At 35.6% G+C, this 72,089-nt stretch overlaps 1 protein-coding gene across 1 annotated transcript; it reads left to right on the top strand.

The window, feature by feature from the left end:
- The first annotated feature begins 26,304 nt into the window (after positions 1 to 26,304).
- LOC149566663 (Translation initiation factor SUI1 family protein) lies at positions 26,305 to 60,529 on the top strand. The gene is made up of 8 exons (XM_089819985.1): positions 26,305 to 26,386; positions 26,522 to 26,782; positions 26,875 to 26,967; positions 42,156 to 42,214; positions 42,896 to 42,977; positions 43,189 to 43,256; positions 43,362 to 43,445; positions 60,082 to 60,529. The coding sequence occupies exons 2-8, from the start codon at positions 26,635 to 26,637 to the stop codon at positions 60,136 to 60,138; spliced, it is 591 nt and encodes a 196-aa protein (XP_089676111.1). The 5' UTR covers positions 26,305 to 26,386; positions 26,522 to 26,634; the 3' UTR covers positions 60,139 to 60,529.
- The last annotated feature ends 11,560 nt before the right edge of the window (positions 60,530 to 72,089 follow it).

Here is a 72,089-nt window from a genome sequence, read left to right on the forward strand (position 1 = left end):
TAGTATATGTATTACATGGAGGAACATGAAGAGTAGATAAATCCTTTTTCAAAGCTTCATGGTAGGTGTACCATTTAAAATGGATGCACTTGCCTTTTAAGACCTATCAGCACCCTTTCCATAATGTCTTTCTTGGACTATGGATAGACTTGTGCTCAATTCTCTCTTTTCCCTATTTCCTTCCACTTTCTTCTCCACTCTTTCTGACAACTGCCTAAGCTCTACATGGCTATCATGTCCTCCCATCTAGGACCAAGTCAATCCAAGTCAACTTGGACTAGTTAGAGTTGACCTAATTTGACCTTGACCAAGTTGAGATCAAAGAAGTTGACATTGATCCCAAGGTATATGGGGGTCGAAGCCCTAAAATCTTTGGGGGTTTAATCAGTTTAATCCAGCTCTCTAGCCAACTTGTATTGTTTTCCCGCCAGAAAACTCATATATAAGGAGGTTTGGAGGCTTCATTTTAATAACATACAATCCAATTAATCTCTTAAGCTCAAATGTATTATTTTGAAGACATGTAAGTTATTCTTTGCATTCAAGGAGTTTAAGCATTCAAGCAAGGGAGATTTCTATCAAGCATTGAAGGATCCTTTGTGGGCATTTCCTCTTCAAGATCTAGCTTATTGTTGGCCATCAAGGAAGGAGATCTACATTGAACCATTTATTGTCTTCTACATTGATGCACACTTACAACCATGGCACCATGATGGGATTATGGTAGATCCATTTCAAATTATTGAGATACCCTACATTCCTATACCTAATTCAAGATCTACAAAACACTAAAAAATAAAATCCTTATTGACAAGGGTTTTAAGAAAGTTGAGTCCTAACATTTATCTTGTTTTAGTCATTTACATTTACATTTATCATTTACAAGGTTGATTCCTTAATCTAGGGCTTGACCAAGGCAAACCCTCACCCAAAAACAAAAAAAAACAAAAAAACAAAAAAAACCCTTCATTTTCTATGTGTAGGAGAAAGATGGATATATTTCACATGCATATATGGAAAAAAATCCTTGAGAGCTTCTTGAAGAAGTTTCTTTTACTTGTTTTACAGTGCCCCTAATACATTTCAACCTCGCAAGAATCTAACCCTCTAAGTTGACTTAGACCTTGCTGCTTTTATGGATGAACGATTTTAGGGCTTTGTTTCTTTCATCATTTCATTTGATTTATATTCTTAGGTATTCATAAACAAGCTTGGATATGCAACTTTTAGAGCTAAAATACATATTTCAAGGTGAGTCTTTATATTTTATTTCCTTTCATATCTTTACTCTAGAGTTATATCTTAATTAGGATGATTGTATACACTTAGCATCTAGATCTACATTAGTTAAGCAGTTGGTTCAATTTTATATACACATTATCCTATAAAGGCCAAATAGTGTATTTCCTTATATTGCATTCTCCTTTGGGTCTTAGCTAATCTAAATCAGGTTTTAAAGAGGAATAATATTTTTAGTTTTCCCTCTTTCCCTCAAATACATATTTGAATGACTTAGTGGACTAAAAAAGCAGAGATCAGCATCAAGTATTAAAGTTTCTCCCTTTTTCCCCTAAACATTTTGGTGAACTTGACCTCGTCAACTCTTTCTTTCATGGTGTTCAATCGCTCCTTTTCATTTTATTAGGTGTCTAGCTTCTTTTGGTGAACTTGACCTTCTTACCCTCTTTCTTGGAGTTAGATATTTCTTTTTGACAATCTCTCTTTTTGGCATCGTCTTCATTTGAACATTTTGGTGAACCCGACTTGTGCCCTCTTTTCTTTTTAGAGTTATATTTAATCTTTTTTTTAATTATAAAGTTGAATTTATCTATCTTTTGTATGGTTAGATCTCTCTTTTATGCTATTTATTGCATTTATATGGTTATATCTTGTTATATTTTTCTTTTTTGATCTCCCCTTTTATGATCTTAATTACACTAAGACCAACCTATAGTGTTCCCATTAGGCAAAGCCATAGACTCGTGGGCTCCTTTGTTCATGATTCCTCTTTTCTTCCTAAGACTCATGATGATACTAACATTTTTTCTCATGACCTTAATCCTATAATGGAGCATAACTCTTCTCACTCATCCCATGATGAAGATGAAGCTTTAAGATTTCCTTATTTGCAAGTTGATAAGGTTTCTCATGAATTTGGTAAATTAGAAACTTGGCTTGTGCAAGAACATTAGAATCCTTATAGCATTGCTACTATCGAGGCTCTTAAGAAACTTGTTGATAATGATGATAATAACATTTCTATCTTGTGTGGTATATCTCACCTTATTAATACTCATGCTAAGTTTTTGACAAAATATGCTCAAGAGTTGGGATATCCTCCTCCTTCCATAATTGTTGAATCTTCTATTCTGATTTCCACCAATCTTTCTAGCATACCTACATATGCTCTACCTCTTATTACTACTTCTACACAAATGTCCACTTCTTTAAGTGTTGGTATACCTATCCTTTCACTTCTTGTGAGTGTCCCTCCTAACCTCCATACCTTCTTCATTACCTTCATATAATGTAATTCCTTTTACTTATTCAGACCCTTTACCCATTCCTTCTAATCCTCTATTGACATACTTAAATCTTACTTTTGCTTCTTATAACTTTCCTAATGCATCAAGCATACATGTTCTTACTATCACATCTATCGATCCTACTGTTAGTAACTTTTCTCAAACTGTCACTATATTGCAACAATAAGTGGCTCAATTCACTCAATTTAAGTACAATATTCTTGAATGTGACATTGCTAATCCCCTTTCCATAGATATCCTTTGTGTTGTTATAGTTGAGGTACCTCAACTTGAGACTTATAATGGTAAGGGAGATCCTGTGATTAATGTTAAAACTTTCAGACTATATGTGGCACTTTTGCTCACAACTATAGGATCATGGCTAAGTTGTTTCTGCATACGTTTAGGGATAGAGTCTTGCAATGGTATTTCTCTCTATCTCCTTATTTGATGAATTTCTTGCTAAGTTGTTTCTCTTAATAATATTGGTCGATATATTTTTTTAACCAATTTGATGAATTGTAAGAAAAATGTTAAAGAAAAAGTTATTAATTTTATTAGTAGATTTAAACATTTGTATGTTCAAAATTCTTATCTTGTACATGATCATGATATTCAAGGCATATTTATTTCTAATTTATAGAGAGACATTAGAGATAAGATTCTTATGAGTATACCTCTTTTTCACATCTTTGTACAAAGCTTTACCATTAGTAATTACAAGTGAGTCAACTTGAGAGCTCTACTCTGATGGCTCTTGTTTCTATGATAAGAGTGATGTCGCTAAAAATTCAAACAAGTTCTCTAAACCTACAATTTCATCAAAATCAAGTCAACAAATATAGTTGTTGATCAAGTGGCTATTAAATCTAAAAAGTCAACTACTTTTTCCTATGTATATCATCCTAATCATAAGTACACTCAATTATCTGAACCTTTATCCAAGGTGATGACTAAATTGATTCATGTTGGACTTCTTAAACTTCCTCATATTCGTCCTATTGATACTAGTAAACTAATGCCTAAATCTTTTGATTCAAATGCTTTTTGTCAATACCATCTTCAACCTAGTCATGATACTCAAAGGTGTTATGCTTTGAAGAATGTTATTCAAGACCTTATTGAATCTAATGCTTTATAAAATGAATAAATATGTTGAATTTACTAATCATAATTTTTAGATTTAGACAAATCCTTTACCTTCACACTTGACAAATATTGTTAATCAACCTTCTTATTTCAACTAGCATATTAATTATGATGACAAGATAGAAAAAGTGAATCATGTGGTTAATCATATTGAGTTAGAACCTCAACCTCTGATTTTTGCCCCTCATGAACCCAAAATAGATACCTCATATTAGCTTTAGTCAATTTGATATGTTTAAGGCACCTACTGATCCTCTTTACATCACTGCTAGAGTTTATCATATTCCTTCTCATGGTACTTTGATTGATCCTTTTTCTATTGTGAATGTTATCACTAAAGAACACCTTTTTAATAAAGGGTTGCATAAAGATACCTATAATTCAACTCCTATATGGATTCAAACTTGTAATGATTTTCTTTATCATCCTCAAGGTTCTATCACTTTACTTGTTAGTCTACCAAGGAAGGTTGTTTATACTAATTTTGTTGTTATTCCTACTTCTGATCAATTTCAAGTTAAGCTTGGTATCCCATGGTTTTCTTCCATGCAAGTTGTAGCTTCTCATATTCATAAGTGCCTTAAATTTCTCTGTAATGAATCACTTGTCACCATTAATTAGTCCCTTTATAAGCCATCATGTCCTCAAGATTGTACTGAGATCAATTTTTATTGGCTATATCATCCTGAAAAAACACCTATGCATCCTGATCATCTTTATAGAAATTATCAATAATATAAATTAGATAAGATCATGGAGCTTAGTCTTCCTAAGGGTTATTCCCTTGCACCTATCTTTCATACTGTATATGTTCCTTTTACTTCTGAACTTGTTTTACCTTCTACATCTATTCCTTTAGCTACTATACCTAAGCTCATAGTTTTTCCTATTTCATAACCTATTGTAGTTTATCCTAGTCCTTCTAGATTATCTAGTAAAACCATTCATAAAAAACATGCTCATCAGCGTCGCAAGACCTATCAAGATAAAGCTAAGAATAAAGTTCATTCTCTTGATTCTCAACTTGCATGTTCATCTTCACCTTTACCCTCCTTTGATAAAACCATGTATGAGTCTTTGGAGGAAGATAAACAAGGTAACACTAATCATATGGATAAACATGATGATTTTGTTCGTATCTTAGATTCTATTAATCTTGATATGGAAGATGAGTTTTAGATGATTAACATGTTAGTAGTGATGAAGGATTAATTTATATGGATAATGATTTTCCTAACATGCTTTTCTACAGAGCTTGCAATCACTTCTAATAATAAACATAGTGACTCTCAATGTCCTTCCTTATAACTAACTTTGATTTCTACTATTTTAGATATTGTTCCTCGTGTGAGTTGTCATCCTTCCCCTAGCATTTTTTGACCAAGATGGTGGAGGAGGTGGAGAATGTGGAACGCTTGATGTGGACTTCATTTACCATGGTAGTCTTTAGGTTCTTATATTGTATTTTCTCATGTGTTGTGCTTTTGTTATATGTTTTTATTTGATTGCTTTAGATGATCCTTGTTGCTTTGTTGAGCACAAGAGAATAAAGTGATTTCCCTATCATATAAATTCTTATATTTATATCTCTTTTCTTCTATATGTTATTACATGCTATGTTGTATCTATACTATTGTTTGTACTAGTGATCTTGTATAGTCTTCTTGGTTACTTATGATATGGTAGCATCGATTATATTTGACCTCCATGTTATTGGATGAAAAAAAAGTATTCATAACCCTTTTGTGTCTTTTCCTCCATTGTGTTGTAGTTATACTTCCTTTAGGGAATGATGATATTCCATACTTGATATAATATTACATATTATCATATGATTATACTAACCCTAAAGCTAGTAGATCCCTTTGTGTTCTCTCTTTTATTATGTGCTCATTTCCCTTGATATGTTTCTCTTCTTAGAGGCATATCATAGTGGAGATGTTCTTTAGTGGATGCATGAGCACTTATGTTAAAGTTATTGCTCCTGTTAAGGTGTTTGTAATCAATTTAACATGGTGGCATACACTCTACTCATATTTTCATCATGAAGTTGCAATTATGGATTCTATGTATAGCTTTGAGTACTTCAATCTTAAGTGCTTGGTATGATTTTTATGGTTATTCACAAAGCTATGCATTGTCACTTAATGTTTGCTTGTTCTCCCCCCCCCCTCCCCTTCTTGTTTCCTAGAGCTATTGATAGTTCTCAGGGGCTTAGTCTCTTCGAATCTCTCTCTAAGCTATTGACAGTTTAGGAGAAATGATCCTTGTTTTCAACCCTTCTTTTGACTATTGATAGTCTGGGAATCTCAGTCTTGTTTTTTATCCCTTAAGGACACACACACAGATCCTTATGCCTAGGTCACTTTTTAAATTCTTCTCTTTGAAACATTGAGTTACCTTGAAGTTGGATTCTTTGATGGATTGATTATGCTCCACACACTTGCTAGACTATTTGGTTCATCTTTGATGGAGAGACTAGCATGCCACACACACTTTCTAGACCATTCAACATCATCCCCTTTTGTGGAGACATGTCCCCCTTATTTTCTTTCCTCTTTCTTGTGTGGTTCAAAATAAGGCACAAAAACCTTACTAAGCAAGTAATTGCACCCCTTAGTAGTGTATACAGGCAATGTGAAGACTAGCAGTGTCTACTGAGTTTCTTAGTATCTATCGTGCTTCACAGTGTCTACCAAGTAGCAAGTTTGTGTCATGAAGATTCAGTATAAACTGAGCATTGAAAGAAATAGTGCTTACCAAGTGAAGCAAGGTAAACTCAGTGTGCAGTATCTACCGAGTGACACTACATCTAGCGAGTCACCAGTGGTTACCGAGTTCATAACTGCATTGAGTGATTAGTATGGACCAAGCCTTCACTTCTACTGAGTGCATGACGATGTCGAGTAATACAGTGGATGCCATGTATCAGAAGGTCACCAAGTTAGTTCAGTGAACCCGAGTTACTTACTATTGGGCCGACTTTGTAATGTATTTGTTTACTTGTATTTTGGCCGACCTTACAATTTTGTAAGTTTGAAAGGTACATATGTAAGATGTATTGTAAGATATCAAACATGATAAGAATAGACAAGTAATAAAAAGTATATGCAAAAGATTATCAACAACAGTTCAAGGATCACAGCAAGGTCAATTTAGAGGTTGAAAAGTTATATCCATCACATGAGGTGATCAGTGCATAAAGGATCTTATCAGCAATCAGTTGTAAGAAAATCCATTGCTTCATCTTAATAGGTGAATCAGCTTTCTAAGTCCTCTAACAAGGTAGACTTAATAGTCTTTGTACAAATCTCTTAACAGAGTGCATACTTCATTGTATGTTTGCAAATCCTCTAACAAGGTGGACCTAGCAGTCCTTTATGCTCCTAACGAGGTAGATCACCATAAGTGGTCAATGTAAGCCTTAACAGGCCAACTTTATACTGCACTATTGAAATTTTGTGGGTATCATCCCCACCCCAATTTTACTTTCTATTTGGAAGGTTTCTGGGTCACCAAAATATTGTGTTCTTTTGTGTAATGAATGTTTTATGTTTCAGTACTAATGTATGTAGTAGCATAGATGGATGTGCGGTAAATTAATAAAAAAATTTAAGGTTACTAATTCACCCCTCCCCTCTTAGTAACCTATCATATCCTGAATATTTCCAACAATTGGTATCAAAGCTTTGTGGTTCTCAGGATAAAAGTTTGGCAGCTTGAGCAAAGATCTAAAAGACAAATGGAGATATTCAGACTTGACAAGGCAATTGAAAATGAAAAGATAGATATAGAAATGGCCATGGCTCAACTCAAAGAAGCAAAGGAGCACCTTTCCCAATCCCTGAAAAGAAGGAAGGAACTTGCAAGACAAATGAATGACCATCAGTATGTTGAAGACAAGATTGAAGACCTTTTACCATCAAGCAACTTAGATGAAGCTAATGAGGCAATCAAGGAACTCCTAGCAAAGAATGGCTCTCTGCAAGAAGAAGTAAGAAAACTTAAAAGAGAATAAGAAATCCAATCAATCAGGCTATGTGAAATTTTGGAACAAAGAAATAAGGCAAATGAAGACTTGGAGGCAAGAAATAATCAATATAATCAGCATGAAGAAATCAGGATTCTCAAAGCACAGAATGAAAGAATAAGAAGTGATCTAAACTGTGAAAGGGAAATTAATGAAAGAATATTGAGAGAACTGAGATGTGAAAAGCAAATTGTTGAAAAATTATAGAGTGGCCTAAATACTGAAAAACAAATCAATGAAAGAATGATGAAGTCACAAGAAGACATGAATCAACTGATTCAACAAAATGAGCAGAATCTTCATAAGAAAAAAGATAAAGCAGGACTTGGATACAATGAAGAATAAGGTGAATCTTCCAAGAAAGGTGCAAAAAGGAATCTAAAACCCTCATGCAATCATTGTGGGAAAATTGGTCATACATCAAACAAATGCTGGAGCAATGGAAAACGAAAATTCAATGGAAAGTGCTATAACTATAATCAACATGGTCACAAAGCCAATGAATGCAAGGAGAAACCAAAATTTGAAGGTAATTGTCACAAATGCAAGAAGTATGGTCACAAGGCATCTCAATGCAAATTCAAATCATTTAATCCAGCTGAACAACTTGCAAAGGCAATATTTGGATGGGACTACAATACCTGGTGCAAATGTCATTATTGTAGAGAATATGGACACATTGGAATAAATTGTGCAAGGCATCACCTAGGGAAGAAGGACACTACTATAAGATGTTACACATGCACTAAACTCAGTCACATAGCTAAAAACTACATGAATATAGGTAAAATTGAAGATGAAAAGGAAGCAAGGCCTGACAACATAAGGAAACAAATGAGGCAACAATGGATTCCTAAATCCACTAAAGATACAAGCTCAAATCATGGAAGTGAAGTCACTGAAGAAGTGGGTGACTCCATCCCCTCAAACTAAATTCCTAAAGAAAGAGTTGGAGTTGTACTCAACAAGAAAATCATAAGCAGTTCCATGAAATATGAGGAATGCAAAATGATCCAATTAGTATTCCAAATACACTAGGAATCACTGAAAAGTTATCCTTCACCCTCCATTGAGGTAAGTTGATTGTAGACCTTACAGAGCGAGGTCAGGAATAAAGAAAATTTGGTTTGTTCATCGAGTTGATACTCTTGCTAAGTTAGTGGATGACAGTCTGTCACGCACTATGTCATAATGGCACCAAGCATTTATAAAAATTTCTCAATAAAAGGGGCAATTTTGACTTTATTTTCCATCACATCCACAACATCAGAGTGATTTGAAAGAGCATTATAGTGTTTTTGAGTGATCCAACAGTAAGATCTTCACAAAATTCATTATTTATCGAGCAGCGATGGCGTCTACCAATGGAAGCAACACTAAACCAAAGAAAGGTTCTAAAATGCTGGTTAAAGGTGTCGAATGGAAAGCACCAAACTTCAAAATCGTTCTGGCCATTGCTGAGTCACTTGATCCATATAGAGCTCAATCACAAATCCCTCCCAAGGTACTCCTAATTAACAACATACGAACTCACTTTAAATGTTTTGTTCAAGAATTAGGAACACTAGAAATGGATATTACCCTAGCTGAAATGTGTGTTGACAAAGTTTTGAAACCTGAGCATAAACATTTGGAAGTCAAAGGATTAACTCATATCCCTCATATGCCTCAAAATTTCCAAATGAAGTGGATAAGATAAATATTGAGTCAGTTTCAGAATGGTCAATTATGGTTGGAATAGCCCATTTTGATTACAAAGAAAATGATACACAAGGGTATAGGTCTGCCAATACTAAGCAAGGCCAAATCAACCAAAACCTTAGGTCGGGAGGAACTGCAGAAGAAAACCCTAGCCGAATGGGATGGTAGAGGTTTGAAACTAAACAATGTCACTGACATAGAGCTAGGTTCGGCATCCATATCATTGCACATAAATCTACAACTCGAGTTGGTCAAACAACGTTCCTTGTGAGGTAGTTGACATAGCATACAAGGTTATAAAGAAAAACCTTGAATTTGATTTGTCAGATGTACTTCTAAAGCAATTGAACAAAAAAATTGAAAGTGTGAAGATGTACAAGAACAATTCATTCAAGTTCAGTTCATTACTTACATGTTTATTTTTTTATGTTCAAAAATTCTTTCCATCTAAGGGCATAGTTGTATGGAGAAAAAACACCCCTGTTCTTTATCAAATAAATGAATTTATTGAAGAAATGGGTGAAAACTTTGAAAGGGTGTTGGATAATTACTTTGAGGCATTCAAAGAGAAAATGAATAATAGATTATGAATCCCACCCAAGCTTGTGGAAGACTACAAGGATGACATATGCTTCATGATGGACTGTGACAAAGTGTACATTCAAGCAGTCATACCAAGAGTGGCATGGGTAAAACCACTGCCTTATGAAATTAACATTGATGAAGCTAAATATATTATTGAGGCTTTAATAAATGAGCCAGTCAATCCAAATCTTCCTGCATTCGGCACTTATGAGGAAGCCAAGAAGAGGATAGAACTCAGTATCAAGATTCCTCGAGCTATCAATAGAGGCAAGAAGAGGGTTGTAAAATTGAAGAAAGCTGAAGGACCTCTAATGCTTACCAAGGGCAAGGATGAGGATGAAGAAGAGGAGTATGATGAAGGTGAAGAAGAAAAATTAGAGAAAGAGGAACCAGCAAGGAAGAAAGGGAGAGTGATTATCACTAAACCTTAGAAGAAACCTACTGTAGTATTATCCAAGAGAGGTAGGAAAGGTAAAAGTTAACCAGTATTGATTCGCTCTCCACCTACATTTGAGGAAAGAATGAAACAACTAAGAATTGGAGCAGGAATATGTAACTTCAAAGTTCTCAAATATGAGACTCGGACTCCAGCTGAGCAAAAAGAGATTGAGGACTTAATCATGGAGAAGATGGGTATTTGGAAATACTCCCCTGCACAAATTCAACCTCAAATCCATGCAGATCTTTTCACCAAAATTCAAGTTAGATGGGAGAACACGGTGCAAATTGTTAAAGACATCTTTGAACAATAGCTGAAATAGTTAATACCTAATCTAACTAATGTTGAAGTAAAGAAGGAAATGAAACATCATGAAGACAGAATGATTCTAAAGCTTAACTCATGCTTTATATTAATGAATAACATAGAATCAGTGGTTAAGCATGCCTAAGATGTTTGGAGAGATGTATATCATCTCAATAAGCCATCAGAAGAAACTGTTGTAATTAAAGATGATGATAGTGATAATGATGATGATAACTCTCCTTCCATCACAATTATTGAAGGTCAATTGCATGCTCTAATGGAAGAGAAGGAAGATGAAGAGAAGGAAGAAGAGGAGGAGGAAGTAGAAGAAATGGATGAAGAAGGAAAGGAGGAAGAAGAAAAAGAGGAAGAAAAGGATGAAGATGATCCAGTTAGAATTGCATCAGAAGCTATTGCATCTCTTCCTCACACTCCACCACATCCTACCACATCAGTGGAGATAGCTTCTACTAGTGAAATTGTGAGCACAACAACAACATCAATTGCTCAATCTTCACCAGTTACCTCCCAGCTCCAAATATCTGCAATAGAAGTGTCAAGCACTTCATCTATAGAGTTGACTGTTACCTCTTCAGGTACCGAGTTAGCTCCCTCCGTATTTACATCTTCAGTTTATGCATCAATAAGTTCTACAATTTTGCCTTCATCAATTCCAGTAAGCTCTACAATTTTGATTTCATTTGCATTGTCTACATCTACTTCGATTCCAGTTAGTTTAGACACTTCTATAAGTATTCTACCGAGTATGGCACCATTTTTGGGAAGTGTTTCATTTTTTGGTCCAGTTAGTACTTCTATTGGCATTCAATCCTCAAGCCCTATTCCATTTTTCACTGCTAGCCCTTTTATCTCTACTATTTTGTCTATTCCAAAAGTCAAACCAGTCATCACTGAAGTAAAACCAAGGCAACCATTGAAACTTTTGATCACCAGAAAGGAAATTGAAGAAGACATTGACTTAGACACAAAGATAATAATACCTAAGATTGACTATGAGACTACTACTATTGAAGAAATGAGATTAGCTAGTCAACTCATAGAGAAGAAAGCTATGCAAAAGCAGCTCAGGTCTGAAAGGGATAAGGAGTACAAAATAATTGAAAATGCCAAGAATATAATTATAGATGCTATAGGTATTGAAGTAGATTCCACTCAACATATTTTGATTCAGTTAGAAGAGACTATACATAAATATAATGAGGACTCCTTTGGACAAGAGAAGCTAATTGAAAAGGCTAAAAAGAAGTTTGATACCAAAGTGCTAGAGCATATTGCTCAACAGATTGCAATCAAACAAGTGGAGTTGTCCACATTTTTGGGCAATTTTGAAAATTCCTTTAATAATGCAGCATCACTTTTTGCAAAACTTTGTGATATGTCTAGTTTTACCAATGAAATAAAGGAGAAGCTAAATAAGATTGATGCTGACATGAAATTTAGTGCATCAAAGTTGCAGGCTGACCCCTCTTCCAGCTCCTCTCATCACACTAAAGTGAAATATCTGGCATAAATGTAGGTAGAACTCCTAAGAGAAGAAGCAAGAATAAGAGCAACCTTGATTAACATTCAGAACATTATCTTGCCAATAATGGATACAATGCAGAAACATATTGCTCACTGCAAGACATTGGTTCAGGATCAAAACTTCTCAATGGTTGATCACATGATCAAATTATCAGCAGAAGTGCAGATTTCTCTCTCTACTTGCAAAAGAATTGGGATGCCTCATTCACTCTCATTATTAAGGTACATCAAGAATTTCTCTCTCATTTTGATGTAACCATATAGATAGTACATGTAGCCCTTTGGCATTACTATCAAAAAGGGGGAGAAATTATCAGCTTTAGCAAAAAAAAAGGGAAATTCGGTATAAGTGAAAGGGAGAGATAGCACTCAATAAAGTCAGAATGTATATGTGTATAGCTATGTACATAAGTATCTTTGTATATAAATTATATGTCATCAAAGAAATATATGTAGAAATGTTTATGCAACAGCTTTACAAAGATCAATTTTGAAAAATTAAAACTTAGTGAGTTAGTTTATGTACATATGTTTTGGCTTATAAGTGTTTTGTCACTAATGCCAAAGGGGGAGATTGTTGGCATTAAGTTAATATTTCCATTAGTGAAAACACTTATCCATATCAGTATAGCTACCAAGCTCAACACTTAATTCTCTACTCTCACCGAGCATTCCAGCATTAACCAAGCTTTGTAGAGTTCAGCAGTTTACACCGAGCAGACAGTGGCTACCGAGTAAATATAGGCATTGTGAAGACCAACAGTGTCTACTGAGTTTCTTAGTATCTACCATGCTTCACAGTGTCTACCAAGCAGTAAGTTTGTGTCATGAAGATTCAGTGTAAACCGAGCGTTGAAAGAAACAGTGTTTACCAAGTGAAGCAAGGTAAACTCAATGTGTAGTATCTACCAAGTGACACTACATCTACCGAGTCACCAGTGGTTACCAAGTTTAGAACTGCATCGAGTGATTAGTATGGACCGAGCCTTCACTTCTACCCAGTGCATGATGATGTCGAGTAATGTAGTGGACGTCATGTATCAGAAGGTCACCGAGTCAATTTAGTAAACCCGAGTTACTTACTATTGGGCTGACTTTGTAATGTATTTGTTTACTTGTATTTTGGCCGACCTTACAATTTTGTAAGTTTGAAAGGTATATATGTAAGATGTATTGTAAGATATCAAACATGATAAGAATAGCCAAGTAATGAAAAGTATATGCGAAAGATTATCAACAGCAGTTCAAGGATCACAACAAGATCAATTTAGAGGCTAAAAATTTATATCCATCACATGAGGTGATCAGTGCGTAAAGGATCTTATCAACAATCAGTTGTAAGCAGATCCACTGCTTCATCTTAACAGGTGAATCAATTTTCTAAATCCTCTAACAAGGTAGACTTAACAGTCTTTGTACAAATCTCTTAACAGAGTGCATACTTCATTGTATGTTTGCGAATCCTCTAACAAGGTGGACCTAGTAGTCCTTTGTGCTCCTAACAGGGTAGATCACCAAAAGTGGTCAATGTAAGCCTTAACAGGCCAACTTTATACTACAGTATTGAAATTTTGTGGGTATCATCCCCACCCCAGTTTTACTTTCTATTTGGAAGGTTTCTGGGTCACCAAAATATTGTGTTCTTTTATGTAATGAATGTTTTATGTTTCAGTACTAATGTATGCAGTAGTATAGATGGATGTGTGGTAAATTAATAAAAAAATTTAAAGTTACTGATTCACCCCTCCCCCTCTCAATAACCTGTCATATCCTAAATATTTCCAACAAGTAGGGCTTATCTCTCTTCTTGTGATTTCATAAGTAATGAAGACTCAAGTCTCTTGGGGGCTTGACGATTTCTTTTTCTCCTAGATCGCGATAATATCAACTCTTTGCTCTTGATCTACTTTATCATGAATTTGAGGAAACTCATACTCGGCTAAATGTAATGCTTGAAAATGAATGAACTTTCCTTTTAAGATCTTTTAGCACCCTTTCCATGATGTCTTTTATGAACCATGGATGGACTTATTCTCGATGCTCTCTTTTCCCTATTTCCTTCCACTTTCTTCTATACTCCTTTTGGCAAATACCTAACCTCTCTATGGCTCTCTTTTCCTCTCCTCTGGGACTAGGCTGACCTAGGTCACCTAGACTGATTAAGGTCAACCTAAGTCAACCTTAACCAAGTCAAGGTTGACTAGGTTGACCTTAGCCCTAGGGTTTGCAAGGTTGGAGATCAAAAAGCCTTAGGGGTTTAATTAGTTTAATCTCGCTCTCTGATTGACTTGTTTTATTTTCCTGCTTGAAACTCATTTATAAGGATTCTTGGAGGCTTCATTTTAATAACACACAATCCAATTAATCTCTCAAGCTCAAGCATTCACATCGTTTTGAAGACAAGAAATATATTCTTTGCATTCAAGGAGCTCAAGCATTCAAACAAGGGAGATTTCTTTCAAGCATCGAAGGATCCTTTTTGGGAATTTCTTCTTCAAGATCTAGCTTATTGTTGGCCATCAAGGGAGGCGATCTACATTGAAGAATTTATCATCTTCTAAATTGATGCACACTTACATCCATAACACCATGATAGGATTATGGTATATCTATTGTAAATTATGGAGATAGGTACCCTACATTCCTATACCTAATTTAAGATCTACAACACACTACACAACAAAATCCTTATTGACAAGGGTTTTGAGCAAGGTATATCCTAATATTTATCTTGTTTCAATCATTTACATTTACATTTACATTTATCATTTACAAGGTTGATTCCTCAATCTAGGGCTTGACCAAGGAAATTTCTCACCCAATAAATAACAAAAATCCTTCATTTTCTATGTGTAGGAGCAGGATAGCATAATTTTGCATGCTAATATAGATATAACTCCTAGAGAGATTCTTAGAGAAGTTGGCTTGACCTTGTTAAAGTGTCCTTGGTACACGTCAACCTTACGAGAATTTGACCCTCTAGGCCAACCTAGACCTTGTTGCTTTTCTAGATGAATGATTCACATGTTTTTTTCATTTTGTCATTTTATTTAGGAACTCATAGTTAGACATTCTAGAAGAAGGCTCAGATCAATGATTTTTGGAACTAAAATACATCTTCTATGACATATTTCAAGGTGAGTCTTTTATATTTTATTTCCTTTCGTATCTTTTCCCTAAATTTATATCTTATTTGGGTTGATTGTATACACTTAGCATCTATATCTACATTTTTTAAGCAATTGGTTCAATTTTGTATACAAATTATCCTACAAGGGCCGAAGAGTGTATTTCCTTGTATTGTATTCTCCTTTATAATTTGAATTTAGAATTGGCACACTTTCTCCCTTGGGTCCTAGCTAATCTAATTCGAGTTATAAAGATGAATTGTATTTGGACATTTTCCCCTTTCTCTCACATACATATTTGAATGGTTTAGTGGGCCGATAAAGAAAAGATCTACATCTTATTAAAGTGTCTCCCTTTTCCCCCTACACAATAGGTAAGTGAAGTTTGAAGCAATTCCTGAAGAGAAATCTTAGCAAGAGTAGCTCATAATTGCTTTACCAAGTCATACTCCTTGGAAGAAGTAGTTGGTAATCAAGGTGTTTGAGGAAGCACATGTTGAGAAGGTGGTAAAAAAATTGGAACATTAGGTTGAGGATTATTCTAAGTGCAATAAGCGTGAACAACGAAATCTAGATCAACAAAGTAGTTCAAAGGGTCCATAGGTTTACCCTTAATGGTAATCTTAGGACAACCCTTAACAGTCATCAAATGTTTTTCATAGCATACAAGAGGTGCATCAATAGAACAAACAATTGTGAAAAAAGGAAGCTATACACACAACCTATCATAAAGATTGATCGAAAAGGATGCTTATGAGAGTGGAATAGGATCATGAGAAACCTCATCTAACACATCCTCCTTAAAAGAAAGGTACCTATCAAGAGTACCATCCTTATGCACAATAAAGCTATCATCAAATTATTCATAAAAGAAATCAAACATCTTGAAAGAAAACTAAATGCAATGCAATGATTTTTTGTAATTTTTAATTTTTTTAAGGCAAAAGTGCACGAACCATTGTAATATTATATTAATAAATCTGATTCAAAAGCTCAACCGGGAAAGAATCAGGAAGAAAACCCATAATTTTTGCTCAATACAAAAAAATTGATTCATCAAATATTACATGCTAAGTATAGTTCATAGATGCCAAAAAGAAACAAATTTACATTATGAGGTATATGCTACTTTCGAGCATATAACTAAGCAACGAGTTAAAATACAGAAATCAGTACTTCAAACTTTCATTCTTCCATCTCGACACAGTCCCAAATGACCTACATTGTGTGAACATCATCACCCATAGTAGGAATTCAACTAGTAATAATGGCAGCTTGAGTGTGTGAGTCTGACCCCAAACTTGCAACTGAGCTCCCTCTAGAAGCACCAGTGAAGACACAACCGAGTCCCAACCACTGCATTGTTCAACTATCTTTTCTGGAGACCAACTCGATGCAGGCATTACATTGCACTAAGACTATGTCTGAAGCCCAAAATCTTACTGCCCACATTCCAGTTGATGTTGTTGATCATGTCAGACATTCCACTCTGCATATGGAGTGTCAGCCGACCTAGCTGAAGGCAATTGTTGTGAACATTGGTTGGATGGGGCATTTGAAAACCTTAACAAGTCCAAAATGGCATATTCTATTTTCTAACTCAATCTTCCAATTGAAAACCAAGAGCCCAAGCCGTGACCTATAACGTAGACTTCATATGTTAAGGGCTTTATTTTTTGATGGCTCTTTGAAGCGCTTCATATGTAACCATAACTTTATGTTTTTCCAATAGCTGGGAATGTGAGAACAAGCCACCCACTAAAGCCTACCCAACCCATAATTCATAATGTTGCATGACAATTTTAAGCTTATTATTAGCAAAGAAATAATGTTTGATGACCTTGGTGGCTAATGACAATAGGAGTTCGGGTGATTGCATTATATCCATAGCATTGGAAAGAAACATTGACACCATGTTTGAAGGGTAGAGGAAATGCTTCAAAGATGGACAAAGAATTTCCTCCCCAATTACCTGCTTTATCGCTCGACGGATGGAGGGAGAGTGAATAACAAACATCAAATCCAAGGTTGCATCATCTTCTTGCACTGATATCATGTTTTCTTCAGGGCTTGGTGGAATCCATATGCGATAATTCTTTGGCAAGATCAACCTATGCATCCTGTGACAAGTCTCACAAATAGAATAAACATCCACTGACGTCGACATTTTCATAGATTGTTACAAAATTGAAACTGATAGATTATTTTATAAGCATGCAATGTACTTGGGCAATTGAGCAATTATATGTTTTGATATGCAAGATCAATGCCATCAATTGCGAGTAATGAAGTGGCACAAAATGGGTAGTTTGGCACATGAGAAGTGAGAAGTGCCATGTGAAAACTTTGTAATGACTGTCCTCTAAACTTTGCAAAGCATACTTATAATTTTGTGTTAGTGTTATCACAGACCACACAGGAAAATTACATGGGTAAAAAGGACCCAAATTTGTCACTTTAATAAGCTCGACATTTGCAATCATTATTGCATCGTGATTGAGCTAAGGGATTTCATAACATAAGGCCTCCATATCTGCCACAATCAATCTTTTAAGATCATCATGTTGTTCAATCATATTCATTAGATGTAGAGAAGATATGACCAATCCATCACATCCCAAGTTTGAGAGAGAGTCTGCAACTTTATTTCCTTCTCGCAGTGTGTGTGAAATACACCTCTTGAAATGAATCTAGGAACTACCAAATTTGATTTAGAATGTATTCAAGATGCCAAGAGTGTGTTTGCCTATTGATGCAAGTGTTAATGATGACCGAGGAGTCTCCTTTAATATGAAAATGATAATGATTTCCCTATTTAGCTAGAATTAGTCCTGCGAAGAGAGCATGTGCTTCAACAATGATATTAATACCAATAGGTAGAGGGGAGCTAGTGAGATCAATTGCATTGCCCTGGCAGTCTCAGATACATGCCCCCAATCTTGATATTCTCGGATTGCCTCTTGAGGCACCATCAAAATTGAGCTTCATAAAACCCTCTATAGGTGGATGCCAATGAACATTAGATTGATCTATTGATGTTTTGGTTGACTTACCTGCACACCACCTAGATGGGATACATAACTTTTTCCATTCATGCAACATCCTACCATCCCATGGAGTGACATAGGGTTAAATTTTCATCTTCTTAAACTTGGATTAGTCACTTCTAAAATTGATCTTTCAAACTTCTAAAACCTTGTCAATAGTAGAAGTTTGTTTCCTAAATATATGTCTATTTCTTTCCCACCATATGACCCACATAACTAGAGTCAAGACACATTTCCATAAGTTAGCAAACAAATCATTTGGGTAAAGAATCGACCATGCTTGGAAAATGTCCCATATATTATCTTAATGTGAAGTACTATAATTTAATATTTTTAGGATGAATGTCCAACATTGATGAGCAAAAGGGCAAGTCACAAGAAGATGATCCACCAATTCTTGGCATGCATTACATAGTAGACAATTGAATGTTTTTTGTATTTTAATATTATATGATTTTTTTGTAATTTTGAAATAAGGTAATGCAAGAACATATAAGAGATGAAACCTAATATGCATGAAATATGCAATCAAATGCAATGATCTAACTCTAACATCAAAAGAGGGAATGTCTAATGTCAGGTTCACCAAAAATATGTAGGGGGAAATGTGAATCGAGGTAATAAACCCTAAGTTCATTACATAGCCTCACACCTCAAGAGGACGAGTTCAAGGAAAAGGATTATTTCCAACCAATCCCCAAAGTTATTAAACCTTTGTAGGTTAACACAATCCAAATAATAATGGAGCATCAACTTGAACTAAGATCAAATGATTACGAAGATAAGTAAAAGAATACACTTTTCCATTAAGATCCTAATTGGTTACTTCTAGATCAATGCAAAATATACAATATAAAGTAAAAAGTAATAAAGTGTCGAATTGACAAAGGAGGGTAAAAAAATTATCTCAAAGGGGGATCCAATATTTTAACCTAAAATTTTTCTTCTTGTGTTATTCTCATGGACAAACAGAGCCAGATCTAGGCCTGAAACCATCAAATATGCAAAACTCAAAAATCATTCAACAATTTGGTGAGGTTGACTTCTACACACGATGTCAATTTTATCCTAAAGAAGGGGAGAACTATGTCCCTTATCAATTGTGTCTAACCTTGATTTTGATTTCAAAATTCTAACAAATGACGAAAATGGTATTCAAATCTAAAATTGGTTCTGGCTTCCGAGATCAGTTGATGTCTAAAATTGGGTATTTTGGGTGGCTATGTAGGGGTTTGCCTTAGCCAACCCCCCATTTTGGTGATTCCATCTCCACAGATAATCATTATGTCAATTGTAATGTGTGTGATGCATGTTTATGATCTTTGGATGTGCAATACATAGATTTAAATCCCTAGATCCAAACCCTAGCATGAAGTTTTGTACATGAATGATGATGAATCAACAATTCATAGATTTGAAGATAACCTAGAAAGCATACCAAGCCCCCAAGGATAAAGTACTCTAAGCCATTCTCATAATCTGTATTTGCTACTCCATGATTGAATCTTGAATGCTTGAATGGAAGGAGAAGATGACGAGCTCTCTTTCTTTAAAGGATGTTTCCAAGCCTCCTTGCTTTCACCTTACAAATGTATTAAGGAAAATTGGGATGTCCATAATGACTTCTCCACACAAAGTATGGATGTGTTTGCTTGCTTGATCATCATATCATCTCCTCCTGCCAAATGAAGCAATTAAGGGTGCTTATAAAGGATTCCAAATTAAATTTCTCCAATAGGTCGATCACGCTTCAAAACCAAGTTCCAGATCAAACTTTCAGGAAGGGCCTAATAAGTAGGACCTAAAATGAGACCCATGTAGGGGCATACTACATCCTTGATTGGTCCAGTAGGAATGTACTACATCCCTAATTGGGAAATGATGCACTATGTCCCTACTAACCATGTGTAATAGTCCTCGTTGCAGCCTCGAGATTCCATAACAGGTATTAGAACTCATAAATTAGGTACAAATTTTGAGGAAATCTTATTTTGGTGTGGAAAAAGAGTTGATTTGATTGGAAGAAGAGGAAGGGGAGGACCTAATTAAATAGATCCTACTTCAACTTTTGCATTATAAGATAGGAATACCAAGGAGGACTTATTAGGTCCTACCTAGATCCCATTTAAGGAAGGGCAAGGGAGATATGAAAATGCATCTTAAATGTAGATTTAACATTGATGCAGGAGAATTTTAGGTTTTCTCATGGCTACTTTGGATTTTTTGGGAGGAGGCTCGACAGTTGCTTTGGAGGGTGCTTGGATTGGTACTCAGTCGAAGGAGTGGTGCTCAACATGGTCTAGGAGCTCGGCATGGTCTATGGAGCTCGACATGGTCATGGAGCTCGGCATGTGTTGAAACTCAGCAATAATTGTGGGAGCTCGACAATGCTTGGGAGTTTGTTGTCACTCGATAGTTTGTTGGTGTCGACTAGAGTTCTTGGTGCATTCAATGCATGTAGTGTGTGATCGTGACATGGATCGATCTAGGAGTTTGTGTGGACCTATTTGTGGTCTTGGTTATCTCTCCTATGTGTATTTAATCTTGGTTGTAAATTTGGGGCTTGTCCTAACTATTTTCATGTGGTTATCATGTGTTAACTGCGAGTTAACATGAGGGTTAACATTTTGTATTTAATGTTTGTTGTGAGCCAACTTGTGGCTTAAATATGCATTTAATGCATGGGGTTTATTTAATTGTGTACCTACTAGGTTGACTTGTGGCTTAGTTAGGTATAAGTAGGGGTCTTGTGGAGCCTTTTGGTCATTGTCATTCAGTTTGGAGAAGAGGACAAAGTGGAGGAGTGAACTTTGAATAGCTATTAGCTATGGCTTGGAAAGCTAAGAGATTGCTTGGTGGGTTTGTGAGCACAAGTTGAGACTTCCTTGGTGGTTTTCTTCAAGAGTGCAAATTTGGACTAGCTGGGATTAGTGTTGTGAGTTGGATCTTGTGGATCTTGTAGAACTATTATTGTAATTATTGTTGTATTTGGCCCCAACCTAGAAGGCCTTATGGCTTGACTAGACATATTGCATGAAAATAGTTATTTTATAAATAAAGAGTTGTGATTTGGAATCAGATCTTGCATTATTATTGCTTTGTTGTTGTGTTTCCATTGTGTGGTTATTTACTGGGGGCTAGGACATATCCTTTGGGGATTCTCCTACCTTGTATTGTGCCAAGTGGTATTAGAGCAAAGGTTTTCCTGAGTGTGTAGACAGATCACCAAAGCTGATGCAATTTGCACCGAGACTTGGGTTGAGCAAAGTTGATTTGTGAAGATCTTGATCTGGTGGTGGATTTTTCTTTCTAGAATCCTAGATCTCTTGGTTGTGAGGTGGAAGATCGTGGTTCTAACTTGCGAATTGTAGAGGGCTTGTAGATGGATCAATGGATGTAAAGATGGAAGACTAATCTTGTTGAGGCAAGATCATAGAGAGTTTGTGGATTGTAGATTTGTGGTCTTGGACTTGTGATGTGGTTCCTGATCGTTTGTGTGAGGTGGCAGGTTGCGATCTAACTTGCAAACAATTCAATTTTATCATAAGGAGCATGGAAAGGATTTGTTGTAGAGGGTTTGCGAAGATCTTATCAAGATGGATTTGAGAGGATTAGACCCTAGGATGATTGCAATTCTCCGTGATGTGGTGGAGAGGAGGTTTTCTAAGATGTCTGCTCAGTTTGAAGCTAGTTTGGCAAATCGAGATAAGTAGTTGTTTACTTGGTTTGAAGCTAGTTCAATTGATCAAGTTAAGGACGAGATAAGGAAGGCATTTCATAGACGTTTGTGGAGTTGGAGTCTATCGATCTAGAAGAGAGTTGTTTGGCTAGTTAGAAGATTTGTTGGAGAGAGAAGGTGACATAGCAAGGTCGATGTGGAAGAGGTTGGTTTTGTTGATTAGTTTGTGGAGTTTGATATAGAACTTGTAGAGCAACTAGAGGTTATTGCTGAGGATATTCCTAACCTTGTTAATGCTAGGATGGAGATTGTAGAGCACTTGGTCATGGATGATCCATTTGTTGTTGGTGATGAGTTGTATGTTGCAAAGCATCTTCTTGTGAGCAATGAGATTGTTGGTGTTGTGAGTTTGGCATGTGTTGATGGATATCTACATATTGCTGTTGATGTGGAGTTTGTTGTTGTTGGTGTGGATTCATTAGTTACTATTGTGGATGTGGATTTTTGATGAAGCGTTATGTTCAGTTTGTTCCTGGGAGTGAGCATGTTGATTGGGTGGTTAATATTTTGGTGTTTGACAAAATGATGCAGATGTGGATGATTTTCATATCCCTATTGGAGTGGAATCCTTTGATGAAGATGAAAATGGTTGTTGATCTTTCTTTGGGAATCAAAGTATGGGACACACTTTTCTATTTACCTGGGGAGTCTAAAGCAAGAGCATTTTGAGTTTGCTTGGTGACTACTTTGGAGTTCTTGGGAGGAGACTTGGTAGTTGCTTTGGAGGGTGTTTGGATTGGTACTTGGTCAAAGGATAAGTGGTGCTTTGTATGGTTTGGGAGTTCGACATGGTCTTGGAGCTCGACATGTGTTGGAACTCGAAAATGCTTGTGGGAGCTCAATGATGCTTGGAAATTTGTTGGTGTTAACTAGAGTTCTTGGTGCATTTAATGCATGTAGCGTGTCATTCTGACGTAGATCGATCTAGGAGTTTGTGTGGACCTATTTAAGGTCTTGGTTATCTCTCCTATGTATATTTAATCTTGGTTATAAACTTGGGGCTTATCCTAAGTATTTTTGTGTGTTTATCTCATGTTAACTACGGGTTAACACAACGGTTAACATTTTGTATTTAATGTTTGTTGTGAGTCAACTTGTGGCTTAGTTGGGTATAAGTAGGGGGTCTTGTGGAGTCTTTTGGTCATTATCATTTAGCTTGGAGAAGAGGATGAAGTGGAGGAGCAAACTTTGAGTGGCTAGTAGTTGTGGCTTGGAAAACTAGGAGATTGCTTGGTGGGCCTGCGAGACAAGTTGAGACTTCCTCGGTGGTTTTCTTCAAGAGTGCAGATTTGGACTAGCTAGGATTAGTGTTGTGAGTTGGACCTTGTGGATCTTATAGAACTATTATTGTAATTGCTATTGTATTTGGCCCTAACCTGAAAGGCCTTACAACCACGCATATTGCATGTAAATAGTTATTTTATAAATAAAGAGTTGTGATTTAGTATCAGATCTTGCATTATTATTGCTTTGTTGTTGTGTTTTTGCTATGTGGTTATTTGTTGGGGGCTAGGACATCTCCTTTGGGGATTATACTACCTTGTACTATGCCAAACATTAAATTACATTAAACGTGTGCTAAATGATCATAAATTGAAGTGCTTCCAATTTAAAACGGTACATAAAGTAACACCCGATTCCACCACCCACTAATACCCAAATTCAAACCTTCCATAATGTTATTTTCGAGCTTCATTTGGTCTTTTGCACTATTTGGGTATACTTCTAGGTCATTCTCTTAGCCTTTCTCACCATTTTTCATTCAAAGGCTATCTACTGTGCTTTGAGCTTCACATTGCAGTGGGGAAGCTTGTTTGAGATTACATTTGATAGCATATCACATTATCTTTATCATATTCTTTTTAGTTTATTATTTCATATTCTATCATTGTAAATTGTAAGCACCTAATTGAATTTACAATTTTATAGTTGTTTAGCACCCACCTTAGTGTGTTGTCATTATAACATGGATTGTAGGACTTCATGATTGAACATACAATACCAACATCCTCTACCAATTCAATCTTGTATAAGATTGAGGTACACTGTAAATCTAAGTGTGCTCCTATATTCTTATATTACTATTTGTGGCCTTGATATTCTTTCTTGACCTTAAAACTGGTTGTCTTTTCTAATCTAGCATTCTCTCATATTTGGGAACCCATTGTCCTAGTGTTGGCTCTAATTAGGTGGTATGTAATGTTATTTACATTATGCACCCTTCAAACTGAGTCCAAGTTTAAACTAGGTCACATCTCAGTGATTTAGTGAAGGATCAAGATCTTTAGTCGATCTCTCAATTGTATCTCTTGATTTAGTATTAAGATTAAGCCTCACACTTTATTTTGGAGGATGAAAAACTATTGCAAGGTTGGAACCTTAATTTTAAGACATCTTATGAAGTGAGGTCTGGGGAGTCAAGGTTACATTAATCTTTTATCGAGTATTTCAAATATTCAATTATTTCAACGCTAGTATGAAGCTTCAAAAGGATGGTGATGATGACTAGAGGATCATTGAATTGTATCCTTCCTCTTGAGATTGGGTATAGTTTCTTGTTATCTTCATATCTACATGCCTATACTTCAAATCTATAGATATCACATGCTTTCAATTATAGATTGATTGTATTTTCATATGGGGTTCACTCTACCACACCGGGGTAGATCTTTATATTGTGTTTGTGCACTTTAGCTCTTGGTATCTAGACACACTTGTAGTTTGAGTTTTCTTTAGGTAACTTCACAACTAGAACATTGTTGAAGCTTCTAGATGGAAGGTGCCTATTTCCTATCAATAAGGTATCATATGAAACAATAGTTTTAATTTCGAGACTATTGATGATTAGATATTTTTGGATTCTTTCTACGCCTCCATTTTTTATTCGACATATTGCTGCCCCAAATTTCACATTCATAGAGGATCATCGAGGTGACCCATAAACCAAATTTTTTTTTTTGGTTTTCCAATCTTGAGCAACTCTGCATTCCTACATCTATTTTGTAATGAATATAGAGCTTTCCAACCTCCCTAAATTATTTTTTCTCTACATGTTTCCTAACTAAGCCTGTCATTTTGTTATTTTTCTCTCTATTTCTACCCACATGTTTATTTTGCATTGAACCATGCTTCCAAAACATTTCCCAAGGAGGGGGTTAACCATAATAGTGTGGTAATTTCACATATTGTTTATGTCGCTACTTTTGTGGAGAGGAATCACAATGCTGACCATCTAATTTTTTGGAAAACCCTCTTTAATGACATTGTTGAAGATGCGACTGGTATGAGGTGTAAGGACATCAATGCCCCATTTCAAAAGTTCAACTTGCGACCCATCAATATCTCACACTTTTCCCCCTGCCAAGCTCTTTATGTTCCAAATTATATCTTCGATTGTGAAGAATTCGATCATGACATTGATTATCAATGGTCTATGCTTATCCTATTCACATTCATATAAAATCTTTTCATATTCAAGCCATTGAGATTCCATGATGCTATTCTCTATTTGCTTACTCTTCTTTTACAACTCTTCCTAAATTTTTTTCGGAATTTTATTTTCCAATAACAATCAACTCTATCCTACTCTTGTTTACATATTTTTCCTTTTAAAACCTTAATAACTTCATTTTCTTTCTTGTTTTCTATGCTCATTCCTCCTCTTAAAATCGTTTTTGCTGACTTAGACTCATCATCAAACCAAGTGTATGTTGGGAAAATTTTCTCATTTTTAAATTCTAATCGTTTTTACACTTGTCTAATGCATTCTGAATTTGAGAAACTAAAATATCTTTACTTCAAGATGCTACTTCTTCTAATCAAAATTCTACCCCATAAAAGCTCATTGTTTTGCACTGCTACTTGTTTATTTAAATAAACAAACGTCCAATCTTAAAATGTTGGGTTGTGGTCTGAGATAAAAACCTTGTAAGATCATCCGGATTCAGCTTGAAGGATAATATTATTTACTAGCAATAAAGGAGTAATCAGAGAGTATAAAACTGACATAATCTAAACGTATGTACACAGAACGCCTTTTGGTAACAAATAGATCGCGACGTAAGGCAAAGGCGACCTCCTTTAAATCTGAATATTAAATAGATATCCTTCGGCGCATTCAAATCTGGACATACCACCAAAATAGCAGTTAAAAAGATCCACAGAAGGACAGAGCAAAGTCACCGCCTTGCAGGTAGGCTCAGGATTCACGATTCCAAATTTACCTTTTATCTATACCATTCTCGCTCCACTGAAACATTATTGTTTTCCTTTTCTTCATTCTTGCATTATTGATCTCCTTTTCTTACATTATTGTACTTGTCTACAGGGCAAAGTGAATCGAATTCGGGTTTCTGCTCCTATAAAAGCCCCGTTATTTTGATACTCATATCTGGCAAAAACTGTGGGCGGAATTACCATTGAACAAGTAAACCGAACAGAATGGCAGAGAAGCCACAACCCGTGAACGTTTTGTACTGTGGAGTGTGCAGCTTGCCTGCCGAGTACTGCGAGTTTGGCCCTGATTTTGAAAAATGCAAGCCATGGCTGATACAAAATGCTCCTCATTTGTATCCAGACCTCCTTAAAGGTATCGCTGATATTTGTTCGTTCATTCATTTCTTTATTTAGCCCTTTTGATATGTTTTTTCGTTTAATATAAGATGTTGGTTTGTCTTACAGAGGCAGCTGCGAAGGACGCTGACAAGACCGCTGAGGAGCTTCAAGGCATCCGAATTTCCGGGGAGCGCAGTGATATCGGTGCATCTTCTGTAGGTACTTAATTTCTGCTCTCTCTTCGTATTTTCTTCAAACATTTGAAAATTTTAGAGTAACAAGGGGGGCTGTGAGGCCTTGGCATCATTTTTGGTTAAAGGTTCCTTGATTTAAAATCCTGAATTGCAAACACTGAGTGATGCAATGCTTCCATGCCCGCTGGGGTTTGAATCTGGGTCTTATGTATAGCGACATCCTGTTGTAAATACTAGATGAGAGTCCGACAGACTGTTAGGGCCCTGGATGGGTAATGCTAACATAACGATATTATTTTCATAACGAACCCTGATAGTTGAAGTACATATGCCTATGTGTCTGTAACATCTCTTGTCCTCGATGATATGCTATTCCATTGATTATCGTAATCAAATCTGATTTTTTTTTCACTGAAATCGATTTACATCATTGTGAAGTCTTGTTGGGCCCATGTTTTCCAAAAAGTAGATATTGGTTGGAATATTATATCTTGTGGGTCATGGTTAGGTTTGTTGCGAGAGCTCTAAGTTGAGCTTATGACCATCTGGTTCTAGGATTTTAAGTCTTTGCTTGAATTGTGAAATAGAAACCATCTGCTGATCTTGTTTGTTCCTTCATCTGATCCTAAAGTGCCTGGTATCCAATTAACAGACGGTTGGATATGCAGAGTGCTGCATTATGTTTCATATGGTTAATTGCAAGGTACAGTCCTGTGATTAAGGAAGGAAAAGTTATATAGATTTCAGCCACTGCATAGATGAAGATATTGGTTTTAAAATGTGCAAATTTCCTACTCTCTTTACCCAGTCCTTAAAAGCTGGAGGATTAATCTATTATTTGTGTTCATGGGTTGAAGAAATAAAAAATTTCTTTATGTTATGCTGTTTAAGGATGTCTTGTAGTTATAATATCTCATCATTGCTTTTACAAAATGGGCCTTTTTGGATCAACCTTTATGGAGGTGGATCTGCTTCTGCCAAGCAAGAAAGATATATAATTTATACTATTTTCCACTCCTGATCACAATAGTTCAGTGGGAATTAAAAATTTAAAACTATATCCATTAATGGTGGCAAGTAGAACATGATGCTATAAGATAAAAGTTTAAAGCAAAACAACAAATTTATTAACTGGCCAGGGGGTGAATAAAAATAGGTAGATCCTAAACATGTTAGAAGAGACACATATGCATCCCAGAGCTAAGTTGTCAAATTGGAATCCGCTGTGGGTATATGTATGGTATGCCAATGTGACATGTTTTGAGGTGGGTGTGTTTTGAGTATGTTTGTATTCAAAACATTTAAAATAGTGAATACATACACATTTGCATCCTGAAAACAAGAATTAAGTTTAGAATACCATAGATGATTCATACATTAGACAAAACTACTATAAATGTTACATTTTTGAAACATAGTATACAAATTTGATATTAATTTGTAAAATCAATATTAAAATAATACACTTCGTAATTGTTGTCATATAGGTTCTTATCAAGTCTTTAAGACCAACATCATTATTATCACCATTGATATTTGATGATGCATATAGACTAGATGAATCATACGTGGTAAAAGTTGCTGGCTATCTCACTCCTTATAAAGTGAATATTGTGTGGCAGCAAAAACTTAAGTCAGCTCACTCTTGGTCTACATCTGACAACTTGGTCTAAGAAGGCATGTTTTAGACTACAATAAACTTGCTCCTTTGCCTCTAATGGCTATTGGTTTTGCTTCATTGAGTGGATGGTGATGTATGTACTTCAGTTTTGCTTAGATGAATAGGAACTAGCAACTTATTGAGGCAAGGTGAGAGCGAGAGTTATTAAATAATAAGAAAAACTCCCTTTTTTCTTATATCCTTCATTGACATCTACATCATTGCATGGTGGCATCTTGCCAACCAAGGAAGGATCTCATTGTTGTAAATGCTCGGAATCAGTGCAAGGCAAGAAGATGTAGTGGGGAAGTCATTTCCATCGCTTAGCACAAATTATTTGTAGCTCTTTGAAGAATGTTTCTTGATGGTCTTGCTCTTTTTCAGCCATGATGTACTTCATCTTCTTAATCATTATGTTGATGTTATCATCTACTTTTGCCAAACATGGCCTCTCCATGTCGGTTAAGTGGATCACATTCATGTTTACTTTAGTGAAATTAAGAATTCATTTCACGTCATCCCATAAATGTCATCTAATATCATTTGCGTTACATTTGCTGTCCTCTCGTTGTGGATTTGCTTCATGCAAACTAGATTTGGATGAATCATGTCAAAAAGCATATTGTCTATCTTCACAAATTGTCTCACAATGATTGTGTTGGATATGAATCAGGTTTCAACAATGTATTCATAAAAGAAAAACTATCCTTAAATAATTTTTTATTGTTTTTTATTAAAGTGTAACATAAAATCTAAAAATTGTTTTGTGGCAATCACATTTAGCTGCTTGAACTGTGAGAACAATCCAAAGTTTTTAATTTGTGACAAGTGGTGAATTGTGATCAATTGTAATGTCCTCTTCCTAATTTGCCATAGAATTTGTCCTAAAATCACAATTGCAACAAATTAGGGTTACAGTTACATCTTACCAAGTACAATATCTCATTAAATGATGTGCTTTTGGTATCGAACCCTACCATTATAATATAAGAGACATATATATGTGCATGTATATATACATATACATATATATATATATATATATATATATACACACACACACACACATATACACACGCATATAGATATATACATATACGCACGTGCACACACACACACATATATTCATGCATACTACCAATTGTTAGGGTAGGCAAGATCACATCACATTCATATAATACCAATAATATTATAAAAATGCATTAGGTTTTGGAGGACGAAACTCGACAAGTATCTTGGCTGTTCCACCTGAGTCCAAGAGTGGATTGATAACAATGCCCTCCTGGCCATAGGAGCCAGTTATACGATAAAATCCTCTTTATAGCCCTACCATTAAACCCTTGATCCTTCCTACAAGATGGATTTCAACCATTCATGCATATTTTATATTCTATCTTATGAATATTCACATCAGGGATAAACACTATCTATTTATCAATATCAATGTTCCACCAAGCAATTGGGACAGGGACAACAAGACGTGTTTGCAGCATGGGGTTTGGGCAATTTTAGGGGACAACAAGGAGACGGCCGTTAAGAAATAGGAAATTTCAAATATGCATATCCTAAAATTGATAAAACATTTGTCGTGGATATTGTAGAAGCCAAATACATTTAGAAGGGTTTGGAAAAGTGTTTTTGATTCATCATTGGAGAAACTTTCACTGTCAATATGCATACATATATATTCAAATTATAAGGAAATTGTCAAAAGGCTCCAAGTTTTAACCATGGCATAAATTGTAAATAGTAAACAGAGAAAATTTTAATAATATATTGCTGTCCATAATCAACAAATGTTAGGTCTAAGAGTTCAAATCAAGTAGATGTGATGCCCGAACTTCTCTTTCAATTGTTGTGCACTCCTTGACCATCTGCTTCTTCTCTTGCTACTCTTCTATTTATTTTCAACATGAAAATGATATTTTTCTGTCGTTTTGCTTATTTTATGCCTAGATTAGGCTTTGGTATTGTTTAATGTGGTTTGGGTGTCCTTGTGGGCACAACATGCCTTTTTTCAAAAATTAGAAGTGTTTTTTAAAAGTGGCATACTAAAAGTGGCCTGGGCTGTAGGCGATGGCCAAAAGACCCTGGGATGGCCAGGTGTCGCCTAGGGGACACCTAGGGGTACCCTGGCCGTTTTGGGTGCTTGTGGCCCTTCCCTACACCCTTAACCACTCTCAGAGCTGTCTTGAAAACGTTCCTGAATTCTGCACAAATTGGGGATGGATAGGGTACTTCAAACTGCTGTCCCAGCATCCCTGTACTGTCCATGGTACGAGAATGAGGGTAAAAAAACAGGGGATATGTCCCCATGGAGCATAGATTTATACATGTACACACCTCAATTGTTTGTGAGAATGTAGAGTGCTGTGAAGGGCAGATCCGAAATAATATTAGACTGCTGTATTATGCCTGGTCTGAAGATTAATTCCTTTGATGTATTTACTGTTAGACTTCTAGGAGTTGATCTTAGATTTATTTGCTCTTGTGTTGAATGCTTCAATCTTCTTGATTGACCTTCCTTGATGTAATTGTATTGGCTCGCTGATTGTTTTTGATCTGATGATGTCCCTTGTCCTTCCCGTAGCCTTATGTAGCGTCAATGATGTTGAACTTGTCCCTTTCGGATGATTGTCCCTTGTGAGGGGATTTGACTGCTTGTCAATACCCCTTGGTTATTGTTGGAAAACACATTATGATTAAAATTACAATTCTTAAGGATCGCTGTAAAATGAATTAAGGATCATTATTTAGGTAATGATTGGTGCCCTTTATAATTGCTAATGCTACTTGCTGTTATATATATTGTTGTTGCTGATTAAAAATCTGCTCATTTATTTATAATAGATGTTTCTTTGTGGCGGGGGCATGACAGTCTCCCCTTCCCACATTTGCTTTCCCTCAAGTAAGTAAAGATTTGGATGATTGAAGATCTCTTCTCCCTCGCAAGTAGCCTCTTCCATAGGCAGGGCTTTCCATTTGATCAGGATTTCAGGAATAGTCTTATTCCTAGTTGCTTTCTGCCTATATTGAGAACAACTTCATGCTTCAAGGTTGGTTTACCTTTGTCATCAAGTGGGAGTAACTGCACACATGGCACTGTGTTGCCCTAGGAATTTCTTGAGTTGGGACACGTGAAAGACAGTGTAAATGTAGTTGTTTTAAGGCAGCTCCAATTTGTAAGCTACCTTGCTTATTTTCTTTAAGATCTTATATGACCCATAAACTGCTGTTTTAGTTTAGCTTTGCTAACCTTGATTGAAGATTTCTTACATTGCTGTAGAAGCAAGGAGACTAAGTCTTCAACGACAAATGTTCTCTCGATGCTGTTGCAATCAACATAGACCTTTTGTTGATTTTGTGCTTGATGCTAATTGTCTTTGAGGGTATTTATGATGTCCATACTTCATTTCACGAAATCTTTAGCCCCTCGATTTGACTTTCTTGTAAATTTAGACTTTTGCGGTTTCCTCATCACCATGAAATGCCTTGAAGGGATTCATCTTGATCGACATGTGGTGAGTTGTAATGTAGCAATATTCATAAGATGTAATCCTTACATCCACACGTTCTATTGGCTAGTGATATTATTTCTTAAGTATACCCACTTGTTAATGATTTTGATTTGTCCATTTGTTTGAGGGTGATAACTTGTGTTGGGTGTAAGTTCAATTCCTGCTAAGTGGAAGAGTTCCTGCTAAAATAAGCTCGACTATTTGGGTTGTTGACAATGTTTCTTGGAAGACCATGTAGTCCACAACTTTCTTTGAAGAATGCTTCGACTATTTGTGGAGTTCGATACTTAGTGGATATTGCTATAAAATTAGCATACTTGGTGAGCCAATCTAGTGGATATTGCTATGAAATGAGCATACTTGGTGAGCTGATCCAGTACTACATAGATGCAATCCTTCCATTGAAATTTAGGTAACCCTATTATAAAATCTATAAAAATACTTTGCCATTTTTGATATGGAAACTATAAAGGTTGTAGAAGACCTTTTGGGCAGCTTTTCTTAGTTTTGTTTCTTTGATAAGTCATGCATTCTTGAATATGCTTTAGGACATCTTTCTTGATGCTTTTCCTATAGTATTTCTCTCTTATTTATTGTAGGTTTTTCAGTACCCTTGGTGGCTGGCTAAGGGATTGTTATGGTATTCCTTAATGGTTTTATCCCTCATATTTGAGTTGGCACAACAAATAGCCTATTTTTATATAGGATAAGCTCTTTTACTACTTTGTAATCTTTATTGGGTAAATTGCCTTCTTAACATTAACTAGTGGGTCTTTGATATATTCAACAATGATATTGTCTTCCAATATGCAATGATGCTTGTTTTGGAGTTCAATGGGGGTAGTCATGATAAAGCATTTGCTACAATGTTATTTGCCCGTTTTACATACTCAATATCAACATCGTAAACTTGTTTCTTGCTTACCCACTTTTTGGCTTCTCGTTTATATCTTTTTGATTCATGAAGAACCTCAAGCTATTATGATTTGTCTTAACATTGAATTTTCAAGAAATCGAGTATTATCTCAACTTGGTTAAGGTATGCGTGATGCCAACATGTCTTTATCATAGATGAAATAATATTTCCTAGTCTTTGTGAGCTTATGACTTTCAAATGTGATGGGATGCTTATTTTGCATAAGGACCACATTGGTACCTTCCCCGTAAGCATCGCATTGCAATTCAAAAGGTAATGTAAAATCGGGGATGGCTAAAACAAGACATGATCTCATTACTTCCTTTAGTTTTTGGAAGGTCCATTAATTCACTTCATTTAATTTTAAAGCCCCCCTTTTTCATTGAGTCTATGAGTGGGGTGTTGTTAATGTGAGTTTTGTGACCACTTCAACATGCAGGATGAAACACTTAAGATTAAATTGTCTCTCGAATAAGGAAGTTTAGATGCTAAACGATGTATATGATTGTGTGCTCAATTAAGACAACCTCAAGGTTCCTTCTTATTGTGGACTGATCTTAGTTGTGTGATGTGATTTGTTGGTATTCAGTTGGAGACTTACAATATTCATTCAATGGACTTCAATTTTGCAAATGCAAATGATTTGGTAACGATGGGTCTTCAATTACTACCCAATTTGTTCATTCAATAGACTTCAACTTTGCAAATGTGAATGATTTGGCAATGATGGGTTTCTAACTACTTCAAATCAAACAAATTCTAAATAGGAACTGATTTAGAAAACTAGGCTAACACTACAATGTAAGAAACTATTGATAGTAAGGTGGAACTCTAACCAATCCTTGTAAGAAACTATTGATAGTAAGGTGGAACTCTAACCAATCCTTGCTTTACCTAATTAAGCACACATAGGAGGGTGATATCTTTAAGGATGCTTGAATGATTTTCATATTGTCAACGCTCATTCAAATACCTAAGTATGAGATAATCCCAATGAACATTTCCAATTGATGTTAAATGCTTGCAATAAGTTCATACCTACCTTACAATCTACAAGTATCAAAAGGTATGCACATAAGTTTCACCTTTATTCATGAACAAAATATCTTCCATTCTTCTACTTCTACTTCTAGTCAACATGAATGGAAATCCTAATCTAAATGAGGAAATGTAAAAACCATGCAATAATCCAATCTTCACAGACATTCACCAACAACAACGAAGAAGGAATAATTTTGTTTGTATATTAGCAAAAATCTTTGCAAGTCGCTCTGTACTCTAGCTAATCTAATGAGTTACATATGAGAAAGTCTTGCCTTATATAGTTGTTCCAAATACAATGAACGACCAAGATTGATTCAAGATCAAGGGCCAAAATAATGCCAACTCAAACCTATTGTAACTACCAACTACAAGCATTAAATGCTTATCCAATTACAATGAAGTATCACTTTGTGGGCCATTGAGAAAATTACACAGCTTTTGTGAACCAATAAGAAAATGAATTTGGGGAAAACACTAAATGCCCTCCACATGTACACTTGTGAGAAATTGATTGGATGGTCTTGGATACGTGAAATTGGAATTTTCTAATTGGTTGAAGATGAAAGGGCACTGCCTCAATGCGCTTATCTTATAAACTTTATCAATTTCTTGGAGATGAAGTGATATCTCTTGATACTCAACTTTATGAAGCCCTTAGTTTATCCTGATGGTTTGTTTTCCCAAATTGTTTTATCTCCATGAATTTTCTTCATCTTCTTGTTGCAGTTGTTGAACTTATTTTGCTCAAAATCCTAATATTTTAGCCTTGGTCTTGTAAAAGTGATGTAGTTCTTCAAGGAGATGGAACTTTCCAATTGAACTTGGACTTTTGAAGGAAATTCAAGTTTGTGACAATTTTCTCCAATTGTAGACCTGGTTATTTCCTTGTTCATTGAATAACTTTAATCCTTGAATTCCATCTTTTTTGGTGCTCTAATGAATGACTTATGAGTTGAAGCTTGAAATTTCCATTTTGTATTTGCTTGAAGTCTTCAACCTGATCTTGCCGTAGCCCTTCCTTGCTCTCAAGCATCCCCCATTACTCCTTGCAAAACAAGAGAAAAGCTTATATAACTCACAAAATAGTAAGTGTAACAACAATGAGAAAATGTGAAAGTCCACATGCCATTGCTGTTAATGTTTTGCCCAGAAATAATGATAAACAACAATTAAGAATAATAGATTAAAAATAGGCACAAAGGACACAAGAAATTATCTTGGGAAAACCCTTTTGAAGGGAAAAACCCAGCCACACCAGAAAAATATCTTTTTTATTAATAATAGAAGTTCAAGTACAATTCCACTTGATGTGTTATATATTCACACAAGGTAATCATGTATATATATGGAATTGAAAGACCCTTCATATCACAACCGAAGGTCTCTTCAATTTCCAAATACAGGTCTCTTCATATTTTCAAGAACATGATTCTTTGCATGATACATGATTTCTTCACATTTTCAAATGCATGTTTCTTCTCATTATGCATGTCTCTTTATAAAATATTATCTCAAATATAATAATAAATAGCTTTCCGGTTTTTGACATAATAGCAAAATTAGAGATAAAGATCTCTTTAGCAGCTACAATCTTCAACAATTACTTGATATGAAATTGCATCTAAATTTGATTTAAATCATCCTTTTCTTTTATCAAACCAACTTGGGAAGGGCAATTTGATTTCAAGGTTGAATTGGAGATTTATAGGCTCGCGGAGATTTGGGGGTTGAACTCCCAGCTGGGATTTGGAGTGGTGGGATTCTAACCTCTTTAAGTCTAAGACTGTACATGGATGGGTCAAATTCTGACCTCTTCAGTATAAGCCTCCTTCAAATATGAGCCTCCTTCAAGTAGCAGACTTAGAATAACCATCAACCTTTCAAAATATGAGCCTCTCTTAAGAAATACCTCCTTTCTTAGGGAATTCAAAACTTGCCCAATCTATTGAGCAATACTCCTTGCATTAATACTCTATGTTCGGCTCAAAATTCACAACCTTACCCTTGCCTGTAAACTCTTCAAAGTCCTTTATGCCAATAATATTCTGCATTCACTTATTTGGTGAGAGTTCCAAATGAGAAAGTGCACTAGCCATTGAAAATAGGGTTGGCCAAGATGACATGTCTGCTAGTTTGTTGGTAACCTCTATTTGTGCTTGCTAACTGTTTGGAATTGTTGCACTAAATCCATCTTTTTTTAATGCCTAGTCTATCTTTATAGACAATTGTTTCTTTGCTCATCAAGTACTGTTTCCTTTCCTTGACTGCGCAGACTAGAGCATACAATTTCTTGTCATTTGTGCAGCATTTTGGGATTAATCTGCTGAAGAGCTTAGAATGATAACCAATGGGTCTTCCTTTCTGTTATAGAACAGCTCCCTTGCATAATCATGATAACCAATGGGTCTAGCATCAGGTTGTTGAAGGTTAGGCAAGGACCAAAGCCAAAGCATGGGATGATTTTATGCTTCAGTTTTTTAAAAGCCCTCTGCTGTTTGTCTCTCAATTTGAAGCAATTTCCACTGTCTGTACTACCATGTGAAATTGCTGCTGTAGATGAAATCGCAATTTTGTCTATGCATTGCACTGTTCTGGTGAAGCTTCTAAACTTTGTGACATTGGAAGTTGTTGGTTATTGCACTGTGGCATCTATCTTAGGTGTGTCTATCCTCATCTTTTCATCTCCAACAACTTTTCAAGATAGACAGGTGTTTGTGTGCCATCTCACTATTTTTACCATTCAACAACAACTTCTACTTCTATCCCTTGACGCTTGCAAGACTTCTTTGAGATGAACCAAGCATTTGGGATATATCTTGGTGATAATTAGAGTATCATCAAGTAAACTATTGCACAAGAGCCTATAAATGGTCCGAATACCTCATTCACAAGTCTTACGAAATTTTCTTGTGCATTAATACTCTGAATGAAAGTGCCATCCATTAAAAGGACCCTTGCTTTGTCTTGAATGCTGTTTCCTCACATCTCACGTAATTCTAACTTAGTGAAGTACTTAGCATGTTATAATTTGTCCAAGAGATCATCTATTTGTGGTGGTGGATACCGATCCTTGACGGTTGTTTTTTTTAAGGCTCCAAAGTCCACAAACATCTACCATACGCTGTCTTTCTTATGCATCATCATCATTTGAGAACGACAAGGAGAGGTACTTGGCCTTGTCACTTCTTGGTCTATGAGTACTTCCATTTGTAAGTTGATTGCATCAACTTCAACTTGGTTTTGCAAATAGAGACCTTTGCTATGAAGGGGACAATTAGGAAACAATTGGATCTCATGCTTTATTGCTCCAATTGGTAGAACCCCCTGTGCTCTTGAAAGTTATCTCCAAACTATTGCATCAACTAATCTGTGGCATTTTGTGCCTTCACTATGTCTTCCTTGGACTGATTTTATTTCAGCTACCTCATTTTCATGTTTCCTATGTTAGACTAACTGCCAACGTTCGCCTAGGGGATTTATGACATGGCTTAACTGGCTTCTGTGTTCTATAAGTAGAGTGGTTGTATCAGGAATTGACAAGTCGATCTTTTGGTGCAGACAACCCTACCTTGTAACAAGTGGTATAAGAGCTTGGTTACAAGTTCAAATTTCCTTGGGTAACATTGAGGGGGGGATTGTTGGACTAACTGCCAATGTTCACCTTCGAGATTCATGGCATGGCTCAATCGCCTTATGTGTTCTCTAAATCTAGTGGTTGTATCGGGCATTGACAGGTCAATCTTTTGGTGCAATGACTATCTAGCTTGTAACATCTTGTGCACAAACTTGCCACTAGCATTGACTGCTTGTCTTTTGAAGTGCTTACCATAGAAATCTTGGACTTGATAGCATTTGAGTTAATAGCATATTATACACCATCATTGGATACTTTATACTTTTCCTCCTTCCTATAAATAGCATCTTCGAGATGCAGAAATGGGCTTTCAAAAACTACCTTACAACTGTATTGTGGAATTGTGTCTGCTAACACCTTATTAGTGAAGATTAAATATGATTTCACATAGCTTTGTGAATCAGATTTCCACCACTTTGTTGAGTCAACAAAATGAATATAAATTTGAGCTATTTTTGATATTCAATCCATGTTTAATTACTAGACTTTGGGAAACTAAGATAAGCATGAGAACATGTATGCAATTGAACATCTATTTCTTTTCTTCAATTTGAATCTTACTATGGAAAATCTGTCTTGCTAATCTTCTTTGAAGACCCACAGCTGCCAACATATGCAACTTTTCTCACTGTGATCGCACATGATAAATGATTATTCACTTCAGAGCTGCAGTCAACCTCACTGAGTTAAGCCCCATTGGAAGTGTTCCCATTTTTTTTGTTCCTGAAATCAAGTCTCATACACTTGCCTGTCCTTATCACAATGTTCCAATGACGTTTGTCTTTGCACTTTGAATCAACTGTGTTTGTGGCATTTTCCTTTCCTTTCAACTAACCATTTCCTGTCACCATCTTGCTTTTGTATTTTGCTCTGCTCTTCTCTTTTTGAGTATAAGATGCAGTTTACTTCTTGTCTGTCTCCATGTAATGAGCTTGAGCAAATGTCCTTTCTAAGATGGATTACCCTGTTTTGAAGTCCACTTGTATACTATTGGATGATACCTTCTTCCTCATAGCATATAGGATAAAATTGTTTCTTGAGGAGCTTCTTGGAGTCTTCTCTCTTGGAAACTGGTGTTTATCTATGCGTGTGCAAGGAAGACGCATAGATTTCACACCATTGAAAGTAAGATCGTATAGTTTCAGCCTTAGAAAAATATTTGTTGATGATTACTTAATTTATTTCTCTGCACTCAATTCTTCATGGAATGGTTGAAAATCTATGTTTGCTTCAACCTTGAAATGAGAATTACTATTGAAACAACATGGGATTTTGAGTTTTTTCAACTACTTTTAGACAGCAAATCTTGTTTTTCATTTTCTTGAGCTATACCCTGCTTTTGGAACAAGGCTAGGATAATGTTTTCCAGCCAATCTAGTTTCCAATTGACAGAGATATGTAGGTCTTATTTTCTTCCAACTTTTGGGATCTTGTTTCTCCACCATCATCTCTCTATCCGTGTCTTTGGACATTGCTCTTGCTACCTAAATGAAACCAATTCACTACAGTCACTTGATCTAGCAACGGGTATAATCTCCAAGTAATCTTCTACTTTTTGTCGTCAAAAGCTTTGAGCTACACCAATCTGTTCTCTATCTACTACTTTAGTTTATACCAGTGTGATAAGCTTTTAGCCAAACCATAAAAACAAGTGCAACAAATCAATCAATCTAAATTATGTAAACAAGTATGAGCTATTGGAAAATGATTTAACAATGAAAATTACTAGATCCAAGCAGTGAAATTGGAATTGAACAGAGTACACCTGGAGAAACCCTTAAATGGAAAAAATAAAAAAGTTCCTATATCTAGAACTCACAGCCATTCTCTACCGTATGTATATCTACATGTTTCAAAAGAAGCAAAGATCAAGAAAAAAAAGTGTCACAACCACAGGCTACCACTGCTTATTAAAAAATTAGGAAAAATAAAAAAGCACAATAAACTAGTAATTTAAGCCTAGGTGAGCAATGCTTGTAAAAGAGGAACAAGTAAAATAGAAAACGATATCAAAATACATTGGAAAAATGAACAAAAAAATAGAAAATGATTTGAAAAAAAAGAAAATAGTTCTTGTGGAGCTTGGGAAGAAATTTTATAAAACTTCCAAAATTGCAAAGATTTTCCTTGTTGCACCTAGCAAACACTATTGAGAGGAAGGAATAATGGGGGCCCTACAACTGAACATAAAATAATTGCAGAGCCTGCAATGAGTAGAATGAAGTTTTTGGCAAGTGAGAAATGAGAGTTCGGATATATTTTCATTTTTAACTTTACATTTTGTGAGTCATTAGTGACTTAGTAGTCACTTTTTAGGCATATTTGGTGTTCCTTTTTTTCTTTTCTTTTTTCTAGGAACCCAGATGAGAGTTAAATTGGGAGCAAAACGCAAACCAGAGTGGTTGGAGTTCACAATTCTAGTGAATTTGTTGTTTAGAGTAGAAAGTAGTGTTCTGAAAGGTCAGCTTTCTGAGATCATTGTATCCATAGATTCCATACTGTTGCTCATAATCTTGATTTGACCATTTCTTGTAAAGCTTGTGAAGCATACTCAAGAATGATTCACCAATTGCTCCAATTTGAAGTCTCCATATAGAGAGCATCCCTTAGGAATTTGGTTTTTTGAGACATTCCAAAATGCTTCAAACTTTGCAAACCTTGTACTTTGTTGAATCAAAGGGTTAATGAAAATCTTTAACCCACTTCTTGTAAAACTTGTGAAACATACTCAATAATGGTGCAACAATTGATCCGATTTGAAATCTGAAATCTCCAGTAAGAGAGCGTCCCTCGGGAATTTGGTTTTTTTGGTAAATTTCAAAATCATCAAAACAATTGCAAATCTTGTACTTTGTTCAATCAAAGGGTTAATGTAAATCTTTACACACTTAGCTAAGGTGGTCTATGATGAATGGTTTATAAGGCATGACACTCTCTAGAGATTTTGCAAATGGGCTAGCAAGTTAAACAAGCTTAATCTTGGATGAAGCTGCACAGTTAGTTTCAATGTTCTTGTGAACTGTTATTTATGAAATACAGGTCGATGAATTGGACTCAAAAGTTATGCAGTTGAATCTTGATAAAACATAACAAAAATATAACCCATTTCACAAGTTACCTGTTGGGTTCATGCTATGGGTGTTTTGGGGATTTAGAGACTCAAAGGATACTTCCTCATTATGTTGTAATTATTTATTATTAGTTTTTGATGTTCCATAGACATTCCAGGATATTTTTGACATCTTCAAGGTATTTTCTTTATTATGGAGGTATTTGGTGAAATCCAACTTTTTGAAGACATTGAGGGATGACCGCATTCTCTAAGGGTATGCTAGGGATGTCCAAATATTCTCCACCAACCCTACCAGGAAAAACATTTGTTTTGTAAAAATATAAACTAAAATGGGACATTTCTAAACATTTTTTTAATGATAATCAAGAATTAGACATTCAGATGCACTTTTTATTGTTATACTTAATTCAGTGCTCGCTTAATTTTTGATTTCCAATTTCAATGGAAAATGTTGAATGATCACTCATTATTGTTATCTTTACTGATGTTATCTTGATTTGAATTTCAGCTATTCAGAAATATATGCTTAGCTATTTAATAATATAAATGAAAAAATTAACACACCTATACACATGCATGCACAATGTGAAATGTGTTCCGATGCCCTTGTCCCAGAAATTCAGAAAAACCATTTTTTTGTTGCACAATGGAAGAACCATTTCACCGTTGGTGGATTGATACAGGCGGATGTGTCCCCTATTTTTGGCCCTCTAGGAAATGTCCAAGAAATGTGTCCCCTGCTGTTCTTCTGTCCTTGTCCCGTTAACGCAGTAGAACATTTTATTAACCAACACAGGTCACCATTTTTCTTAAGACAGCAAAGTAGAAACAAATCCAAGTGAACTTTGACATTAACTAATAATTCTAAGCTAGCCTAAGTTGAATCTATGTTTCGTGCATGTATTGAAGTGTCAGAGTTGCAGGGCTTATTTTGTGTCTCAGACAAGATACTTCATAGTTTTGCTAGAAATGTTGTCATTAAAAGTTATATAAAACATAAAAAGACATACAATATATTAATATAGTTTGAAAAATTCATATCTATATCTATATCTATATATATTTATATATTCATATCTATAGCTACATCGTGGAACATGGTTGTTTTGTGTTTCATGGTTGGGAAGCCTTTCTTCCTCAGTAGGCCATCCACTTTTTTGTTGGGATGCTATTTTTCTCTGGACAATCAATAAAGCATTTATCAGGTTGTGGTTAATCATTCTTTGTAGGATTTTAGCAAAACTTATTGGTTCTGATTAAGGAAAATGTCCATGTTTAGCATGACAGAATTTTGTAATCTACGAATTTTCATTTAATGTAGTTACTTTCTACTTAAGTTCATTTCTTATCTTTTCTCTGCTGTTGCAGGAAGTGCATCAAACCAGGATGAAGTAAAACGGCTTCCAGGTGGTAAGATTAAGAAGAAGGTAAGACAGTTACAGGATGTGTATGTATCTATATATTACATGCATATAAGGAAACACTTAGTAATAGAACAATGCCAAGGATTATATTTCTTAGCAAACTAGAACAGTATACTTTGATTCTCAATCAGAAACTAAACATGTGACTCATGAATGATAAAACCAATACTGGTTTAGGTTGCATAATTTTCATGTAATACAAGCCAACGAAGAGCCTACTGGAAACTTTTATAGAAATCTGGAACATTTAGACTAGATTTTATTGATAATGGAACAAAATTTGCACGTAATTTAACCGATTGGAAACTCCTTTCTTTCCTTCTGAAGGGTAGATTTCAGGAAAGAATATTGGACTAAAAATTGACATGTGACTTAGCTGGTAGTATTTGATTGCTTGGAGAATATGGGCCCTTTAGGAATAATGCATTACTTCACAAACTTTATATTTGCACTTTTGCAACATTTGTATGGCATTCTTATCTTGAAGAATCAATTATCATACAATGAATTTGTGCTACATATCCTCTAACTTGCTGCAATCTGTCACTCTGTATGCTTATGGATTTAATTAGATTGTCTTCTTTATAGTTCGCAATGTCTTACAGTCTGTCCATCTGTATGGCATTTATCATATAATATGGTTTTAAGTTCATTGAGTGGTTGCTTTTGATAATTGTTTACCAGGAAAAGCCAGAGGTTATAGTTGAGAAGGTTGTTCGAAATAAACGAAAATGTGTTACCACCGTGAAGGGTCTTGATATGTTTGGTAGGCTGGCCTTTTACCTGAAGCTTTCTGGCATTATTAGTTTTGCTCTTGATATTAGATTTTGTTAGAGCATTTAATCTTTTCCCTAGAAGAGGGAAGTAATAGGGAGGTACTATCTGGTTGGCAATGCTACTTTATTTTTCTCATGACCAATGGTTATCAAGAACGTGGCCAATTCATGAAGTTGAAAATTTTATTGTGGATGTCGCAGGGATAAAATTGAGTGATGCTTCTAAAAAACTTGGTAAGAAGTTTGCAAGTGGCGCTTCAGTGGTTAAGGTAAGTGTATTCGAATTAGTTTGCTCACAAACAGTTTACATCACATCATTAGTAGATTGCTCTGCCTGTGTTGTTGATCGAATGAGATGTACAAATTATTTTTAGGGTCCAACTGAAAAAGACCAGATTGATGTTCAAGGAGATATCTTGTACGATATTGTGGAATTTATCACTGACACCTGGCCGAATGTAAGTCTTTAACTTATGCCATTTTATGTATCTCTGCATTTAAGGATATATCTTGATGGATTTAAAATTTGAGCTCCTTTTGTGCTTGTTATGTACCTTTGTTGTCACTCTCTTTGATTTGAAGTTTTCCGTTAATTTTACAGAGCAGCATAAGATCAAAATAGATGGGTTGTGAACTTGGCCAACCTACATTAAAATTGTTGTCACCTGCTGACACTTTCTAATTTATACAGAAAAATTGTTCCAATGATGATGTTTCATGTCTATTAAAAGTAATTCTTTGTTTTTTGATAAGAAAGAGGCTGAAGCCATATATTAATAGAAATATAGTTATACAACCCCACTCAAGGGATATTGAGAGGACAAAGATGGGTGTTAGTCCGTGAGTATTGCCCTTTGTGAATCAAAACCATTACACTTTTATTGCCCTTATTCCTAAAAAGGAAAATGTGGATTCATTTAATGACATGAGACCTATTGCCCTATGCAATACTCTTTATAAGCTCTTTAGCAAGATTTTATCCTCTAGGCTTAAAAAGATTCTATCCAACTTCATTAGTGAGGAGCAAACAGGTTTTGAACCTAGAAGATCAATATATGATGGTATCATTATAGCTCAGGAAGTGATTCATTCTGTTCAAAACAGTAGATCCCCTAGTATGCTTATTAAGTTAGATATTAGTAAGGCATATGATAGAATAGATTGGCGTTTCTTATGTAAATGTCTAGAAGCATATGGCTTCTCAAAACAATTGATAAAATTAGTCTTCGAATGTATCTCAACCCCGAAGATGTCTATTGTAGTAAATAGCACCCTGGTAGGTTTTTTCAGTATTTCTTGGGTCTTAGAGTGGGGGACCTATTCTCTCCATTCCTCTTTATTCTAATGGCAAATGCGTTAGGAAGGTCAATTTCTTAGGCTAGAGTCCTAGGGGAAATTAAAGGGATTCCGATAACCAGTGACCATGATTCTACTTCTCAACATTTTGTAGATGATACCATGTTATATGGGGAAAGCTCATTAAATGAGGCTTTAGCTTTTAAAAGTATCTTAAATAAATACATTGAGGCATCATGGCAAACGATTAACAAAGACAAATCAGAAATCTTCTTCATTAATACTAATCTTAACATAGAACAACTAATATATACTACCCTTGATTTTAAAAAGGGCACTCTGCCCTGTAAATATTTAGGCCTTCCTCTAAACTCTGGCCATAATATATCAAAGCTTTGGGACCCTCTCATAGAGAAAGTAAAAGAGAGAATGGCTAGTTGGAACGGTAAGTGGCTATCCTCTACAGGGAGGAAGACCATGGTTTCTTCAGTCTTGTCAGCTCAGCCTATTTATCAACTCTCCTGTATGGATCTTCTCAGCAGTAAACTAATTATCATTAGTTGTTGCCTTAGGCCCTTTTTCTGGCAAGGACGTGCAGAGAAAAGAAAGCTTTCCCTCCTCTCTTGGGACCAAGTTTGTAGATCTAAAGAAGCAGGAGCAAGAATTAAAAATTTCAAATTTCAAGGGATAGCTTCGGGAGCAAGGTTAGTTTGGCGAATGATCAGATTCCCCTACCTAAAATGGGTCAAAATGTTGACTCATAAATACCTTTCATCCCCAGATCTAGTTAATTTTTTCAGAGAGACTCATCCTTCTAAAGGATCAAGGTTTCGGAATTTCTTGTTGAAATGCAAACATATTATACAGAACAATTTCTCATGGAATTTAAGGGACGGTAGGGATGCTTTATTTTGGACAGACTCATAGGGAGGATATAAGGCCCTTGAACTTTATCCTTACCTCCATCTATCCAAATCCGATTTGGAAACAAAATGGGGATCTAAGGTTAGGGATTACGTGACTTTTGAGGACAACGGGATGAACTAGAAATGGAAAGATTTAGACTTTGAGGATATTCCACTAGAAGATAAAAATCTCCTCCAATCAATTCTTCGTTTGAGGAAAATTTCCTTCAGAGGAGGGAAGGATTCCCTCATTTGGGTTAAGAAGTAATGGGGAGTATACTTCTAAACTAGGTTATAGGTTTTTAGAATCTTGTCAAGGTTTTTCTAAAAGAATTCTTCCTCTTAGATTATGTTGGGATAAGTTTTGTCTCCCTAAGGCAGGATTTTTTTCTAGGATAGTCCTTCACTAGAGGACCCTCACTGTAGAAAGACTAAGGAAGTTATGACTTCAGGGTCCAGCTAGATGCCCATTATGTGAAGCTGAGGAAGAAACTGCAGATCATCTCTTCCTTCATTGCCCTTATTCAACTATTCAACTATTTGCTGGAAATGGCTTTGCTCTCAATTAGGCCTGGTGACGGCCTTCCCTAACTCCATACTCTATATGTTGATGTCTTGGCCTCTCTTAAGGTCAGATAGTATCTTTCACAGCCTTTGGATCTCCTCCCCTTACTATGGAAGGAGAGGAATAGAATAATTTTTCAAGATAGCATGATGTCGGTTAATCAACTTATTACCAAAATAGAAATTTGACTTCTAGAGTTAGCAAATAATAGATTGCTTAATACTAACTTCAAACAAGCTAGGATGACATATTGGGATGAAAAGATGCGTGGACAATGTATTGGGTTAAAGATCCCGCCCTTCTTGGGAAACGGGGATGATGAATGTAAATCTTCGAGGGAAGAATGTGTATGGAAAATTCCAAAAAAGGGATGGTTCAAGCTAAATTTTGATGGAGCATCAAGAGGCAAACTAGGTAAAGCTGGCATAGGATGTTGCATTCACAATGACAAAGGAGAGGAGATTGCCAATATAGCAAGATACATTGGAGAAGCTACTAATAACTGGGCAAAGATTTTTGCTTTAGTAGGACTCTTGTTATGCAAACATTTGGGAATAAATTAAGTTAGAAATTGAAGGAGACTCGGCCATAATTATAAATGCTCTTAGGAAAGGAGCTCTTTCTAACTGGAGGTTAGATGCTAAGCTCTCGACAACTTTAGAACTATGCAAAGCCTTAACAAAATAATAATTAACCACATTTATTGGGAAGGGAATAAGAGAGCAGATGAGCTAGCTAATATGGGGATGATAAATCCCTTCCAACAAATTAAATAAAGTATTAATCTTCACTTCAGTCCCCTTTAGTAATTATTATCTAAAATAGATTTAATGATAACGTGGCATACTTTCAATATCCTCAGAAGTGTTTAAATTATTTTCCTTTTTTCAGTAATCTATTCCCTTTGAAAGCTCTTATCACTTTCTTATGTTTTTTTGGTGTAGCTTTCTATTTTTAATTTAATATCTGTTGTTTCCTTGATGTCTATCTTTTTAGGATCTCAATGTCTTTAGCAGATATGTCTTTCTTAGGATTCTCTAACCTCCTAACAAGTAGTATAGAGTTTTGTTGGATGTTTATCTGTGCTATTCAGGTCACGTAAAAAGATGGGATAACTAAGGAAAATAATTCTTATTTAGCAGGGTAAGGTTAATTTTCTTTTTTGAAGAGAAAGAGAACTTGCCTATTTTATCTCAGCTACCTTTGCAATAGAAAGTGGTATTACCCAATTAAGTTCACAGCCTTATTTTACCTGTAATCGTAGCTATCAGATGTAAATGTATTTGTAACGAAGCCAGCAAGAAACTTGCAAGCCCTTCCAAACCCTAAACAAATTGTGTTTAAAAACTAAAACATCTCTGGTTCTAATAACATCTTGCAAATTCTATGCTCTTTCCATGCCATGCCTGATCTAGTTGGTTGAAACGAATGTCTTATTTTCATGTTGAAATGTAAATCATGTGCTCTAAATCACATCTGAAATGTCTGGGAGACTGCAAGCTTCAATCTCTTATTATTTTTTCCCAAGAAATTCCTTATCAAACAATTTTATACTTTGCTTATAGCTATATATCAAGTTTAATGATAATGCTAAAGAATCCCTATAACTATAATAAAACAAACTAGGACAAGAATATGGTGAATATTAATTAAAGTTATTAACAATTAATTTTTTTAAAAATATGTTATTATGATCATAAATATTAATACAAGCTATATTGTTACTAGTAAAATTTTGTGGTAGGTAAATAGCAGCTAAGGAGCTGCGCCCATTAGATTAAAATGGAAAGCTTCAAGAACAGCTCATGGCTTTAAGCCATCAAAACCCATTAACAGGCTCCATCAATAGATCAGACAAACAGACATAGTACCACATCTAAACACAAAAACAGTGCCCTCTATAATGGAAAAAATCTCAATATTTGCTCTGCATTTTTAATGGAAGCAAAGCTGTGTGTTGAAAGCTCTCTCATGTTTCTGCCTTTTACTTTCTACTACTCTCCAATTACCTTCTTGAGCCTCCCTGCTGGTTATCTCCTCCGCTTTCCCAGAGGCAAATGTGTGGCCTCTAAGAGGAAAAGATCTAGAGCCCCTCTCAACTGCTGCCATCCCTACCACCAAAAGCGCAGAAGCCTTAATGCCATCCTTCCTAGAAGAGGGAGAAACCACAGAAGGCCTTGGTGTGTGCTGTGATTAATTTGAAGGATCAAATGAATTTCTTAGATCTGAGTCATCAATTGGTTGGGACAACTCTGCGGAGGGAATAGCTCTTCCCATATCGCTGTCTCCCACTTTAACAGGGGAACCAGCTATCTTCTCTGAAGCATGGTGGACATTGCATTGTGAAGCCTTGTGTGGACCATCCATTGATGGTTTCTGAGGCTCATCAATGGTCTCTCTAACCTGATTTGGATCCTCCTTTTCAACTGAATAGCTGTGAGGGGAGATATTTTCACTACGATGCTTGACTATGTTTCTGCTGTTTGGCACATTGGGCAGCAACTTAACTAACTAGTGCTGAAACATCTGCAGCATTGAAAGGGAGCACCCTCATAATCTAATGACTCTGTCCAACAACTTTTTTTAGTGTTGAGGGAAATCTCTGCAGGAAAACCATTGTTGGTGTCCATCTCCACCAGGATACGGGTGTATGTCGTGTGGAAGAAATTCTCAGATCCCTCATCAAGATCCAGGAATTTTCCCAATGAATTATCAATAGCCTCAAAACAAAATTGAAAAAGTAGATTTGGAAGGCTTACCCAAAGAGGAATAGCAGATAAGGATTGAGTACATGGGTTGAAAGGATGCTGACGTTTCAACATTTCCAAGTATTGTTTGCAGTCCCAATGAAAGTCACAAAGAACTGTGTGGCAATTCTGCATATTATCTAAGATCACAACAAGGAAAGTCCTGCGTATAGGGATATATCTATAGATCGCTAGTCAAAATGAGGCCTCAAGTGTGTGAAATCCATCTATGAATCATTGCCATACTCAGCCAAAATCTGTGGAATCAGTCGACCAAACAAGGCTTTGAAAAGTAGCCCACATTCTCAACTACTTTCACCAAAATCTCCTCCCCAAGGTTGACATTCAAAGGTGATGCAGATGGGCAAAGAGCCTAAGAATCCACTGGGAATTCATGGTGAAGCTTGGTTGCCATCCAGTTCATCGGAAATTTGAATATTAGGATTGTTCAACTTGTGTGAAGGGTCATCCTCCGCAGCACTGCTCCCCTTCAATGTGTGAGATCTCACATTATAGATCTTAGTGGGTGAATTGTCCAAACCTGTTGACATTCCCTTTTGCACAATATTTTTTTTGCATTGGAGACATTTTCTTCAGCTCACCTCAATCCCACTGCTTGAGGAGCTTGTTATCCATGCACACGAGTTGCAGAACTGCCAAAGCCTAAGGGGGAGGGCATCAACACTGTAAATGTTAGAGGAGCGATTTGGGTTGGTGTCACGAATTGCATCTTCCCCCCTAGATAATGGCCCACAAAACCCAGACAAACATAGTTTAACTGTAGAGGATTGTTGGAGGGGTTTGAGCAGACGTCATAGGCATGGCTGCAAAGAAATGGAGAAACTTGCAACAATTATTTATTGCATTGTTATTAATATTAATAATATCATATAAGAATATTTTTGTTGAATTGATAATATATTACTAAAAGGGATTCATAGAGTATAGACATCAAAGTTTAACAGATCAGAGTATCTCAGTTTTGACAAAATAAAGAATAGGTAGTAGAAGCAACTTAAGCATGGCTCTCACTGTGCACATCCATGTTGTACCATGCTATAGCATAGATGGCTCAATAGATGAGATCTTTTTATTAGTTTTCACAATGTCTGGAATGAAACATTATTGTCAACCTGATGATTCTTGTGTTTGTCATTGAGTCCTTGGTCCTTCATTAGGATGGCTTGGTATTTCTTGTTTTACTACTTATGAAATTTAAGGTAGTTCCTGAAAAAATTGTCTGACATACTTAATCTCAGATATTATTGACAATGGTTTGCCTTGCATCAATCAACTCTTGTAATCCCTTCCTAGAAATCTGCGAAGTTATAATTACCTGCACTGCAACAATATGGAACCAGGAAAATGAGTTTTCTAGACAAGGAAAACTCTTCTTTCTTTGAAACCAATCCCTGTTCCTAGATTTTCTAAAAGCCAAAGAATTTCAATAGCTAAAACAAGACAAAAAATTATTTTAGACCTTATTAAGATCATTAATCTAACCTAGTAAGATCTCAAGTTTGCACAGATTGCTATTTGTATCCCAAACAAAAATAAAGAGTACACTTCTCGAGGAAAGTGAAATATCTGCTATGGATATTTACTCCAGTTTATTCCAAATATACCATAGGAATTTAAACCAACAATTTGCATGCAAACTGATTATATTCATCCAATAGATAAAATCATATTATAGTAGATTGAAATAAAGATCCGAAAAATTAAATGGGAATGTTGCCATCAAAATAGATAAATCATTACAACCTTATTTTCCCAACACATATGAAATATCTCTACTTCTGCCAGTTTTTCTTTAGATGAATACTTAACAAGTTTGCTCAGCTGTGAACTCTGTTGCTAGTCCACCAGAGAAATGAATTGGGTTTCCGTTTAATCCACCAAAATATCCCGAAGGTTTCTATTCCAAAATATCTAGGAGAAAATAATAAACCAAGCTTGCTGAGAATGAACCTCTCAATGTTCATTAATAGCACATCCCAGTGACTCTTCATTTTCCCTGTCTGTCTCTTGGCATTCCTTTTCTTTGTCCCTTTATTTTTCTCACTTTAAATTTGAAATTAAGGAAATAATAATAAAATAACTTTATTGATAATAGTGAATAGATTTCCACTATCCATGAATATTATTTGAAATGCTGCTTCTGGATTCAATTGTGTATTTTTCATCAACGTTATGCAGCAGACTCTGTGATCCATCATCCGGATTTTTTCTCCTTTCTCTTTCTCTGTACATTCTCTCTTCATCCTAATGATGGATCAGAGATTGTGTTCTTAAATGTTGTTGAAAAAATACTCTCACAATCGAATTCAGAAGCAACATTTCAAATAACTTTATCGATTATTCACTAAGCTCTATGCTTTATTAAATAATTAAATTATGTTGTCATTAAATTTGATATAATTTGACGACTGAATACTCAATTAATTTAATTGACTTATAATGTCTCAATGACGGGGCATTATATTCCTCTATTCTCGGAGATTGCTTGCCCTCAAGCAATCTGCACTTGCATGCTGAAACCAAATGCTTGGATCCCATATCAACTTCAAGAGAGTTGCTCTGCCAACTCTCTGCCAACACTATTTTGATGTAAACATTACCATACCCATAGTTGTGAAACAACTCATTAAGATCTCACTCAAGTAAAGCATAAAACTTGCCAATGCTAGATACCAAATCGTCATGTAGTCACAACTGTCAAATATATGGAGATAAAATTATCTCAAGGAACTAGTAGGTATCTACAAGGCAATGCATTGTACTTAGTTGTTGCGAAATGAGGATCACTGCAAATGTACTAAGCACTGCCGTCTTCGGAAAGTGTTTTCCAAATGGCAGCGACCTTTTATTTCAATTGAGAATAAGCAATGAAGAGACATGTTCTATGAATGGGACATGTCTATTCATTAGTTAGATGATTAATATAATAAAAAATTTAATTATATATATATATATATATATATATCTCATGTATAATTAGATATAGGTTTATCCCATAGAAGCTACCAAATATCAACACTCCCTCTTAGCTAGGGAGGATAAACACAATATAGATATTACACCATTGGTAATACTAGGCCTGACAAATTTTAGGGCCCGTTTGGTTGCTCGAATATGATTTTAGAATTGGCATCCGGAATCCTTGATTTGGGATTCTAGAACTTGAAATCCAAGTTTCGGTTTTGGGGATTTGATTTGGGCCCGTTTGGTTCACCAAAAATTCAATATGAGAACGCACATTTCCTCCGTTTGGTTGCACATTTAGGAATTGGAATTGGAATACCGACATGAACAAGTTACCAAAGATTTGTTTCCAGTCAAGGGTTTAAGTTACCAAAGAAATGGTATGGAAGCTGCTGCGAAAGCCCTACCAAACGATGGAAGCCGCTGTGAAAGCCCTACCGCTAATGAAGATTGCAACTTGAAGAAAACGATGGAAGCCGCTGCGAAAGCCCTACCCGCCGCTAAAGATTGCAACCTGAAAAAAACCTCTACAACCTGCAAAAAACGAAACCCATATGAATGGAGTAGAACCCTCGTCCAAAGCAAAAAATGCACAAAGCCGAGACGTACCTGGTCGAGCGAGCAAACCGAGCACATTGCAAGGGATACATTCGAGCGGGAGAAATGAAACAGCTGCTCGCGGATGTGAAAAAAATATCGCTTTCAACAAATATCATATGCCCATTTTAATAAAAATTGGAATTAAAACGAGTTTATGACCAATTCCAGGTATTTCGATGGAAGACGAAATCCACGAAATGGGCTATAAATGAGGATACTAAATCCCATTTCTATCAAATTCTAATTCGTGTTTCGCACACCCAAACAGTGGATTGAAAAGTTATTAGGATACGGAATTCTAATTCCACCTCAAATCCACGATCCAAACGGGCCCTTAAGGATATCTTTGATCAAAAGATATCCATCATTTTGATATCACATTTGATATCATGAGTATTGGCCTTCAAAATATATGATATTCACCAGATACTCTGGTCTCTAGAATATCAACACTCGATATTAAACATTTTGATATCACATTTGAGTATTGTTCTAAAGAATATCAACATATGATATTCATCAAATACTCTTTGAGTAATGACCTCCAGAATGAGATGCAAGATATTCACCAAGTACTTTGAGTAATGGCCTCCAGAACATCAAGTCATATAATATTCACCACATATTCTGTGTAATGGCCTTTAGAAAATTAATTTGCATAATATTCACCATGTACTCAAAATGTTTATAAGGTATGTGCACACCCATTGTCATAAAGCTACTATATAAACATCAACCATGCATAGTGTAATCTACCATGTTCTGCATATATATCGTAAGGTATCCATCATAATAGAAAATTAAGTTAATGTAAGATCGACACTTTACAGTAACTTCTGCAAATACAAGTGTCATCATTTGGAAGTCGTCACTTCCTCATGATGTACACAGGGGGTAGGTCCATTAAAATCACATAGTCGTGAGATATATTCATGAATCATAGTCCTCTTGATTGTTACAATTTGTTGATCATTAGATAATCTATCTCAACATGGTTTACTTCCTTTGAATCAATATAATCGAGATTACTAAGGGCCTGTTTGGTGAGCGGAATAGGAATACGTATTCCAAAAATTGTGAATTCCTTGTTTGGATGCACCAAAACGGGATTGGAATACAAAGCAAAAATGGAATATGTATTCCATTTTTGGCCCAAAAATGGGGTTTTGCAATTCCACCAAAAAAGGTGGTATTGGAATACGTATTCCTATTCCATTTTATTTTATTTTAGAAAACATAAATTTTTGGGTCCGCGAATTCCCATCAAATATTCGCTGAACCAAATGGAGAACAAGAATACATTCTATTCCAGAATACATATTCCTATTCCGCTCACCAAATGGGCCCTAAAGGTTGACCGACTCATATCCTCTGCCTACTCCCTCTCTTTCGAGGTTGTCTCTAATGAAATGTCAGGCTCCCTCTGAATCTCAATTGCCTTTTTCCTACAGTAACATTCTTGAATGAAAAGATCAAGGCTCATGGGTCTTATAGTATATACACAAATACAAATAAGATAGAGATTTCATTGATTAAATAAAATAATCAAGTATAATAAATAATTTTGTATAATAATATAAGATCATTCCAATGCAATATAGATAAATATCTAATTTAAAGATATACTTTAATCTATATTCACTTATATTCATAAGAGATTATATTACTATCTTGTTGCACATCAACTAATCCTCTTACATTTAGTAATGTCAAATTATTAAATTAAAAGATATTTCTATATATGCATTTTATATTTAGACATTTAATCATTTTCAAAATTAAACCACTATCCCTTTGAATTGACAAATATCTCAAAACTCTATATACATTCATTATATGTTTAGGCCATATTATAGTAGTGGTGAGAAAGAAAAATTTAAATATATAATATACCTCCAATGTACCTTTATTCAAATGTTTTTAATACCTTCTTTCTGTACTCTAGTATTCGATGGTCTTGCATACTTATTAGTGGGTCCACCTTATCCACGTGGCCTATGAACTTAGTGGTTATTACCCAATGACATTTCAACTCTAGCCTCTTACACTATATTATCACCTACCACATATGAGGCATGCATTGAGTATTGTGCACGTCTCCTCATTTTTGTGTGACACATACTCCCCACAATTCTATTGCCTAGACTTTGTTCCCTTATCCTTTCGATGTGTGTAGATGCCGTGTGGAGGATTCTATCTCCTAGTTACTCATGTCAAGTCAGTGCGGTGTTTAGCAAAACTTTGTCTTTACATGTCTACGTTCCTTGTGGGGTCTAATGACTCCCCCTTTTGAAGTTTGTTCCACGTCCCCTGCCATTTGTCGATTTAGAAATGTTTGACTTGTTCCACGTTTGAAGGGAATGGTTTCTTTATTGATATGCGAATGCATTTCCACACTAACATTCTTGCGATTAACTCATTTTATCTACTTTTCCTTGTCCTATAACCTCTACTACTCTTCCAATTCCTTCGACGTAACAACATCATTCAAGTGTGGCAAGATCTCGTCTCATTTCTCGTAATAGAGGGAAGCCATCCATTTTTGGAAATAATGACTCAGAATACTTACCACCATTGTAGAGTAGATGAAACACGTGTAATTCGTGGCAACCACCAATATCGGGAGGACCTTGAACCCTCTCACAATTGCATAGACATAATAAGACAAGCTGTAAAAGTCCCATATCTTCTTCAATGCAAAAAAGTAAACCTCCTCTAACATGCTACAACATGTAACAACTGATGGTTCATTTATATCACGACCATATAGTTTGAGCACAGTCAAATTTGAAATACGTCCCAAACTTGGAAGACCCCACCATGTCACAATATTGGAATGAGAGCTGGTTCTTAATTCCACCACAACACTCTAGGGTCAAAGCATTTTTAGATGAAATGTACAACTCTGGTATCTCTACACCATCTAAATATTTCAATAGTGAATGGCAATTATTGAAAACAATTTTGGATAGGTTGGAACAATTGTTGATCAATGATATGTTTACCATATCTCTATAAGTGTTGAACACAAGACTTCAAAGCTTTACATAGTTGCTATAGTCAATTGGATCGACAACATTTCACATCATTTATCCTTGGGAACTTCGAGGGACCAAAATCATAAATTTTTTCCCTATGTGAAGCAATCCTTCTCCCAATCCTACAAGGAGTACTCCCAGATTATAATTTCACGCTCCTTAGATTTCTCATTGACCTGCATCTATGGTTGAGAACCTTAAGGACAATTAGATTCTGACAATACTCTAAATTTACCAATTCAACACCTGCTTCGTCTTTTGAAAACAATGCTGCGCCAACTTCTGAAGTTATGGGGTAAAATGCTCTGCTACCTTTGATTTTTGTTATAGGATCCCTCTATGAATAATCTCATTATTCCCTTTTGGCTTTGTACATTTGCAACTAGGCTCTGATACCATATTGTGAAATGAGGATCACTTCAAATGTACTAAGCAATAAGCATTGTCGTCTTCGGTACGTGTTTTCCAAATGGCAACGACCTCTTATTTCAATTGTGAATAAGCAATTCTATTCATTAATTAGACAATTAATATAAAAAAAAATTAATTATTGATATATATATATATTATATCTCATATATAATTATATATAGGTTTATTTGACAAAAGCTACCAAACATCAACATTAGTAGGTGCTTGTGGTTGTGTGGATGGTGGGGATGATTATTCCTGTGGAATGAAGTGCACTTGTGCTTGTTTTTGAGTTGTAGGGGCAGTCCTTGATGGAATGTTCTAGTACTTGACACTTGGCAATTTTTTTTTTTTTGGATAGGTAGATTTTATGTGACCTACTTTACAATTGGTGCATTGCATTTGTTTGTTTTCCCTGGAATTCTCTGGTTTTGTTGTCAGCTCAACCATGCACATCATTACTCACTGTTGGGCTTGGACGGTTTTGGATTCAACGTCTTTACTCTCTTCGTAGCCCTCTTTATCATGTAGTCTTTGTTTTCCTTAGAAATATTTTTTTTGGCTTTGCTCTTGATATCCATCGCTTGGTTGTATACATCTTTGTACAATAACAATGGTAATGCTTTCATTTTCTTTTTGAGTGAAGGGATCAATCCATCAATGAACTATTACTTATTTAGTCTACAGGTTAATTTTTAGTTTTAGCAACAACTCCTTGAGCCTACGATACCAAGCGCATACATTTTTATATTTACCTTGTTTGGTATTGTTAATTTCGGCGACAATCTCGATATCGTCATGTAGTAGTTGAAACTTCGCTTCAAATGCCTCCTTTTAGCATGTCCCAAGAGATTGTAGATGAGGCCTCAAGTTTCGTGAACTAGTTGATCGTTATACCTTGCAGTGTCACTAGGAACACTCTCAACCAATAGTCTTTATCCTCTTGATCACTTGCTATCTAGATTGTTTCACATGTTCTATAGAGCCGCACTAGTTCCTCCAACCTATTCCTTGTAAACTTGGGGAGATTCTGCCTGTCAACCTGTGGATTCGCCAAGGGAGTCACTATCTTCCAAGGTTGGTAGGAACCTTGCATTTTGGGCTTTTGCCTTTGAAGTCTCGGTGCCTTCACTAGCACTCATGGCCACTTTAGAGTACACATGTCCGCCCTTATCGTTCCTTACACTTCAGTTACCTTTCTCATCATTCCTGGACTCTTTTTCTTTTCAGATTCTCTTATCATTACTCATTGGTCCTATGGTGTTCCCCTTTCCTCTCTTTGTTTGATTTTGATTGTATTGAATTTTTGTCTACTTGATATGTAAGCTCTTTGTACATTTCGTTTGCGAGTCATATGTGTGTGGCAAGTTCTACCCACAACACTCTTCATCTGCTCACCGCCACCGTCAGTGAGATTCTCTCTCCCCCTATGACTATGGCTATGAATAACGCTCTGACTTATACTCTTTGGTGGACTTGGGATTTCTGCTTTGACAATTTGTAGTTGTCGACATCACTCACATTGCTTTCTTAACTGAAGGGATCTTCTTACTGATCCTTTTGTGACTTTCTGACCACTTGGTGTATGTCTTCTATCCTTGTTTGGCTGCATTGGCATTAATAAGTGGAGGTATGTGTTTTGGTAGTGTCCCCTTCTTCCTCCCTCTCGTTTTGTTCTTCATATTGCTGTAGTATTTGTTGTCTTCATTGCTCTCGGTGCCTTTCCTTCCGAATGGTGTGGAGATTGATGAAGTAATGTGCAAGCAACCTTGGTAGCCTTTGAATGAGATGATTGACATTGTCGTTCATTGTTATATCTCCAATGATGCTGTTGGGGACCTCTTGTTGGATGGACTCCTTCAAATGTACGAGTTTACAGACACTTCCCACAATTACTCCAAATCCTGAGTCAGTTTTGTCTTCTTCTGTGTATTCCGCTTCGGTTTCCAACACTTCTAGTTCTTTTATGGGTAAGCCCATTACACTGCCATCCTGCCTATCTGTGACAAATTGCTGATCTTCCTCTTGGCAACAATGGCAAACGTTTACTCCTGTAGGGTAATATCAATTAACATACAAAGTGAACAGCAATATTACTTTCAAAACATGGAATGTCGGATTAGGACAATGCCAAGTATAATGTAGCTTTAGAAATTATACCATTCATTCCAATATGAAATGTGTACAGTACAGCTGGTCCTTGACACTGACAAAATGAGTACATAAATGCTATACTGCAGTTGGTTAAGATTACCAACTACCATAAACTGCTAAACACAACTACTTGTTGGAAACAACTTACAACATTACGTAAGTAGCTGACTAATACTTACACAGTTAACACTTTGGCTTACAATATTTATAATTTATTTATAAACAGCTTGGCATAAGCTACTGGCTACAGGGGAGAAGATTGTGCGGGTCAACTCCACCTAGTTAGGATGGGAATGTGCAAATGACTGGGGGGAGGGTTAGGTGACTGTTAGAAGATAATGAAAAGTGAAAGATGTGACATGTGAGGAAGGAAATTAAATAAATACAAGCTATTTATTTAATTATTTGGAAGAAAGGGATAAAGGTAAGGGTAAATAATTATAGGTAATTGTTTACTTTAGGCTATGACTTGGGACAAATAGAAGAAAATAGATAATGTTCATTAAATAATATGACATTATTTAACTAACGTAAATGATGAGGAATTAGATGAAATTGGGGTAAATTGACCAAAGGTGGTCAATTTTAGGCTATGCCATACTGTTTGCTCAATTTCCGCTGTGAAGTTGGAAATTTACCAGACTTCAAAATTGCCTTAAGATTTTGTTATGATCTGAGGTATGTTGGAGACAGAGAGTTTGTGTTTCATTCCTTTCTGGATATTTAGACAAAAGATGCTAGTGCAATTCAGTAGGAAACAGGATGCAGTAGCATTACCATTATGTTCAAGGCATAGTACACAGAAAATCTTCTGCTAGTTGTGTTGGTATCTGGCTTTGCAAGTTGCCAGTAACAATAATTTTTTCTGATAATTAGAGTTATATCACATTATTTAAATTAAAAAAAAAAAATGATTGATCCAAGCACATAGATATTTGTTATCATTTTCTTACAAACGAAGTTCAAGAGGGAGTCAAATTTCTTTACCATGTTCCTTCATAAGCAAGTTGTAGATGTTTCAGCAAAGTCCTTGTCAAAGGTGAAGTTTGAAAAGCTGATAATAAAGTTAGGGTTGATGAATAAAACCTTTGTTATGAAGAGGTCGTGCTAGATTGATATCGGTCAGCTTGGTTTTCTAGCACTGAACATTGCAAGAGTAAGCTTTATCCTTTTGTGTTTGTTATCCTTCAGCTCAGTGCAGAATTTCATGTTTAATTATTCTGTAAAGCAGCCAGTTATAGGTGCTGGTTTTAGGTTCCTTTGTAGTGAAGATACCGAAATAGGAATTTACATGCATACTCTGCAATACATAGAAAACTTTGAACAATAAAATATTTCAGACAGCAAGTGATATATATTCTTATATCAATTTTTAGTTTGTTGTTTTTTTAGTCTAAGCTCGATTAGGTATGAACAAATTTATATGTGCCAGTTATGAGCAGAAACTGGAAATTGACATTCTTCAAACCACAGTTGATATGGCCATGTGAGTATCTAGTACATTGGTGCCAGAGCTGGCTTAAGCGCAAATATTTGTTTAATGGTATTTGCTCCTTCTGAGCTACTTACAAGATTGACATGTCAGACGGACTCCAAATGTAGTGTCTGTATCAGTAAGGGAATGGCTGAAACCTGGTTGTCAAGGGGCAGACAAGAATATGCATTTATTTAATTGTTTATGGGATAAGGGAAGTGAAGGGCTTGTTAGAGCCACAAATGAGGGTGTTTGAAAAGAAAGCATTTGGTACACTTTTTAATGATCATGCAATCAGTTATTGACTGGACTGTTTTTACTCAAATTCCCCACTTGTTCATCTTGGGAATGGATCAAATGTTGTCCTTAGCTTTGCAGAACAGGATTTTGGTTTCTTCTTTATAGAACTTTGTGGAAGAGGGAATAGAAACATTAAATGGTGTAAATTAGGCCAGTTTCCCTCCAAGAGGCCTCTCAGTCTAGTTAAGTTTTTTCCAACTGGAGAGTGCGTTTATCTTCTCACAGGAGCATTTATTGGGTGTTCAATATAGCTATTAGTTTGCCCTAGCAAGTACCTATTTTCTGAATTTGTAAATCTTAAAAGCTTTTTCCCCATTTAAACATGATTAATACTTGCTGAGGTTTTATTTAAAATTATACATTCTTAATGGGGTTATATATTGACTTTTCATAAGAACTTTTTTTTAACATGAACATTTCCATCACTTAAATTTTGGTTTATATTTAAAAAATGTTTATTTAAACTCCACAATTTCATTTTAGATTTGAATGGCCAAGCAAATCTAATGAGCAGACATACACCGATCTTTCAAAGTTTAGACATCTAAGTTTTGTAGAAAATTAGCAGGACGATAAAAAGCAACAGGATACTAAAACATGGATTCGTTGCCCATTTCAGGTACCAGAAAATGCCATATATTTTATTGAAGATGGAAGGAAGGTTCCTGCTGTCTGATCAAGCATTTTGGGTCCTACATGAGAGACTGAATGTTTTCTGACTAGTGTTATCATAGTTCAGTGTTTTACCATAAAGTTTTGCAGCTGATTATATTAGTTTGATATGCAATATTTAATATTATATTGCTAACCAGTTCTGGAAATAAGCTCTCTATAACTTTTAATTTAAAAGGCTGCCTAGAAATTTGTGTTATTCACAACTCTTCTATGCAGTCTTTTATTTAACTTTGGCAACCATGTATAGCAAGCCATTTTATTTTGTTGTGGCAGTATAAAGGTTTATCTTAGCTACATGTATTTAAATTGAGTTACACTGTATAGATGCGTCTAATTGTTGTGTTGTGAACATTTAATGAGAGCATAATTAGCAGTAGTATCATACTTTTGCATTTTCTAAGCTTCAAGATGTAAGCTTTTCTGTTTTAAAATTGTCGGTGTTCCAGCTTTTTAATTCCATTAATTTTGGGAAGTTGCAACGAGTCTAAAAAAATGTAAACAAAATCTGACTAATATTAATGTAATTTTAGATTAATGTTCCACAGTTCGTTGGGCTATAAGCCCTTGCAATTGACATGTTGCATCATTTGATTTGATGATGCACTAGTTTAGGCTTTGGACTTTAGACAACCTTTTGAAGTTAAAATAAGCTATATGTAGATTTCTTGAGCCAATGTATAAGACAAATTTGTGGCATTAATTTATATTTAGTACCATTATCAAATTATGTTATACAGCCATGTTTAAAGATGAAAAGGTTTCCAATATATAGTAAATGATGTTCTCATATTTGGTGACATAAATACATTACATCCAACCTTATAACACCACATAGCGTCAGCAGTAGTGGAACTGATGGGATTAAGACATGGGTGAAAGCAGCGGTCTAAAGGCTGACAAATTACACATTTGAAGAATTAGGATTGTGGGTATCGTACTGTCTATTCTAACCTTGTGCAGTGTAACATTGCATTCCCTGCAAGCTCACTAGAGTTATTGGAGGTGTTGACATTTTTGGTGGATGCCAAAATATTGAGGGAAAAAAAAGTCAAAAGTTTCACCTTGCAAGATTCAGTTTCAACTTGGAAGCAAATATGCTAGAAGCATTGTTGGAATTGTGGAGTAACGATAATGGGTGGGGATTCAAAAATGTGTGACCGAGGCTTAAAATTGCAGTAAGGTGGCGGCTTATATTTCCAATGGATATTGGCAAGGTTTTAGTGCAATAATATAGGACAGAGTCGAAGCATATTTGACACGGTGTTAGAAGAGGCCCATAATGTCACTGAAGATATATCTAGCAATAACAATGAGCTGAGTATAAATGTGAAAATTTGGTAAGGTGGCTTATAACTTCAATGGATAAGGTGAGGTTGTACTGCAACAATATAGTACATGGTGAAAGTATATTAGACATACTGTAGAGGAGGCCCATAATGTCATACAAGATATACCTAACATTTATTTCTTTGTTATTTTCCAAGAGAATGGTTTATTTGCCTTCTCTTTTCTAAAGTTTGAATGGAAGGCTGTTAGATTTTGATTCAATAAACCATAGTCCATGCAAGATTATATATCCATTCTATAATACTGATGGCGTGAAATTCACATTATCATAAGTTTTTTAGAGCCTTTATTAGGGATTTACTTTTTTGTTTGCATTTTTCACACCTGAACCTCCAATTTGGCTGTTGGTTTGATGATGACGTTTTTAAACACTGTTGGGGCTAAGGATGGGATTTAGGATGCCAAGTTGTCTCTCTTCTTTTCTTGTATGAGTATTGGAAACTTTTACAAGCACTTATCTTTGGTACCCATCAATTGGTGATTGGAGGCCGTGTGCAAGTGATTGATTTATGTGTTCTATCACACTTGCCACTATTTTTCGAAAGATGACTAAGCTTTGTAATATTGGGGAATCATATTTTTGGATTAGACATTAAATACTCCAGTTGTAGCCATTCATATGTTTGTAACAACCACACCCATGAAGTCCTCAACTAGGAGAGTGGAGAGCTTCTACTTGAAGGACCCCACATTAGCCATCATTTACGCAATGTGGTGATTCCATCAATTTCAAGTTTATTATCCTAGGTTTGAAGATGTGCCCAATTTCTATTAATTTTTGGAAGTGGACTCTGTGCTTATGTCTCTAGTGTTAGTTATATCTTTGATTCCTTATTTTTCCTTTCCTTCAACAATTTGGCTATGAAGCTACATTATGATGCTTTCTTGAGTATATGCCTTCTTTGGGTGACAGGTACCTTGCTTCTATGCCTTTTGTCGATCATAGAATTCTGATAGTCTCTGAGGATGGTATGAAAAGTCTTGTCTGGTCTCCTCTTGCTACTTCTAGTGGGGTACCATTTGCTAGGGTTTCCTTAGGGACAAACAATGCTGCTTTAGTTCCTCAAAGGGTGAAGCTGTGTTTTGCTAATGTTGGGGTTATTCTTGTCTTGAAGGGTATTGCCATTGATCTGAATATGAAAATTGAGGAGGAAATAGACCATAATGTTTATGTTCTTTCCTCACATGGTTTGATTTGCAGGTTTAGGGGTTTTTGGTGAGCCTTTGTTAATTGCATGCCTTGATCTCTTACTATTAGGAATCTATTCTTTATGGTACAATACACATCTTCCCTATGACAAGGGTTTTTTATTTGTTGCAAAGTTTGATTTTGTAGATAATACAGATAAGATTGTGTAATCATTGCTTAGTTGGGAAGATAAATATATATTAAAGGTGAAATAGTGGCACATTGATTTCAAGCCATCTACTAAAATGTTTAATAAAATTCTCATTTGGGTTCGTTTTGCTTATCGTCCCCTTTATCTTTGGGTGGATTTTCTTTTGGGGAAAGTGGGATAAGTTGTTGGAGATTTTTTGATGTTTGATAGTGAATCATTTGACATTTATCACTCCACTTTTGCTTGTATCCTTGTGGATATGGATGTGTTCAAGGGATAACATGTTGAAATCTTAATCTGATCCTCAAAAGGTAGATGGTTTCAATCTTTGGATTATGAAGGGTACCCTTTAGGTGAAGGAGATGTTTTAAAATTGGTTATGTGATTGCTTATTGTGGGTTAGAGAAAAGAGATTGAAATCTTGTGGTGGGATGGTGTGTTGGTTCAACATTATATGATGACGAAGAAATTTTGTTCTCTTAGAAGTTTCTCTCAAGTGGTTGGAATGGATTCACAGAGTCTTGAGGTCCCTTTTCTTGTTGGAGCTGCTAAGGGTAGTTGTGTTGTTCCTCTTGTTGTTGTCCTCAATTAGCTTGCTAGCAATTGTGATAAGACTCATTTCTAGTGGTAGTTTTTTGCGACTAAGAGGATTGTTGGTGCTTATATAAGGAAGGCTCGTAAGTTGTTTAGGGTAATAATGGGTGGTAGTTTGTGGCGTTGTCTAGAAGAATATTGTAAAGAAAGCACCCATATAGCTTTGCATATTGTATTTTTGAAAACTTGTAATTCCATATTTGTGGAGATAATAAGAAAACACATGTTTTGTTCTTGTGAAAATTTTGTTGTTTCTCTATTTTTGTGTGTTTTTGTGGTATTAAGGAGACAACCCTTCATCAAGTGGTATTGAAGCCTAGTTCCTGAGTGTGTAGATAGATCGCTTATAGTAAGGCAGTTTATACCAGGACTGGTGGTTTGGGCTAAGTTTTTAGACAAATAACCAATTGTGAGGCAGTGTGCACTAGGGTTTCAATGAAAGTGTGAAAATGTCTCTAAGAAGGGAATGCGGTGGAAGAGCCAAAGGTTTGACACCTAAGGGTTTTGGAGTCCTCTAGAGACAATTACAAGCATTGCAATAACATATGCGTAGATGGATGAATCTTTTATGTAAAAGATGAAAGTGAGGATGAAAGAGAAGAAGGAAACATTGAGCATGAAGGAGAAGACAAAGTTCTGAACCCAGAGGAAGAAAGACTTTTTAGGGCCATTTTGAAGATTGCAAAAAGCCTTGAGTTTGAGGTTCCTAGATTTTCGTGAGATCTTAACTCAAAGGAATTGATCGATTGGATCAATGAATTAGAAGAATATTTTCGGTATGAAGATATTGAGGATTCTAATAGGGTCAAGTTTGTGAAGGCCAAACTAAAGGGTCATGCAAAAATTTGGTGGCAAGAAATTCAATTGGAGTGAAATAAAAAAGGGAAGGAGAAAATAGTAGATAAATTGAAGCACCAATTCATTCTCGTTGATTATGAACTTGATTTGCTAAAGACAATGTAAGGATTGAAGCAAGCATATATAGAGTTTTATCGAGTCCTCATCAAAATAGGCCACGTGGAAGCTGACAAGGAGAAAGCTATCAGTTATCGTAATGGGTTGAGGCCAAGTATTCAAGAGGAGTTGAGTCTGTTCTAAATAAATAGTATTGAAGAGGCATACCAATTTACCTTAAGAGTAGAGGAAAAGTTGAACAAAAAGTTTGAAAAAAAGCAAAGGGAAAGAAGTCATGGCGAAAGATCTAGCCGATGGTCTTATGGAGGTTGAAACAAAGATCATAAGAAGAAGGATGAGGTCAATAGTAGCAGTCATAACTAGTGGGGAAACAACTTCAATTATTTCCATGATCAGAGTAGTAGAGATGAGAGAGGAAGGGAAATAGCACAATGATCAGGAAGAGGAGGCTTCTATGGAACATGTTTCCACTGTGAAGGTCATAGAGCATTAAAATGTCCTCAATACCAATTAAGAACTTGTGATGTTGCTGGTCTTCCCTCTCAAATCCAACTTTGGATTCTTTGTATTGGAAGGATCTAGTTGCTAAGGAGGAAGAAGGTTGGATTTCAATAAGGGCAAGAAATCCAAGAAGTCTAGACCCTCTTTTGACATGACCCTTTGTCCCCATAAGGGTACTGCTAAAGGTAAATTCTAACAATTTCTAGTTATGGGTCTGAGGCTCAAGTTTTCTTTGGTCCTTTTCTTGTTTTTGATTGCATGTTGGCTTTCTTGTGCAATGTTTGTTTTAGGTTGTGGGAGCATTTTCGTAAAACCCTCCTCTTGGTCTTTTCCACTTCTTTTTGTGGGCTTTCATGGACAATTTGATGTGACTTTTTTGTAAAGTGTTTTGGGCCCCTTCCAGACTTGGTTTTGCTTTAACTAAAAACAATCTTATTTGTTCATACTATCTAATTTATTAATATTTATTTTGGGAAGTAATGGGTATCATGGAAATGTTAACAAGATATCAATGTGAAGACTACGAACATGATATGAGTCCATGAAGTGACTATGTTGGCCTCATATTTTATATCAATCTTCACATCGAGAGGTAGGTGCAAGTAGCAATTAACATTTTTGCTCAACATTTTATGGCTAACTGAGATAAAGTGGTGTAAACCTTGTTGATGCAAAAAAATTGTACGTTCACCTGGATATGGTCAAGGTCTTCAACAAAAGAAAACAATGCTCTCATTTCCTATTCTTCGTTACCACCCATATGGAAGGTGTAGATGTGCTTAACCTCATCTTAACAAAAAAATCTATGAAAGATTGTTTGACGCAACATTGACATTCTTATGAAGTGTATTGCAAGCTAGTGAGTATTTGAAAATCTTCCACTCTTGGAGTATTCAAGTCCCTTTTGACAAAATAGAAACATACTTATGAAATTAGTGTTTAGGACAAACCTGCCTTGGGTGTTATCATAGTTACACTGGCTTGGGGGATGCGGGGACTATAAGGTCCCTCCTCGCATGTACTTATTAAATATGAATTTCTCTGTCAAATCTGTTGTAGGAGATTTGAATGGATATGGAGTAATGTTGTTGGTTTTAGATGTCCTAATGGAAATTGAGATCAACAGATACATCCATGCTTTAATACTTAAAGATTAGAGAACTACTATGTTGTCTCGACTGTTTAAACATTAATTTGCACTAACAATAATACAAAGTGTTTCACTCCATGATGATGTTATTGATTTTGTTACCTCAATGATTCGGATTCTATGCATTTAGATAGTTCAATATTCACTATTGGTGATGTTTCGATGTTTAGGTATATGCATGCCTAACAATGATTATTCTTGTACTTAATCTGAATTAATGAATAAGTTATATGTCATGTTGATTATGTAATTACTGATGATTAAATGTGAGTAGAAATGAATTAAATAGTTAATTAATTGAAGCATTATGTTCTGAGTTATGTGATTTCCTTGATAAGTTATATATATGCACGAGATTTTCTTGAGCTACTGATGCGTGCAATGAGTGTGCAGGATATTTATTAGTTGGGGAATCTAACAGAGAAATGAAATTGATCCCTATGTGCTAATTGTGGAAACCTTGTTGTTCGTAATTAAATTAATTGTGAGATGTATGTATGTATCTTTCTATGATCAGTAAATGTTAATGTTCGTAACTTTGTTCTTGTAGTGTCACTTGACACTCGTGAATTTGCTTATGTTCTTCAGCGTGCTAGTTAGGGTTAGCTGTGTAACCTTTGGACCTAAGTCAGATTAAGTTAGTGTCTTTTTGCTAATTTGTTTCTTAATTGAATTTAGTCACCCCTAATCCGATTTAGTGCTTAATCTGTATTTTTGGTGTTGTTAGTTAGTCCTAAATATTCCTAGCTTTTGTTTGGTCCCAAATCAATTCCTAAGGCTTTAAAACATGAAATAATTATACCCAAAGGGTATGGGTATGGGTTGGGGGTCTTTTCCAACCCGTAAGCCCCTTTTATTGACTTTTGAGATGACTCAAAAAGTCTCTTTTTGCCTTTGTGCGAAAATTGACTATGGCTACCATGAGTTGCATCACCTCACCTCCACTTAGTGATTAACCATAGTGTGGGTTGAGTTAGGAGTTTCTAGATTTGTAGGTGGGTGGGTGAAGTTATTGATCCCTTTGGTGGTTGAGTTTGAGGCTTATTTAGAGGCCCTTCTTGGTCTAGTTGAGGGTTACCCAATCTCTACATTTAGAGAGGAGTCTTGGAAGATTGAAGCAAAGAAGGGAAAACTCTACTCAAACTTGTTCTTTTGCCATTACCTCTTTGTGAAGGTAGGAATTTTCATCTCCCTTGTTCAGATTTCATGTTTGTTTCATGTTTATGCTATCTTGTTGTTGTTTGAATGCTTGTATATTTGTGGGTATGTTGGGAATATTTGAAAACCATGCTTTTTTTGAATGTTTTCCTTTCATGTTTATGTTTGCATTTTGAAGCTTTCTTGTATGGATGTTTTGGTATCACTCACCCTTGGATAGGGCAAAAGTGACCAATTTTGGGAAAGGTATTTTTAGTTGGACTCCAACCAGTGTAGAGTCTCTTCTCAGGATGAGAAGAGTGAGAGAGGGTAGGGTGTTATGGGCCCCTACCTGTCAGCACAAACCTCGCATGAGTATGGCATGTTAAAATGGAAGAACGAAAGTTCTTGGTTTATAGCCCCGATTGGGCATCTATTTTGGTGTTGTGTCTGACTTCTCTTGTTGGAAAAATCCAGCTTTCCCTAGTTTTGATTCATTGTGAATCCTGTTGTGAAAACCTAGTATGAATATGAATGTTTGATTTTGTCTCTTGGTATGTTTGTTTGTCACCTGGTCAGTTTTTTCGTTCTCTCCACGATCTCAACGACGTATCACAAAAAATGAAATGGGTCCCTTGTTAAGGGCCATGAAGGAGATTTAATTTGATTGTTGAAATTCATTTATGTTTGGGATTGAAATCCTGTGTAAATGGTATTTAAACTTTTTGTTGTAGTGGCGACGATGTCGGGTATTCTTCCTGGTTCTTTCCCGGCGGAGCCCTTGAATCAGGTGGTTCAATAAAATGAATGAGAAATAACTGAACCACATTTGTTTATAAAAATTGAGTTATATTCCTGCTTATGATATTTTTGGTATTTTAGTATGCATATGTTTCTTGAAATTAGAAGTAATGATGTGTCACCTTCCTATGACATTTGTATGTTTTGTATTGCAAATTCATTTGATTAAAGTTAAATATATATCAAGTTATGCAAATTAAGTAATTTTGTTCAAATACTTATGTATTACTTTTAATCCGATTATTATTTGTTTTAAAAAAAGAGAGGTTGTTAGTGTGTTTATGCCCCTGTATTTTGGGCATGATAGGGATGGGGGAATAAGTTTTTGGGATGGGGTGACAAAGGGGCCTCAATTTGGAGATGACGAAGGGATAGTGGGGGGATGATGGCGGGGGATGGGAGGAGGGACAAGGCGTATACATTATATACTATACATATGATACTTAAAATGCTAATTATAAAAAGATATATAACAATATAAGACATAATGTGAAGTATAAGTACATCAAATCCACTATTGCTAGTTTCATTTTAGATTGCATTGAACATTGAACAATGAACTATGAAAGAGATTAGTTCTAACTTCTATCAAATAACTTAAATAATCAAAGGTTGAAGATTCAAATTCAGAACTTAAAAGTCATAGATATCTATTATGATATATCATATTATCAATTTAGCTTAAGTATGAGTATCATTATCTCATCAAACATTCAATGACATCATACACTTGATCACATCAAATAGCAACAACCATGATACAATCACAATGTTCAATGTTCAATGTTTCAAACTTCAAATATCCAAGTCTCAAATAGAAACTACAAACTTAGAAAACTATGAAAACTCTTCTTCTTGCTGCTGTTGCAAAAATTAGAAAACTATGAAATGAATAGAAATGAGAAAACATAGAGAATTAATGGGATTTCAACCTCTAAATGCGTTCCACATTCCCTAGGGTTAGCAAACAATAAAAAACAACAAAACAAAACCTTTAAAAATAATTGCATTTTTGTGTGCCGAAAAGATTGTCCCCAGTTGGGTTGGAGGATGAGTCCCCATCCTCAAGTCCCTAAACAAGGGCACAGGGACGTTGCCCTCCTGGTGGTGAGTTGGTGGCGCCGTTGGGGACACAGGAACGCTATCCTCCCATCCTGGGTGCATCCTTGTCTTGGGTGTGGCAACCAAAAACAATGGAGACGCATCCCCGTGTTACTATGGGTGTTATTATTTTCTTAGTATTCACTACAACCTGAAAGGGTAGATAAGTCAATTTCCCCATGATAACTAGTGCTTGTATTGTATGTTTAGCCAAAGATTGTGTTACTTAATAAGAAGGATAGAGGTCAAGGATTGTATATTGGGCTAGAGTGGTGGATCAAAACTCTAGCCTTAAATGTCTTGTCTAGGCTTCCCCTCTTTATTGCCTTAACAAAGGCTTACTATTCACTAATGCGTAATTTTGCTATTGAAAACATAATTAATATCATCCTAATCTAGGCTATTATCTATGCAATGGGTTATGTTTTTGGTATTGGTTCAACTTTAACTTGTTGATTGGGGAAGTAAAGGGAGTTATATGAAACAAATTAATACTAGGGGAAGCTCTTGAGGTTCCATACCTATTGGTTGATTGTGGATTTCTTTGGACTTGGTTTTGTTTTTCTATCGTCTCTCTTTATTTTTTATTTAGACCATTTTTTCTTTTCTTAAAAAGTTAGTGTAGGGTTGGTTAAATAAGGTTTGAATGTCTTATTTCACAAATTACATGAAAAAATTGGGCTAATTTGGAGTGACTTGAGCACTTAATTTTAAAATGAACAAATGAGTTGAATTTGCTAAAGGTAGTGGCTTGAGTCTTCATAGAGAGTTGAGATCTTTGATTGTGAACTAACATATTTACATTTAATGTAGTATGTGTATTGAAACAATGTTAGAAATTTGAAAATTCAATTTATGAGATTGAAAACTTGACATGGGAAAACCCTAGTTGCTCCAAGTGTCACCGAAAAGATTTTATGTACCATACAATTAACAGTAAAGACCTTCATCACTTTGTGTAAGATCATATACTTGGTAAGAGGATTTGGCATATTTATGAGCACTTCTTCCAACAATATTATGAGCAATTTGGTGAAACAAGTGAGGGGATAGGTTTTATGTGAATTGTTGAGCTATCCAACTACCTTATTTTCTTTCATTTCGCCTATACCACTTTTTTTCCCATACTTGGCAGTTTGATAAACACACAATCTATTGTAAAAATGCTCATGTAAATAACACTTGGAAAACTTCCATTAAGTATTATGTGATTGCCTCCTCTTACACTTAAAAAATTGGTCCTCTAACCAAAAAAAAATCTACATTTACCACTTAGCTTGTCAAATTTTCAGCGGGACAAAGAAAACACTTTGATGACTTGATAAAGCTAGTGTACACTACAAGTGGATCAAAATTTGGTAATCACTAACATGGACACTACCTTCATTGAACTTTTTGATCATCAACATTGTTTGCCACTTGTTACTATTGACCCTTTGATAAGACATATTGTCAATTGGTGACAAAACACTTAAGTTATCCAGGAAGGTCGGTTAAAAATGCAACTGAGCTTTCCATCTGACAACATATTTCAATGTAGCTCGAGTAGTTCAAGGATATACTGTGTGAACTGAGCTCATAGTATAAACCAAGTTATTAGAGTTCCCAATGTGAATTGAGTTTACAATTCTTGCTGAGTTCTCAGTATGAACCAAGCTACCAGTTCAAGACAATATGCTCCAGTGTCACCTGAGTGCTAAAGTGTTACTCGAGCATCCAATGTTACCTGAGTGCCAGAATATCACCCGAGCTCACTGTATTGCCCGAGCATCATCATAACACCAAAATGCACAATGTTGCTTGAGCATCAACATCTAGCCAACTTGAAGGTACAATTTGGTTATTATGAAGACATTACTTGTGTGAGCCGACTTGGTATGAAGTTATTTTTTGATGGAAATATAAGGAAGACAAATTATTTGTCTAAAGAAGTAAGTGAGATATGAATATGTGAAGATAAGAAGCGAATATGGAGCAGATTAAGTAGGCTACCTCATAGTATAAAGGGAAAGGTAGATATTCATCCATCACAACCAGGTGATTATATTATTCAAAGGATCTATTTCAAAAAATAGAGTTACAAAACAAAGATCAACCTACTAATTCATCCTAATAGGTACATCAGTCAAATCCTCTAACCAAGTGGACCTAACAGTCCTTTGCTGAATCTCTTAACATAGTACATACTTCATTGTATTGTAAAATCCTTTTACAAGGTGGACCTAACAATCCTTCATACTCCTAACATAGTATATCACCATAAGTGATTGACTATAGGCCCTAACAGGCCAACTTTATTACTGTAGTAATGAAGCATTGTGGGTGTCATCCCCACCCCAAGTTTACCTTCTCTTTGGAGGGTTTTCAAGTTACCAGATATTGTGTCAAAGTTTTATAGTGTTGATTTCTTTATTGCTTTATGTTCATGCATGAGAGTAGATTAGATAATCTAACGAAGTAAAGAAAAATTATTCTAAGTGTGAAAAGTTTAAGTGGTTCATGATTCACCTCGCCCCCTTCTCAGTCACCTATTTTTCATTACATTTCCAACAATTGGTATCAAAGCAAGGTTCTCCCATCAAAGGCTTAACAACTTGAGAGTAAAGATATGAGGAAATGGAATTGTATTAGTTAGAGAAAGCTATTGAGAATGACAAACGTGATCTACATATGGCTATGGAGCAAGTCGAGAAACTCAAGGAACAACTCACTCACTCTCTGAAAAGCAAAAAGAATTGGCTATACAGACGAATGACAATCTATACACAGAAGAGAGAATAGAAGACCTATGCAGTGAAATACGTTTAGAAGAAGTAGATGCAGCCATAGAAGATTTACTAGTAAGGAATGCTACTCTACAAGAAGAAGTAAGAAAATTGAAAAGAGAACAAGAAAGTCAGTCGGTCAAGCTCTATGAAGTCATGGAACAAAAGACCAAAACAATAAATGACAGATGAAGACAAAAAACTACTTGCAACAAGATTAGAAGAAATGACCAATGAAGTCCAACAACTATCACAACATCAAGCAGATATGGAAAATTGGCTAGATGATGCAAATCATGGA

The sequence above is a fragment of the Cupressus sempervirens genome, chromosome 3 (assembly GCF_028749045.1).
Source record: "Cupressus sempervirens isolate cs-2001-9-10 chromosome 3, ASM2874904v1, whole genome shotgun sequence".
NCBI classification, from domain to species: Eukaryota; Viridiplantae; Streptophyta; class Pinopsida; order Cupressales; family Cupressaceae; genus Cupressus; species Cupressus sempervirens.

What these genes read in the sequence shown, in the direction of transcription:
- LOC149566663 (XM_089819985.1), top strand. Translation starts at nt 26,635, where the DNA reads ATGGCAGAGAAGCCACAACCCGTGAACGTTTTGTACTGTGGAGTGTGC. An exon ending in TATCGGTGCATCTTCTGTAG is followed by an intron (nt 26,968 to 42,155) that starts GTACTTAATTTC and finishes CTGCTGTTGCAG; the next exon opens with GAAGTGCATCAAACCAGGAT. An exon ending in TCACTGACACCTGGCCGAAT is followed by an intron (nt 43,446 to 60,081) that starts GTAAGTCTTTAA and finishes TGCCCATTTCAG; the next exon opens with GTACCAGAAAATGCCATATA.